Genomic DNA, 72,089 nt, shown 5'->3' on the forward strand with positions numbered 1-72,089 from the left:
GCTAGGAAAGCTAACTCAGAGGGCAGAAGCTGGAACTTCCGGGAACTGTCAGAACTGCTGGGAATTTCTGGAACTACCAGAATAGTCGGAATTGCCAGAATTGCCAGAACTGCTGGGAACAGCCGAATTTGTCGAAACTACCAGAACAGCCTCAGCATCTGTCTCCAAAGGAGAGTAGCATGCAAGGGATAACTAACTAACATTGGGATAGTTGTATGGTACTTGGTAGCAAATACACCAAGCATGCAATGTTACAACTAGCATGCAAGGGACAGCTAGCATACAACAACAAGCTTGCTAGGGACAACAAGCAAGCTAGGGACAACAAGCAAGCAAGATGCAACCAACACATAGTTCAATATGGCAACATGGTGCAACAATGGCACATAATGCAGTACAGTGATGGGTACAGTCATGATTAAGGAAGCATGATGAGATGCAACATAGTGATTATGGGTGCAACATGGTGCAGCATGGTGAGGTGTAGCATGATGATGAAATGTAGCACAACGATAGGTGAAGGAGTCAACTTGGAGAATCAATTGAAGCAACATGTCTTCAACTGATCTAAGCACATTCTTGTTGATGCCTCCATTAGACTAGTTATTCCTTTACTTGATCCTTCTCATGGGAAACCTATGACTTGAAGAATAATCAAGCAAGAAATTTCATTAGGATCTTAGGAAGGCTCATATATTGTTGTGTGATGTGATTATCAAAACCATAAGGCCATGTTTGATAAACACAATAAATCTCCACCTATAAGAATTATATAATATAATAGATGATTGACCTACCCAAGAACATATTAGTGACAACTTGTAAATAATAAATATTGGGGTTGACCAATTAGTTTGTTGTTGTGAAGGAGAAACACACACACACACCATGAACATTGTCTAACATGAATTAGCGTGCTAATGACTAAGGAAGAAACACGATTTTTTGGGATCTATTCAAGTTCCCAAGCTTATCTATTTTAGAAGAGTTCATATAGTAGTACTAATGAAGTCAATAATGGATTAGTTTAATATATACTTCAAAAATGCAAATTGATACATTTACATTGATATGATTGCTACAAATTCTCCACATTAGTTGAGATCCATGAAAATATTTTCTAGTTCCCTTTCCTACTATTTTTTTTTCTACTTGTTAGCAAATTTATGGTTATAAGTGAAAGTAGACTTTCATAGTTGTTTATATTATAGAAAATTTTCATAAGGAAACTATGTAAGCAAGTTTAACTTTTTAGGAATTATGTAAACTAAAGTTTTTTACATAGATTTATTTCGAGACTTCTCTACAAATTGATCGTTATCAATAGGGATTCTAATCCATATGATTTGCATATGTATTCTCATATCCAATTATTATAATTAGGAGATTATTATTAGGGATTCAGTTGTTGGCTCTTTTTTTTCTTGGTTGTAGGGGTAGTTGAGATTTTAATTGGAATGGTTGAAATATTTTCTCAACTTGTTCCTTGTTTTGTATATAGATTCTAATTTTTTGTCTTTGAAGAGTCTTTCTCTACTTATTTTGTTAAGGTAGTTTTCCTCTTGTAAAGTTATTTATGCTCCTCTTTTGGTTAATAAAAAATAAGTCTAAGTTTATATAATTTCATTTTGAGTGTATGAATGATGGGCCTTGGTAATGGATATTTTCAAGTTCTATCTATAGTCCTTTTTTCACCTCAAAACATGCATTTCTGACCTTGTTGATAAATCACATTCTTGACATTTTAGATGTAAACTTTGAAGTTAATTCCCTTGCGTAAGTCTAATGATCATATTCATTCTTTTGTGGTATTTTGGCATTAGAACATGTTCATTTTATAAGTTAATTCAAGGAATCTCTCATAAAAAAAATTGTAAGAAGATAGGGACCTTGTCCCCATAGTATTAACATAAAAACTAAGGTTGCTTGAGCTATCCAAGCCATGTCAATAGTGGAAACTTGATTCTGTGAGCACAATGGATCTCAGGGAAGAAACAACCCTTAATTTTAGGATTTTATTGGGGAAATAACCCCACCAATCAATGGGGACTATTCCCCACTAATTGTATAAATCAATGGATTTGAGCCTCAAGAAGGATAATTCAAATTAGTTTATTTATTTCTCCTACTATATAAGTTTATTTCAAGAACAATTCCAGAGTTTTAAGATCATATTTAGTTTTTGGATGATATGAAAATTTCTTTATTATCTCATTCCTAATGATTTCCTTGGGGTTTTTTTTATTTGGGGAGTGACAACCCAAAGGCTTTTAATAAACCAAATATTGTTTACTTCCTTAATATTGTTTCATGTATATATTAACTATTCATTAATTGCTCAAATATATTTGTCTAATATACATGTGTCTCTTTTGCTTGTAAGAAAAATATCGATCTTAGAGATAACTACTTCCTTATGCACATGATTAGTTAATGATTTTGTTCTAGAGTTAGCTAAGTGATTTTCATAACCACCAATCAACTTAATAATCATTTGTACCTTTGTTTAGTTTACTAGAATTGTTTGTATAATAGCACTGAGTGTACTTTAAAACCTATCACTATTCCTATAGAATAGAATTGAGTCTTCCATTTTACGAATTTTCTCCATTAAAATGCACATTTTGTATGTGACATCATAATGACATGATGATATAAGGTTCAATACAAGGGAAAACAAGAATTGAATAGTTTTCCTTAAATTTGGCTATGAATGTTTGAGTTTAATTCACTTTTAATTCTTCAATCTAGATGAATGGTATTTATGTTTATCCAATATAGTTATAGAATTTTATTTTCATGTACTTTGAATTTTGCATTAGGTTATATTATTTCGCATACAATGTAGTGAAAGCATTTTTCTTTTCCAAAGATATTTTGGAGTTTAAATTTAGATTAGATATGATTGATTAAGTATGCTTTGCTTTGAATGACTTATTTATAATCAAATTTCTATTCAACAACCATGAATTGACTACCTTCACTTGAACCATAACCCTCATTAGTTCAGATGATTAGCATAAAGTGTATGCATAATAAGTGAAATAAATGGTGGATAACACATAGTGCACATCACCTCTTAAGTTTGTATGAACCCTAGATTAATCATTAAGTAGAAAGAAATATGAGGAAAACATCATTTTTGTACTTCTAGAGTCCATCACTTTTTGGATTTGTTGTTGAGGAGTTGCTAAAAGACTACACTTTCTTCATTTACTATCTAGTTTCTTATATTAGATTATATTTCAAAAAATCATAAACAACATGTGTGCCTTCAGTTAGAGATAAGTTAAGAAAATTATTACAAGAAGCCTCCACATTTGAACTAAGAACTAGCAATCAAACACAAGTTGGTTGTAAACCTTCTTGTCTACAAGTAGAAGACCTTATAAAATTTTGGGAGAGGTAAAATGTAAAATTTAAGAACCCCCTTAAAAGAGAGGGACCTCCATCTCCATACATTATGGATGAATAAGAATAGCATTAGAATATTTTTGAATTTCATATTGGGGAAATTAATGGAAAATCAGAAATTATGAACATTAACTGCTTAGTACTACCTCATTTCTATGGTTTGCTTACCTAAGATCCTAACACTTTCTTATTTGAGTTTTTGGTTATGTGGAGGACCTTTTATTATAAAACTAATAAAAAACGTTCAAAATGTTTCATCTATGTTGAAGGAATCAACCCTAATATCGTTCATTAGCTTGGAAGGAAATAACATCCCTAGTTGGGATAAGATGAACAAAACTTTTAGTGACAGATATAAATATTGTTACAGAGCTAGAGAAATTAGATATGAAATATTTAGAATGAAATGTTAGAGGGAATTTCATTCTAAAATTGGCCTCCTAAGCAAAAATAATAAAATAATATCTAAAATAATAAAATAAGAGTTATGAATTTTGGAGAGAAAGGAAGAAAAGTACTTTTGATTGTATTTTTGGCTTTTCTCGTTATCAGTTAACTCAAATTTCAAGTGTAGACACTCACTAGATGTGGAATTTAATCCATTATGAATACTTTTGAGAAGACCCACATTGATGAAAATTGAAGATACATTAAAAAAACATGTTGAACATGTTTTTTTAATGTATCTTCAATTTTTATCAATGTGGGTCTTCTCAAAAGTATGCATAATGGGTACACGTTGGATTTGAAATTTAATTCACTTTCCAATGAGTGTCTACACTTCAATTTGAGTAAACCTATAAGGAGATAAGCCGGAAATATAGTTAAAATAAGTTGGTTTTCTTCTTTTCCCTCCAAAATATTTACATGTACCTATTTTTCAATTTAAAGGATTTTGATTGGTTTACAGATTATGACATGGAAATTACATTAAAATTTCATGGGCACTTTTAGGCTAAAATTTCCTCTAAAGTAAGTAGAAAATGAATATCTAGAAGAATATAAGGAAATATTTCAACCTAGCTACAAAAGAGCACAAAATTACACTCTTGATGAGGAATTACTCAAAATTGTTATGTTGAGAGGAGTCAAAGAAGAACTTATGGAGACACTTAACCTCCTACCAAATGGGGATATATATCAATTGTATTATAGGGACATGAAGTAAATCTTTAGGAAAAATTCTAAAGCTAGTACAAAGGAGGGAAAAGACGGTATGAGTCTAGTAAATTCTTCTTCTTCCCTTAAAATAACAAAAACTATAATAGGAGGAATGATAGAACATGTGAAAAAATAATTATACACACACTGTCCCTTCAAATGGATACTTTACAGTAAACCAAAAATTAGGAGGAAGTAGAGAAAGAAATTTCCATCTTTTGCTGCAAATGTAAAAAGAGGTGCCCGCATAATGACTTCCCATTTAATATTATAGAAATATGTTCCCTTTGTGAAGACAATCACCCAACTAACAAGTGTCCCTCATTTCCAAGACTCAAGGTCATGTACCAAGGAGCAAAAGGGAGCATGTAGTTAGTGACCTTCATTAATTAAAAGGGACTAGCAACACTAAGGCCTTTCTAACAAGGTATGAAATATAACCGTCCATACTATTTTAATAAATTAAATCCTCAGTTTCAATCAGACCATTTGAATCAAATTAGTACATCCCATTGGACCATGCCTAATCAATGGTAGTACACAAATCTACTTATTGTTCATCCTTATCTATAATTGTAAAACCCTAACCCTAGATGGAACAACTTTTCAAAAGGATGGAGGCCGCCAATGGCTCAACCACCATCCTTGATGCCTTCTCCTCCTCCTCAACAATCCAATATGCCTCAAACCACCGCTCCTACAAAATAACCTCAACATCTTGCTCAGGCTACTCCTAATATGGATAAAAAATCATCTTCAAATTATTTATAATAAGATGAATACATACCTAACCTACTGTGTAGAAGTCTAAGATATTAACCTTATATCAAATAAGGAACTACAAGACCATTCTATTTCTCGTCCAAGAGAATATCTAGAAGAAGAAAGGAAGGAACATGTTCCCCAACTAACTCCATAATTTCCACCCTATCTTGAAAGATTAACAACTAAGAAAAGTCACACATATAAAGGGCCTAAGCTTGTAGGAGAACTTATGAACTCATTTTACAAGCTATTAAGGATGTGCCTACATATAAAAAGTACATTAAGGAAAAATATCTTAAGAGTACAAAGAGAAAGTAGAAGGATTCCCTACAAAGAACATCATAAGACAATTAATAGACCTTATACTAAGGATAAATATCCCTACACTAATAGCAGAAGAGTATTGTAACAGTGTGAAGAAAGAACTCAAAAAAATTCTCAAAATGTGGATATTATGAGAATGGATGGTAAAGAATGTTATTTATGATTTTTAGTTGCTAGTTGGACAAATTATTACTTGGTTGCATGTAGAAGTAGAGAGAGAGAGAGAGAGAGAGAGAGAGAGAGAGAGCTCCACAGTTACAAATGTTGGTAGAGTTATCCAAATAAAGAAGCAAGTGAAACGCTTGAGAGTGAGTAGATTGCATAAGCTAAGAGGAGAATAGGAAGCTCAAAAATTTCCAGAGAAGGAGAAGCAGTGTTTCCAAAAGGCCAAGTTTGTAGGAGAGAAGCCTGGTGAGGTATTTGTAGCTGGGAGAAAAGGAATTTCTATTGAAGAGGGTTGGTGCACCTCACAAGTGGATGAGGAAAGTTCATAAAGGAATATTAAAAATGACTAATGATGGTCATGAAAAGGGTTCAAGTGTAAGCCACAACAAAATGTATGAAAATGCCAAAGAAAATGGAATAAGGATGAAAAGGATGAGTCAAGAGGAATTTGATGGAGAAATTACTGAGATGAAGGATCAAGTTAGTACAATGATGATTTTATTATAAGAAAGTGAAAGATACCAGAGACGTGGATGGAGAATGAAGAAGCAGGTTATATGGCCTATTAAGAAACTATTAGCGAGAAAGTTGAGGCACATGATGACTACTTGGTTAAGGAAGGGGAACTCAAAACAACGAATTGTGAGAAAGAGGAAGTTCACTATTGTGAGCTAGAGAAAGGATCAACCCTTAGGGAGGATGATGATGAGATACTTTATTCGGAGTCATATGGATTTCTTGAAAAGTTTGGATCAACATGAAAATATGATAATAGAGACAAGCAAGGAGGCTACAGAGCCTTATGTTTTTAAAATTAGATATTTTTGTGTGATTGTAGGGCTTATAGGTCTTGAAGGTGATGGATAGTTTCCATACATTGTCATAAGAATAGAGGAAGAACTGAATCAAAATTTTGTTATGAGAGAAGGAAAGACATAGTTTTCTTATAAAGAAAAATATAGTGGAAATCATAAAAAATGGATAGATACAACTATGAGAGAATAATTGCAAGGACATGTTGTTGTCGTAAACCAAGAAATTATGACTTATGAAGACAACCGAAAGAAGGAAGAAGGATATGAAGAGAAACATTTTGATACAGTGGTAATGGAATTTGATGAAGAAATAAAATAGAAGGATGATGATAGAAACAAGAAGATTCCAACATATGGAATGAGGGATAAAAAACTTGAAAGTGCAAACTTTAATGTGGAGTTGAGGATATTATAAGAATGTCTAGTCAATACAAGGATTTAGGAGGACTACATAGAGATCGCATATAGGAATAAGGAGGAGGAATACAATAAGAAATGTCACAAGCATACTATAAAATATGAAGTAGAGGTTAAAAAAGAGGAAAATGCATATGGAGGGACAAAAAATTACATTTTTGTAGACATAAATGTAGAGAAGGAAAAAAACATTCTTATGAATGATGGTGAATTTTAGAGATATAATATTTGTTGTACTAAATTTGTTTCATGTGGAGATGTAGGTAAAAGTGAGAGTTTGGGTGATGAAATACAATATTTCATAAAGAGCCCATGGGAGAGGAAAAAAATTCCATTGAACATATATGGAAAGAATTTGGTGATGAATAATGGAAGATGAGATTTTATGAAAATAGTGAAATAACAATTGAGGACATAAAATTTTAAAATTTTAAGGAAAAGTTGCAATGGAGAAATGCTAATGGCATAAGATAACAAAGGGATAAACCAGACATTCAAATTGAGGACTTATGTATGCTAATGAAGAAATTATCTAAAAGGTGGAAAACTAAAGAAATTAAAATAAACAACAACATCAATTAGTTGACTATAAAAGATTATATCAAAATGGAAAGTGTAGCATTGAAAAATAAGGTATGGAAGCCTAGAAGATTGAGGATGACATCAACAAATCAACAACTACAAGCATTAAATAGGACATAGTTAATGAGGAAGTTCATCATAAAAAAAATATTGTTGAAGATGTTCATGAAAGTGAGGAAGTAAATAGTGGAAAAACAAAGTTTGGGATCTAGGAGAAAGAGAAATTGTAGTAGATGCACCTATAATTGAAAAAATTTAGACAGTTAGTTGGAAGGTACAATTAACTGAAGAAGGTTCGTGACTAGAAGGCCATGGAATTTTTTCCTTGGGAGTCTGATGTCGGAACATTATTTCAAGTCAACAGGACCTAGGAGGTCTTGCCACATTTATTTAATGGAGTGAGTTCCTCTAATTTAATTTAAGTCAAATTTATGTAATTAAAATATCAGGATTTGATTTTGTTATTGAAATAGGGATTTAATTAGGAAATGAGGAATTATTTCATCATCGACATGTAATGAACTATTTGGAGAGATTTGTTGAGGAGACATATATTTATCCTAATATTTTATATTTTCCTTGTATGGAATATTGAATCCACCTTTAGTGTATCTCAATGAAACCATTATATTATATATAAACAAATCTATATAGTAGGCAAATAGAAGAGATAATAGAGAAGAGGATATAGTCAAGAGAGGCTAAGGGACTAAGAGAGGTTTGAGAGGAAAAGTGAAGAGGGTTAGGGTAGAGAAAACACCAATAATTTTATAATCATGCCAAGTTTATATTTAAAAAAATTGTGTAATTTTCCTCCATATGTAAAATGATATCTAGGTTTTTAGTTAATACCCTATAATGGATTGTTGAATCGTTTGTCACTGTCTGCATTTTAATTTTTCATATGAATATATCTGTCAATTTTCATGGCTATATTGAGGACGAAATCATTGCATCTCAATTGATGAATAGAGTCACATAGGTCATGGAGTCAATACCCAATCCATGGTTCTCTCAATTATCTTCAAACCTATGTAGTTTAACCAAGCCTGGTGTGAATTGTTAACTATGTTGAAGCGAAGTCCGACATTTGATAGAGATGATAATGATATAACAAATACTTAATAAAAAAACCCATTATAATTTTCCATTCAATTTCAGTAGAGTATGTCATCCAAATCTAGGGTTGTACCCTCACAAGGTTCAAACTAGGTCTATGTTTTTTACATATGAACCCTTTACATTTAGAAATATAGCTATCTGGATTGAACAACAGTGTGACCACAAGTTTATAAACATATTCTAGATGGGAGAGAGTGCACAAATTTAAGGGGAGTAGGACCCACATTTGGTTTGAGGTGAACATATCTCAGACATCATATAGTCATCAAGCCACACAACCATTCAGGCCTCCAAAAGAGTTGATACTCCAAGAAACCCACAGATGGGTATATTGTTAGATCCTTGAATAAATATCTAGTCTCCATAACAAGTATTCAGGCTAAGTGAATGATTTCTCACAAAGTAGCAAACATCTGATTGAGTAAATAGACATCCAACAGATGGAGTATATTTTGTTCTACAAAAGACCAAGGTAGCTGGATCTTCTGTATTAGAATGGCATCTGGGTTGTGGAAGAGTGTGGCATATCTAGATCACTTGGACCCCTCAAATCACTAGATATATGATTAACATGCTAATGTGGAAGTACTTGAATCATTTTGTGGACATTTAATTAAAGTTGGTGTGTGAAGGGCATACAGATAAAGAGAAGTATATCCTAGAGAGATATATCATTTAGGGCACAATATGGTGTAGTAAATTTGGATTCATATAGATGTAATATCATTGGATTGAAGTAAGAGTGTGTGTGTGTTATGAAAATTAGAGTTTAATGTTTTTTCAATATAATGGGAAAGTGTCGCTAAAAATGGTACCGAAAGCCTTATCACCTTCAAGTTAAGCCCTTGCTTCCAAGCCTTCACTCACACGGTGAAATAAGTTAACCCCTAATGCTAGGGGTGCATAAAATTTAGGGTTTTCAAAGGACTAATCATTGTTGGGGTTGTATCTCCTATGGGAATTTAGATGTAAGTGTAAAGAGCTTGAAGCTCTATGATGTGCGTAGATATTTTTGAGTGTCATTGTGTGTAGAAATGACACCGAGTTCAGTCAAGGGATATTTAAAAGATATCAATCCATAGATCTAAGACTATTGTAATAGAGAAGGTTTATATTGATCCAAAAAAATGAGTCCATCATGCTTTAGGGAGTACAAAGGGTTCCTCAATTGGTATCATATGGTACATCAGACATATAGCTATTTTCTTCTTTACTACTAGGAAATGACCTTGAAGAAAATTAAAATGGGAAGAAAAAAAGGCATTTATAGCATTCACATTTCACATACCTATATTGTGATAACCAATTCTTACAATTTTCCTATCTTTATGTATTTTGATTCTTTTTTTTTTTTTTTGTTACTCCTAGATCCTTCATAACATTTAAGTCTTAGCCAACTAAGCGTTAACATGTTGATCTCAACCTTGCCTGTAGCAAATATATTAACATATATCTACAAGGTAATTAATATTCAATTTAAAATTTTGAAACAGAATGGTTGTTAGGCCCCTATACTACTAGTGTAACCCCTTATTGTTATTAGTAAAACCCCCTTATTATATTGTCGTACCCATATAGTCCACATATTGTTATTAGTATGCCCCATAGAAGCCCACTATTGTTATTATTGTGCCATTACATTATTATTGTTATGCCGGCTCTAATTGTATTATGCCCCTTAGACTCCTATATATAGAAAGGAGATTTTGTCATTTATATCATCTAAGAATTGTTCATTTGTGTAATGTAAAGGAGGTTGCCCCCTTGAAGAGGCTTATTTCTAAGGGGCTGATCTATCTTTTCTATCTTTTTGTGAGCTGGTTTCATAACTTTTGGTATCAGAGCTTTGGATTCTAGGGTTTCCCCTACTCCAAATAGGTCATCGTGGTGTTTTCACTATAACTTTATTTTTGTGACGTTTCAGAAGATAAAAATAAAACCCATTCTAGAAAAAATCTTTCTAAACCTCGGGTCCAAATTTCAGAGCTTGTATCACTATATTTCTGAAGATATGATCTGAGGAAGTTATAGTTTTTGCAAGCTCCAGAAATTAATCTAAAATAGGTCATCGCGGAATTTTCAGAAGCTAAAACAAAACGTTTCAGAAGTTTCAGAAGCTAAAACAAAAACCCATTTGAGAAGAAATAGGTTTGAACCTTGGGTTCGAATTTCAGATCTTATCTCACTATATTGTCGGATATATGATCTGAGGAAGTTAGGGTTTTCGCAGACTCCTGAATTACATCTTAAACAGGTGACCTTGGGAAAATTGTCATAACTTTCTCTCTGAGCATCAGATTGAAATTTCGTAAGACGTTACAGAAAGAGGACAGACTGTAGTCTTTTGTGTGTATTTTTAGATCTAAAGGTCAAAACAGTGACACGTGTCACATCATACAAGTTCGCTATTTTGAAAGGTGTATAATCAAGTCATCTTGGGAGATTGTGAATAACTCTTTCTTGGAGAATCCAATTTTGATCAGACTAGTGGCATTGGAAAGAGGATATAGATGAATACTATAGGTCGTGATTTTAGAATTGGAAGATTCAAAATTACAGAGTTACAGTCATTTCAAGATCGAGCTCCTAAAATCAAGAAAAAGCAAGATGAGGAAGTTTTATGGCAAGGATCCGGTAAATTGGATACTATAGATGGAGAAATATTTTGATCTACATGGTGTACCACTATTACAAAAGGTATTTATTGCATCTAATTATTTAGAACTGAATCAATTTTTATGGTATAAGGGGCTTTGTTCTCGTAAACCACTTGTCACGTGGTCAATTTTCATGGAGGAAATGATAGCACATTATGAGGATACAAAGAGAAACACATTCTTTAGCCAATTGATAAATCTCAAACAAAAGTGTTCAATGGTAGAGCACATTGAGGACATTCAAAAATTGAATATAAGGGAAAATGATATTCCAGAGAAGCAGAGGATTGATATCACCATAGAGACTTTAAGGGATAACATTCAACATGAGGTTTGTCTTTGTGAACCTGATTCATTGGAGGAGGCATTCAGGTTGGCAAGAAAAGTGGAAAGCAAAATTATGGAAACAATGAATTCTACCCCTCACAACTACAAACATGGAAGTGTTGTTTCTCCTATCCTTCCACAACCTACAAGGGTGACACCACAACAATTGGAAGAAAAAAGAGAAAAAGGTCTTTGTTACAATTGTGATAGAAAATGCACTAAAGGTCATAAGTGTGCTGAGAAGAAATTATTTTACATAGATTATGAAGAGGAGGAAGAAAATGATCAAGAAACATCAAAAGAAGAGGATATACACCAGGAACCAACCCCAGAGAAAGAAGAAATGAATCCGACCATACCTTGTAAAGCATTGGCAATAATTACCACTCCTCAAACTCTCAAGATAAAAGGACATATCAAGAAGAAAAAGGTTCAAGAAGTGAAAGATCACATCGAGAAAGAAGAAATGAATCCAACCATAGCTTGTAATGCATTGGCCAGAATTACCACTCCTTAAACTATCAAGATAGAAGGACATATCAAGAAGAAAAATGTTCAAGAAGTGAAAGATCACATCAAGCATCAAGAAAAGAATCCAACCATATCTTGTAAAGCATTGGAAGAAATTACCACTCCTCAAACTCTAAATATAGAAGGACATATCAAGAAGAAACAGGTTCAAGCAGTGAAAGATCGCATAAAGCATCAACAACAAGTTCTCCAACTTTTAAAGGATAATGCCACTTTGGTGTAGAATCAAATGAAACAACAGGTAGATCAACATCGCAGTGAATTTTTTTTTTTATGTAGGTGATTGGGTATTTTTACGGCTACATCTCAAGGAAGCTATTTATGAGAAGGAAATGTTGGCAACACTACATGCACTTAAGAAATGGTGACCTTACCCAATGGGAAGACAATTCAAGGTAAAAATGGATCATGATAGTCTTAAATGCTTTTTAGAACAAATATTATCTTTAGAAGAATAGAAAAAATGGGTCACAAATATGTTGGGTTATGACTTTGACATCATCTATAGAAAAGGGAAGAAAATTTTTGTTGCAGATGCACTCTTAAGAAAGGATGAGGATGTGGAAGCATTGTTTTGTGTTATTTCTATTATCCAACCAGCCTGGATAACTGAAGCAAGGGATGAATGGAATAAGGACGAAGAAGTGTGGCCACTCATTCAAAAGTTGCAGAAGATCCCAATTCAAACAATATTGTGAGAACTTGAAGAGGAATGACAAATCATATTGGAACCTAGAAAACTCATAGAAACAAGAACCCGACAGCTATGAAATCGATCAATTTCAGAGTATCTCATCAAGTGGAAGAACGTACCCACTAAATATTCCACATGGGAGGACAAGAATTTTTTACATAAGCATCAAGAACTACTCAAGCATTGAGGACAACACTTTTTGAAGGAGAGGGGCATGTTAGGCCCATATACTACTAGTGTAACCCCTTATTGTTATTAGTACAACCCCCTAATTATATTTTTGTACCCATGTAGTCCCCATATTATTATTAGTATGCCCCATAGAAGCCCACTGTTGTTATTATTATGCCCTTACATTATTATTGTTATGTCGGCTTTGATTATATTATGACCCCTTAGACTCCTATACATAGAAATGAGATCTTGTCATTTGTATCATCTAAGAATTGTTCATTTGTGTAATGTAAAAGGGGTTGCCCCCTTGAAGAGGCTTATTTCTAGGGCGCTAATCTATATTTTCTATCTTTTTTGTGAGTTGGTTTCATAACAATGGTCATTCTCACTTCTATTAATATATTTGCTCACCATGAAGGAATTAAAACTCTTGTACAATTTTCTAGTACACTACTTCATGCTATATAATGACTTCTTAAGCTAACAAACAAATATTCTCTTGTGATATTGAAAAACTTGTTTTGGATATTCCACATATATTTCCTCACATTCCACTGGCTATTTATTTATTTGGGTGCTACTTTCAAAGTTGTAAAGGTTCACTATATGTGTAACCTTCATAACCACCAAAATTCCCTTGGACACTTTTGGTACTCCTTGACCTATAAAATTGTAAGCACAAAAATCCACAAATCCCAAAGATATCAAAGCCTTTTTAAGTTTAGGCACATTTCTTACCTTTTTGAACATCCTTACAAAACCCTCAAAAAATTTAATATGAATACTTCCAGCCCCAATAATCTTACAATACACATTATTCCCCATAAGAACAATAACACCATCAACAACAAAATATACTAACCATTCTTCATCATTATTCATGATATTGGGTGTCATTATAGATATATAAAATTTCATCAACCACACTTGAAAGTTATTGAACTAGATTTGCTTCCATATTGGAGTCTTCCTTGGATTCTTTTCTCTTCCATCAATATTTCTTGATATGCCTTATTTTTTTGCAGTACCAAAATTTGAACTCATCCTTCTTTCCATTCATCTTATATCTTAATGTACCTCTCTTCCCTCTTTTATCGGATCAACATTTGATCACCATTTCTTTTGGTGTGGAGGTTTCCATACTAGGTTTCCTCCATACCTACTTACACAACAATTCTCCCATAGAGAAACATAGTCAAGATATAACCAATTTTACTAAATCTAATGGATGTGACTATATGATCCCATGATTTAGGAAATGAAAACAATAACATCATTTCCTTATGTTTCTCTTCAATCCTTACATCCATACTACTTAGACGACATATGGAGTATTAAAATCATTCAAATGATTAGAAATTTTGGTACTTCCTTTTGTCCATAGACTCTAAAGTTTCCTCTTCAAGTAGATTCAATTTTTCAAGGATTTCATCATATAGAGGTCCTCTAGTATGCTTCATATGCATGATGTTGTTTCGTCTCCAATAATATTGAAAAGGACATCATTTTCCAAGCACACACTTGTAGTGTTGAGGGATCTCACATTTACATAGTGTCAATCTTCATCAGACATACCCATTGGTTTCTCTCTATTTCCATCCAAGGTCTCGCACAATCCTTGTTGAACTAAAAAATCACATCTTGAGCTTCTATAGCTCAAAGTTACTCTTCCTATTAAGTTTATCCACATTTTACATTGCATTCATTATATTTTCCATTATTTACACGTAGGATCTTTTGGACTCATATGAATTATGCTAGTGATACATTGGACCAAAAAAAAGATCCTTATTGCATTTTCTTAGTATGGTTCATGTGTTTCCTATCAAACTGCATAACTAAATATTTTCAAAACATGATTTCGTATAGATCGATCTCATTTTATTTGAACATGTTGACATGAAAAAATGACATAACAATAGCAAGGGGTTCTCTCTAGCATGAGCTCCCAATTAAGCCTCAGCTCATTTGTGATAATAGACTTATCCATATTTTGGCTTGGTAATAATGCTTATTTGTCTATAAGTGTTGTGAGATGTGCACAATTGTCACAATGGTGAGGTACACGAATCGAGCTAGAATTTATTCTAAATGTAAGGATGCAACTATTCTAACATATCTAAAGGTAAATATAGATAATAAAATGGAAGTAATGAGTGTAAAAAAACAAAGATATATAGCCAAGGAAACAATTAGTTGATATCATTTACAAGATTATAAACTTAACTTATTAGAAGAAAATACATAATAGAGATAATGAACCAATACATGCTCAATATAGAAAGAAACATAAATGAAACCACAAGTGAAAAGTTACATATCAATTCATAGATTAGTCAAAAACTAGTTGTAATATATCTCAGAGATGCATACATAAATGAATTGCTTAAGAGTAGTTAGAAACGAATGAATCATGCATGTAGAGTGAAACTTCAATAATGTCTTCAAGGATCCTCTATATTGACTAGTTAAAGAAATACAAAGTTACCATCTTCCAATCTCATGTTTATAAGTTATATCAAAACAATTTAAAAAATTGCAACCCCTTCTACTGAGAGTTTTATATTATTTACAGACTGAGTTAGTAATTTCTCCTGTGATCGTTGAACTTCTCTATGGTCAGTTAAAAATCTAAAAATTCCCATGATTTACAAATATAATAATGGAAAATATTTTGAAACTTTCGAGAATGAGGACGAGATTTATTGTATGCCACTCGTACTTCACAATTGGATGCAATCCTTTTGTCACTTTTGGATATCTAACTTTCCATGACTATGTGGTATTATGTTGTGCCCTAAGAGAGCATGGACACATCCTTATTTAGTGAAACTAATGTTGGAAACTTTTGAGCACTACTACGTGGAGGGGGGGGGGGGGGGGGTGGCAGGCAAATCAGTAGTGTGATATATATATATATATATATATATAATTTTTACCAATTTAAACATCAATTACTGAATCATACATATGTTAACCAACAAGTAATAAGCATCATAGAATTTTCATCACATAAACATTACTGAAAAACATAAGCAACTGCAAAACAATAAACATGCACATGATATCAATCACACATGAGACACAAGATTTCTAGTCGAAATCCTTCCGAGAGAAAAACCACCCTCGTTGTTGTTGCTCAACTTTGAATTTCTATTAGTAAAGCAATTGGTATTTTAGATAGCTAGATGACTCCCATCAACATGGAGACTCATCCTCATATACAATATGCCAACACTGATTGGCTAGGAGACTCGATACTACTGATAAGATCAGAAGACTATGTTCTCTATGGATCTGTGGAATACCATCCACTAAAAGCCACCATGATCAATCGATCCTCACCCAACTTCAATTAGACAATCCAACTACCATTGGATTGAGAAACGGTTCCTTTCGCTGAAGCTTTGATATCACTCCTCCACTTCCATGAAGTCATTTCTCCTCACCACTATGCGGACCTCCTTTCATATATTTTCAAACTAGATCCGAGATACTCTACTCAACAATAATTCAACTCTACATACATGCTTCTAGCAGCAAGATCTCGTCATGAAATAAAAATAATAAACTCCAAAAAACATATTCTCTCCAATATAAAAATAGTAGCCAAATCAAAACTGAATAAAGTCAAATCCTCACAATGATGAAATGTTGAATACTACAATTAGCAACATAAGACACTATGGTTATGTTCGAAATGCATCAGTAGATCATGAAAAACAAGTGTGAGATGGTCATCAACATCTACTCCAACAACATACTAAAACACTTCCTCAAATAAATCTACTTCAACAACTTCAATTCTAATCTATTCTGAATGATGCTTCATATTTTCTCATTATGCAACAAATAAAACTCATAAATTGAAACATCTACACTCTCCAAAGGTTCTGAAGCATCAAAACTCTATGCAACCTTCTCTTACTCATTCATACTGACCATCAACAACCACAAATCTCACAAGACAAGAATATAAAACCTGTAGAGTCAAATTGAGCTTGCAGTTGGGATCAAAGCTGTACAAATTAGACCAAATCAATCCACTAAGCCCACTACTTGTGCACTAAATGAATTCATGTCATTGGAGGACCTTTTCAAACCATTTCTAACCTTTTCAAATAATTCTGGAAGCCTCTAGGAAATTCCAAGCTAATTTCCTTCCAAACAACACGAGGAATGGAGAGAAAATATCGTGAAATCCCTCAGTCACATACATGACACTATCTCCATTAAAATAAGACCTATAGTCACTCCCACAACCTTGTATGCTAGCAAATAGAGCCTTTCAGTCATTCCCATAGGCTTGGATCCATGCGACTATGGCTAGGGATGAGGGAAGACATCATGCCTTTAGCTCAGAACCTCTTCCACCAGTTGGATCACCTTCTCTAACATCTATACAAGCTTTCAAACCTCACAAATAGCTTCTAATACATTTTCAAGTGTATCAAACATGTCTCTTAAGTGCCACTTTCAATTGACCTAAAAGGGCTAACAAACAAGGCTGGAAAGAGTGCCAACAAGTCCTCCACTCTCAAACAAACATTTGAACAAGATGCAACACCTCTGAGAGTATTACAATAAATGTGAAACATAGTGTAGAACCATCATCAATCCATCACATAAATACAAAAATTCATCCTCATAAGCATAGACATGAAGACCTAAGGAAGACCTAGTTTACAACTCAACTAGCATGCCATCAACCATCACATCACATGTAGTCTGGATTATCCATCTGTAGCAACATCATCTAACTATCATGAGTGTGGCATCAAGTGTGTCATCATCATAGGATTAACACCAATGCCAACATACGACCATGAGTTTGGCATCACTCAGTTAACATCAATCCCAACATAATCAATTGTAACCATGCTACATTGAGTAACATCAACACATCAGCTAGGCTACAAGGGGTTGACATCAATGGCAACATGATCTAGCTAACACTGTGAAACAAAGCCACCATCAACTAGTTTGATCTATGCACACCATAATGCCAAAAATATACCCCTTTTGCATTTATGGAAACCATACACAAAATCTAAACCGTCATCCATTATCACTCCCCCTTTTACATCAATGGCAAAGTGTCAACTCCGTCTGAATAGGAAGCAAGAATTGAAGCATAAATACTGGAGCAATACATCTCAACATGGCTGAAAAATAATTCATATCAAAGGCCATCCATGCCTCCATACAAGCAACAAGAAACATGTCTAAACAATCAACATCCTCTATCTCTCCACATATCATAAACAACAAGCAACAAATATATCCCAGCAACATTCAGAGCAACATACCAACCAACAAACTCTAGTAGCAAGAAACATCATGCCAACATAAGGAAACCATAATCAACATATGTAACATCATCATAATAGAAACTATAAGAAGCATCAAGTAAACCCATAAATCTATACATGGGGATCAATCCATCAATCCTCAACATAGAAACACCCACGTGAAGGATCCACACACAATCTCCCCCATAATTACATAGCAACAACTACTAGAATATGTCATCACATGAGGCCAAAAAATTCATCCATAATAGCAGAGTATGAGGCATAACATGAACACCTCTAAGTGGATCATAATTCCAACAATGTATGGCTAAATTAATAAGAGAAAATAATTCTCCCACTGAACACATGACATCCCCAAGTTGTAGAGATACAAATTGTGTGGGCTGAAGTGATCACTTCCGCTACAAAAAATGCTTCCTTTGACAAATAGAAGGACCATATGGACTAAGAATCCACATGAACATGACTCAAGTTACATATAACATGATAAATACATGGCTATAGCAGTGACATAAAATCTCATACATGATTATTACATGACCTTATCACTCATGTCTATATGACCAAAATATAGTACAATACAAGTACATTGATCCATGAGTATTTTACATGAATCTATCAATGAAACACATGGTTGCTATGATAATCTCCTATGGACCAATTACTCAAAAATATGATAAATCATGACCATTACATCATCATGAGCCCATACATATGGTTGAAAAATGACCGGATAAGACTCCTCCAAAACATCCCTATCATCATTATGATTCAATAATTATTGACTGGACTCTCAACCAATATATAATGGTGAAACAATAGTAAATGCATGGTTGTAGTAATCATAATACAACAACTCATACATGGTTGTTCCATGTCACAAGTCATGTCGAAACATCCTAAAGAAATGGTGATAATATATGCATAGTTGCACATATTTTCAACTAGTTGTTAGTGGAAACCAAAAGCATATAAATGGCTGAAAATGTGCTCTTTTTCACTCATGAAAACAAATATAAATCTATCCCAAATGAATGAATTAAAAGAAATGAAGAAAATTCTAAATATCACATGTAAATCCATACCATGCATAGCTCCCCTTAAGCTCAATATACCTCCAATAGATAGGATGATCATGTAGACCTGAATTTGCATGAGGCTCAAATGAACTCATCATATGATGATGCACCAACAGTCATATGTCCCCCTGAGGTTGCGCACCTCTCATGAATTCCGCTGTCCTTTATGAATATGCATGAAATAATCATGGAATGTAGGAGGGAATGTTCTTCACTACTTGAAGAGCTACTTCTCCTTTCTCCACATGGGTTTTGGCTTCTCCTTATCATCCTTCACTTGCTTCCTTTCTTCCTTGGCTTGCTCCTTTTCTTTCTTCACTTGTTTTCTACTGTATCCTCATTGATTTTGCTACTTTTGTCAATTTTGGCTTGAATAGCGGGGAAACAAACAATATCTTTCCATATGTCCAAATATATGGCATATATAACACTCCACATGGAAAACAAGATCAAATCTTCTCATGCCATGTCTAAACATTACATGAAATTTGTCTCTCCTCCAACGGTTAGACTTGCAATCTATTGCCTTATGGCCAAACAGGTAATATGAGTGAAAATAACCCTAAAAATCATAATTATACCTATTAGCCATTCTCCTTAGTTGTTGATATGGATGAAATATTTCCTGATATGGACTATACGTTACATTCCACAACATGCCCAAACTTGTGATAGTTGTAGCATTGTATCCCATGCATCAAAGGAATAAAATGACTCTGCTTCCTTTGAAACCTAATGGAGATTCCATGATCATATCTAGGAGAAAAAGATATTTTTAATGTAGGTTCTCATTGAGATTTTTTTTTTTTTTTTTTTTTTGCTACCTGATAGACTACTGGCTCTGCTTGATTTTTTGTAGATAGTTCTTTTGTTTGCTAACTAGCTGTTGGATCTGCTTCTTGTTTCGTTGGATATCATTTTTTCTACTGGTATTGTTTTCTACAGGTTTCTTGGAGTCTTCTTTAATATTTTTACCTGCATGTAAACTAGACTCACCCTTTTGTAATCCAAGACTGGATTTATCCAATGGTGATCTTTGGATCTCAAGCAAATTATCCAAGGCTACAATACTCTTCTCAATCTTTTGTTTCTTCCTCAAGGAAACTACTTTAGCTTCTAATTTCTTACATTCATTTACCTTTTCTTGGTATTTCTTCATGATGCCTTCCTCTACTTTTTCTGATTATACCAAGTTAACCTTTAAGTTTATGATATCTTCCTTGAGTTTTGCCTCTTTATAATCACATATCTGCAACATTTTTTTTATCCTTGCATGCAGTTATTAGTCTAGAAATCTAGAAATCTCAGCTCTAATGCCCTTAATAACATTCTCACTTTCATTATACGCTTCAACATTGTTTAAATCTGAATCCTCAAAAATTGTAACTCAAAATAAAAACGTTAAAATTTATACCTTAAGATTCATTAATTTATGATCTCTTGTCATCATTCATTGAATCATGTCAACTAGAAGGATGAGACACTTGTAGCTGAGATTCTTTTTCTTGAAGGTCATTTTTCTTATTGTTTTTATTCTCATTTCCTTTATTGTTGTTGGTTCCATCTCCAAAAATGAATTATAACTTATCCCACATATCTTTGGCACGTTTCAAACTCACTAGACTCTTCATATCATCATCATGAATAGTATTGTAGATTATGCAACGTGCTTGTGCATCTTGTTGCAAAACTTCATTTTCAATGGTATCTTTGCCACAACCTTCACACACTACTCTCCAAATGTTAGATCCACAAGATAAAATTTGATATTTTACATTTTTTCTCCATGCCTTGTAATTTGCAGTAGTGAGGATAGCCATTCAGAAAATAAATATCAATTTTCTCCAAAAAAATCCCATATCTACTCTGTAATGATCAAACTACAACCAAGAGACCCACTTTGATCCCAATTGTTGGAAACCTTTGATCACTACTTGGGGGTGGGTGCTTGATCCGGATTTAAGCAGGAACGCAATAAAACACAGAGATAACCATAAACATAGATATGCAGCGGAAATAATACTTTACTCCATTAATATAGAATACTGAAATATGCTTACAAATAGTAATGGAAATAACCCAGCTAGGGCGATGGTAGCTTATCTCTGAGAAGAGATGTGGTGGCTACATGCCTCTGAACTGTCTTACAATGAGGCTCGAAGGCCTATTTATTGTTGAGAAATAGTAGAAAACCTTTAACATTCCAAAACCTAACCCTAGAAGATGAAACACCAAACTATGGGCCCCGTTTGGGGGTAAATTGGTACATCAATTTCCCGGGGTCGTAACTTTGGCATACTATCTCCGTTTGACGCATACAATAGCTCGTTGGAAAGATCTATCCGAGCACTACCATTGTTGGAACAAGAAACATCGGTCCATTCCATGGACCCATGTTGCCCCGGATTCCCCAAAAAATGTCGTTTAGGGCCTCAAAATGGCTCCGGAAGTTCAGGACCCGAAAAACTGCTAAAAATAGTAAGTTGTGCTACAATTAAGGAAACTGAAAATGCTGAGAAGAACAATGGTGGGGGTCTAGGTGGGCTTGGCAGGTGGCCACCAAGATCCACCTGGATCATTCCTCCCCCCTTAGGAAGCAATGGTCCCCATTGCGTTGAGTTCCTCCATGAGATGAGGAAACTTGTGCTGAACCTGGTCCCTGGTGAGCCACTTGCCCTGGTGAAGGAGTTGGCCTGCTTTGACAACTCGATATAGTTGGATGTTCTGTTGGCGAGTGTTCTTGATCTGTGTTTCCATAATCCGATCAGTTGCAGCTTGTTCCATGCAATCTGGGTTTAATTCTGTGGGTGTGAGCTGTTCTGCAATGTCGGATGTGTCTAGCAATGGTGGAAAGTATGGCCGAAGGTGATCCACATTGAACATTGGGTGCAAGCCAAGGAATGGGGGAATGCTGAGCTCAAATGAATTGTCCCCCACAGCCTTAGTAATGGTGTAAGGACCGTATCGTAGTGGTCTCACTTTCCGATAGGCTCCAGTAAGGCGTTCCTTTTGTAGATGCAACCAAACTTTGTCGCCCACCTGAAACTTGTGTGGCACCCAGTGTTGATCATGTTGCTGCTTGTACTTGGCATTTGATTTCTCCAGAATGTCATGGACCTGCTGGCGAATATGTTGGATGTGCTCAATGAAGCTGGTAGCCTTATCTGTTTCGGATTGGACATGAGCTGAAGCTGTGTGAGTAGCTGCAAGTGGCAGGGCCACATCAATGGGGCATAGTGGTTGGAATCCCAAGCCTACCTGAAAAGGGCTGTGGCTAGTCGAGCTATGAAGAGCTCGGTTGTAGCTGTGCTGAACATAGGGGAGGCTCTCGTCCCATGTGCGTGGATGCTTTGAGTTGTACATGCGCAGAATGTGTACAATCATCCGATTGACAACCTTGGTCTGGCCATCAGTTTGAGGATGGAAGGCTGTGGACTTAGTGAGTTTGGTGTCCAGCATTGACCAGAGACTGGACCAAAATGTGCTGAGGAACCGACTGTCCCGATCTAAGATGATAGACTGTGGGATCCCAAAGTGCACCCACACTCGTTCAAAGAATAGTTTAGCAGTGGCTTCTGCTGTGATGTTCTTCTTGCAGGCCGCCATAATGGCCATCTTTGAGAACCTATCAACGACCACAAAAACACAATCATTTCCATGCTTAGTGGAAGGAAGCCCTGACATGTAATCCATGGAGATGGATTCCCAAGGTCGACTAGGGGTAGGCAACGGGGTATAGAGGCCTTGCTTCTTGATGGTCGGTTTGGCAATGGCACAGGCAGTACATGATCTGATGTACTTCGCGACATCCTGTCGAAGATTTGGCCAATAGAAATACTTTTGTAGTACTGCCACTGTTTTCTCCACCCCGAAATGTCCAGCAGCCCGACTGTAGTGTGCTTCCCAAATCATCTTGGCACGCTCGCTTGAAGGAACACAAAGATGACCCAGGTGGCATAACAGTGCACCTTGGAGGTGAAATCTAGAACCTGCTGACCCCCCACGAGTGTCTGATATGTGCGGCCAAATTCTCAGTCACTTTTGTAGAGAAGTGGCCAATCAGAAGTCTCGTGCCCACAAGAGTTGAGCACAGTAGTTAACGCCATGATTGGTGGTCGACTGAGGCAATCTGCAACATGATTGGTGCTGCCCTTCTTATACTTGATATTCAGATGGAACTGTTGCAGATATGTAGACCACTTCTGATGGCGATCATTCTACAATTTCCCTTGGGTCTGTATGAACTGCAGGGGTCGGTGGTCTGTGTGGATGACTGTTTCCTTCCCCAAAATGTAATGCTTCCATTGTCGGCAGGCCTGCACAATGGAGTACATCTCTTTGTCATAGGTTGGATACTTCCGGACTGTGTCTGAAAGTGTTTCACTGTGATATGCCACTGGATGCCCGTGTTGAGTAAGGACTGCCCCAATAGCATAGTCAGAGGCATCTGTCTCGACCTCAAATGGTTGTTGTAAATCTGGTAACGTGAGCACTGGTGCCATGCAAAGGCGATATTTCAATTTTACGAATGCCTTCTGTTGAGATTCAGACCAAAAGAATTTCGCTTTTGCTCCCTTTAGTTGGTCCAAGAGGTCGTCAATCCGTGGGATCAGGTACCTATTATGGGCAGTGATCTTGTTCAACGCCCGATAGTCAATACAGAGTCTCCAAGTCCCATCCTTTTTCTGTACCAACACGATCGGGCTCCCACAAGGCAATGAACTCGGACGGATGTGACCTTTCTGCAGCAACTCCTGAATCTGCCTCTTGATTTCATCGTTCTCTAGAACTGAACGCTGATAAATTGGTCCATTGGGTAGCGGCGCACCTGGGGTTAGATCGATGGAGTGCTTAACCTGACAGTGCAGAGGAACCCCTGCAGGGGAGGTGAAGATGTCCTCGTACTCCTTCACGACCTTATCCATCTGTAGTTGTCGTGCGGAGGGATCCTGTCTGGAGGTCGTCGCCACCAGCTTCTTCTTTCCTTCAGGGCAGATCATCCGGAAAACAAACTTCCCAGTCTTGGAAATGAGCTTACTACATTGTTTTGCAGTAATCAAGGAGATGGCGGTAGGCGGTGCTACCTCTGGTATCCTGTACAACTTTTTCCCCAATGTAACAATAACAGCCCGGGGCCTTGATTCATACACAACATGTCGCTTCCACAAGTATGGTTGTCCTAATAATACATCACAAACTTCAAGGGGAGCGATGTCACACAATACCTCATCCGTGAAAGGCTTGATGTTGTATGGAAGGCGACATTGTTGGCTCACGCGAAGATCCCGCCCTTGGTGAAGCCACCCGATGGTGTATGGTTGTGGATGTGCTGTGGTCGCTAAGCCCAACCGCTTCACGACCTCCGCCGAAATGAGGTTCTTTTGGCTCCCGCTATCGACAATGAACTGTAGCAGGGAGCCCTTTACCCACATCTGGGAGTGGAAGAGACGCTCCTCCTCCTCTGGATCTTCGGGTTCATTTTTCTGGATCTTGGCGGTAGCAACAGTGGCATTGGGATCCGCGTCAATGATTTGCTTCCCTTTTTCATTCCCCTTGTCGGGTTCTGACTCAGAGTCGGAATATGCATCTGATTCTGGACCCTTTAGCTCGGCCACCAGTGACTGCTTGGCCCGACACTCACTGGTGTTGTGAGTGGAGCTCTTATGGAACTCACACCATTTTCCCGTGTCCTTTTTCGTCTTCGCGGTGCCGTTCTTTGTCTGCAGCTTTGGCGGGTTGTCTTGGGCTGCCCCGCCTTGGCTTTGCCCTTTGTTCTGAGTTTTAGGGGCACCTTTCCCTTGCTTCAGATTCGCAGATCCAAAGTCTCGCTTCTTTTGTTTAAACTTCTGCTCGACCTTGACGGCATATCGGTATGCTGCGCCGAGTGAGGAGATGTTCAGGAATTGTATTTCTTCCTGAATGTACTTGTGCAGGCAGCCGCGGTATTTGAGTATCAAATGCTGCTCCGTATCCTTGATACCCAACTTTGTGCGAAGGGTATGGAAAAGATTGGTGAACTCCGGCACGTCTTGGTCCCTTCCCTGCCGCAGCGTGGTCCATTTTATGTATTCATCCTCATAGCTTCCGACAGGGTAGTACTGCTCCTTGATGGCCTCGCGGAATGAATTCCAGGTGGGTGTGGCTGAAAATAGTGAGCCGGTAGTTTCATCCTTCTGCTCGCAGTAGGTTTCCCACCAGTCCTTGACGTGGGGGGCTGCTTTGAGAAGAGCAAAAACAATCTTTTCTCGACTTGAAAATTCATGAACAGAAAAATACCCTTCTAGCAGATTTAACCATTTATCTACCGCATCTGCGTCTATTTTACCCTCGAAGATGGGGATTTCAAAATTAACTTGTACCTTAAAGGGCGTGGCGGCATTTCCAGAGTAGCTGCTAGAAGCCGAAGCGTCGCTTCTGGGTAGCCGCTGAAGGATCTGGGCGAAACTGTCCATCATCGCGTTCCGTTGTCGCTCGAGGGCTTCTTCGAGCAAGATTTTGATAGGATCTCCTGCCCCCTCGTCTTTCTTCTCGTCCGCCATGGGAGGCCGTCGGGATTTGCGCGGCTGGTCTTGCAAAGGTTCGACCAGTTCAAGCCCTAACTCCTTATATCCCGACCTCGTTGGGGACATGCAAAGAAAAACAGAGAAAAAGCAGACCGCTCTGATACCACTGATCCGGATTTAAACAGGAACGCAATAAAACACAGAGATAACCATAAACATAGATATGCAGCGGAAATAATACTTTACTTCATTAATATAGAATACTGAAATATGCTTACAAACAGTAATGGAAATAACCCAGCTAGGGCGATGGTAGCTTATCTCTGAGAAGAGATGTGGTGGCTACATGCCTCTGAACTGTCTTACAATGAGGCTCGAAGGCCTATTTATTGTTGAGAAACAGTAGAAAACCTTTAACATTCCAAAACCTAACCCTAGAAGATGAAACGCCAAACTATGGGCCCCGTTTGGGGGTAAATTGGTACATCAATTTCCCGGGGTCGTAACTTTGGCATACGATCTCCGTTTGACGCATACAATAGCTCATTAGAAAGATCTATCCGAGCACTACCATTGTTGGAACGGGAAACATCGGTCCATTCCATGGACCCATGTTGCCCCCGGATTCCCCAAAAAACGTCGTTTAGGGCCTCAAAACGGCTCCGGAAGTTCAGGACCCGAAAAACTGCTAAAAATAGTAAGTTGTGCTACAATTAAGGAAACTCAAAATGCTGAGAAGAACAATGGTGGGGGTCCATGTGGGCTTGGCAGGTGGCCACCAAGATCCACCTGGATCAGTGGTGGGGGGTGGGGGGGGGTTAATTAGTAGTGTGATATATATACAATTTTTACCAATTTAAACTTCAATTATTGATTCACACATATGTTAAACAAAAGATAATAAACATAAAAATGTTTGCATGACATAAACATAACTAAAAATCATAAGTACATCACATCAATCACTCATGAGACACAATATTTCTGGTGGAAACCCTTATGGGAGAAAAATCACCCTTGCTACTACTGCTTATATTAGTCAAGCAATTCTTCTTTTACATAGCTAGCTAAGTCCCATGAACATGGAGACTTAACTTCATATACAATATACCAACAATGATTGGCTAGGAGGGTTGATACTATTGGTCAAATTGGAAGAATATGTTCTCTATGGATATACGGACTACCATCTGCTGAAAGCTACCATGATAAATAAATCCTCACCCAACCTCGATTGGACTATCCAACTACCATTGGATTGAGAAATGGTTCCTTTCAATGAAGCTTCGATATCACTGGTCCACCTCCATGAAGTCACTTATCCTCACCACTATGTGGACCTCCTTTCATCTATTTTAAAATAGGATCTAAGACACCCTACTCAACAAGAGTTAAACTATACATACATTCTCTTAGCAGAAAGATATCATCATCAAATAAATATAATAAGCTCCACAAAACATATGCTCTCCAATAGGAAAATTGTGGCTACATCTAATATGAATACAATCAAATCGTCACAACAATGAAATGTTGCATACTACAGTTAGCAACATATGACACTATGGCTATGTTCCAAATGCATCAAAAACTCCTACAAAACAAGTGTGAGAGGATTATCAACATATATTCTAGCAACATACATAATATCTACCTCAAACAAATATGCTCCAACAATTTCAATTTTGATCTATTCTGAATCATGCTTTAGATATGCTCATTATGCAATAAATAACACTCATAGAATGAAGCATCTACACTCTCCGAAGGGTCTGAAGAATTAACAATCTATGCAACCTTCTCTTACTCACTCATACTCACCATCAACTACCACGAATCTCACAAGACAAGAATATAAAACTTGTAGGGAGAAATTGAGCTTGGGGATGGGTTCAAAGGTTAAAAAATTGTACCAAATCAATCCACTAAGCCCAGTAATTGTTCACTAAATTCATTTAGATAATTGGAGGACCTTTTCAAACTATTTCCAACCTTTTCAAACAATTATGAAATCCTCTAGGAATTTCCAAGCTAATTTCCTTCCGAACAATGCAAGGAATGTGGAGAAAATCCCATGAATTCCCTCAATCGCACGCATGAAAATATCTCCATGCAGCTGATACCTATCGCTTCTCCCATATACGTGTATGCTAACTATTGGAGCCTTTATCTTTTTCCCATAGGCTTGGCTCCTCGTGACTATGGCTAGGGATGAGGGAAAACATCATGCCTTCCGCTCAGAACCTCTGCCACTAGTTGGATCACCTTCTATCACATTTGTACAAGATCACAAACCTCTCAGTTATCCTCTTGACACATCTTCAAGTGGATAAAACATGTCTCCCAAATTTCACTTCCAAGTTTACCTAAAGAGGGCAAAAGATAAGGTTGGAAAGAGTGCCAACAAGTCTTCCACTCTCCAACAAACATCAAAAAAAGTTGCAACACCTCTAACAGTCCTGCAATATCTCTGCAAAATACTGTAGCACCATCATCAATCCATCACATCACTACAAAAATTAATCCTCATAATCATAGAAATGAAGAGCTCATGAAGACCTAGTTGACAACTGAACTATTGTGCCCTTAATATTTCTCTAATGAATTTTTTTCTAGTGAGCAACATTCAAATCATATGGATAACATATATATTATAAAGTTTGTTTTACATTGTAGTAGGTAGTGACATATTTGTTTGAAAGCATATTCCTTAAACAAGTTTCAATAGGCTTTGTACTGAAGCATGCTACAGATAAGAATAAATTTACATAGCATAATTAGTGGGCATGTTTCACATCTCAAGAGGCAACCTTTTCTTTTTAATGTTCGACATATATGTCTGAATAGTTTCACTTGATAGACTACCATATATGCACAAAAAATGGATATTTAACTACACAACCTATAAAACTCAATAAATAAAGATAATACAAGCAAGGAATAGTCATCATTTAGCATCATCATTCCTGGTGTACACAATGCTTATCTCCAAATAGATCATGATGAGAAAATATATCTGGTTGTACATCATCAACACATAATGAGAATGCAATCCCTTTCAAGAGTATACCTAAAATCCCATATTAAAGAACTAACAAGTTCTCCCATGTTAAAAGGTTGCTTTTGAAGTTGAATCTTCCCAGCTTAAATTTTAATTGCCAAGGTTTAGGGCATGTACACTTTAGTATGTTTAATTAAAAAGAAGAAGAAAACATAAACATGTTTTATTTTCAACTCAAAAGAAATTAATAGCGGAGAAAATGATGTCTAAAATGTGTAACTATCAGGAACCGTTGCAAAATAATTTTCAATTTAAAAATACTTCTATAATAAGGGTAACCGTAGATATGTGAAAATAGATTGAAACTGAACTAAAAATTTAGGAACTATAGTAGATAGCTAGTATCTAAAAATTCCAAATAAAAAATCTCATATTTAAACATTTCCACTAGTTTACTTGGACTCTAACAAAATAATTTCTTTATTGACATTCTATAAAGATTTAAAACATGACTTAGAGTGCTGGCAAAAAAACCAACCCATGTCAAGAACATCATTTAATATATAGATCATTAAAGAAGATGGTTCATCCATCATTCTGACCATTTATTGTTGTTCATCTGAGAGGTTGTTTGCTAGCATATGGCCAATACCAAGGAAAATAACATTGAAGGGGATTGCAATAAATGCACACAATCTTAAGCATCCTATCCTTCACGAGAAAAAAATAGATCTTTATTATGGAAATAAACAACCTTATTAAGAGAAAAAGATATGATTGACACATCAACTTAGAGTGTCAATTCTGATTAGAATAGATTGAAAAGAAACCATCTCCACAATTATTACCCCATATTTAATGGAAAATTAAGCTAATGAACTATCACATCTGGTTTGTTTTTTCTGTGTATTTAGACTTTTTTAGAAATTTGTTCTAGAGTGAAAATAGTTCACTCCTTTACTCTGCTTTCACAAAGTACTTTTCAAGTGCCTTTATGGTCAAGTATAATCAATTATCTGAACATCTCCCACAATATCAAGTGAAGACAATAGAAAAAATAATAATCAAGGTGATCCCTGAAGTATACAAAGGTTGTACAGAAAGAATATATGGTGTCTGAAGTATACAAAGGTTGTACAGAAAGAATATATGGTGTTATACAAGAGTGAATTGCTAGTAGTATAAAACCAAATGATGGCAGCGTAGAAAAGGCACAATAGTTCTTCCAAGAGAAAAATAAGGTACGAGATAGGAAACATGGAAGTCTAATAACCATGAGAAGATCGATATACTTCAAATCCTATCGAAATGAACTATTCCATGGAGCACCAAATTTACGAAAGGAATTATCAAAACCCCATGAAACTGAAGTGAGAAAGAAAAACATAGATGAAATACATCTGCAAGCAGTTTGAACAATCTCATAATAGATAATAAGGTGAAGGAAAAGAGAAAAAGAGAGACCAATAGTCAACATCAAAGGTGTTGCAAATGTGAGAGGCATTTCCTCCGTTGCATAACGAACCGGTAGGGCAAAGGGTGACAAAATACCAAAGCATCCAACGACAAAAAGTACAACATTCTTTTGTTGTTTCCACAGGAATTATTGAAAATCGGTAGAGTTACAAGATGGAATTGGCAAGTGATTCTCCCATTTGGCATCAAATTGACCCAACTATTTTGAATATTTTTCCTTAGATCTCTGGTAGGTTGACTTAAAATGTGATACACTAAAAGGCCAATATATCAAATTATATAAACTCCTCTTCTCAATTTTTGCGGTACCTAATATTTTGTTTCCATCGATGTTCCCAACCTACTTTACTTAAAATCTGATTCATATATAGAGCCATTCATTTTTCCATTCTCCCACAACATTCCCCAAAGGCAACATCATGTTTGCCCAATGTTCAACTTAAGGAGATACAAAACTAAATTCTATGAGGAGTTTGACTGAATTTTTGATTGAAAGTAAGGCCAAGGGCTCTTGGCATATGAAATTCTCGAATATATAGACTTTGATGTTTTCCTTTACTTTTGTAGTTTTACGAGTAATCCAAGAGTTAGCGAAGATGGGATCTTGAATTGTAAGGGTCCTCAAATTCGTCGAAGAATTAAATCTTCACCTCTATTTCTTGCAACATAGTGTTAATGCATTCACAAATAAATAAGATTCTTGCGTTTCCTTTTTTGAATCATAACAATTTGCTAAAAATTAGTAAAGTGAAATTCTCAGGAGAAAATATGTCATTAAAACCTATTGAATAATCATTCAAATTCCACATATTTCCAAGAAAAGAACCTTCACAAGTCACAATCAACATATACTGCTTCCACTTCTTCCACTGCAAAAAAAAAATGTGAAGTTAGGCACTTACCATTTCTAGTAGTTATAAATTCCTTTCCATCAAGTTGTAAATTTCTTTCCGCACCCCTCAGACGAATGTTTGCGAGTTCAAACAGTCCATCGAAAAAATAGGCTCTGTCGTCTAACATTTATGACACCTTTAAACTGGATTTCAGAGTCAAGTAGGGTGTCAAACTATTGGATGTTGAGTTAGCATTGGGAAAGTAAACTTTGATAGACTGCCGCCACCAGAGGTTTGGGATTTCCTTGATATTGGGTTGGGTTTTCTACCATTCGTTTATAACGCAGATACTCATTATTTCCTTCCAGTGCTTTATAACCTAGATACTCGTTGTTTCCTTCCAACTTCTGTTACTGGCACTTTACTTCCCTGAAGCCCTTAGACCTTGTTCTTCCTAGTGACTCGGTCACAGTCAAATTATTTTGTTGCTTGTGAGACAATATGTTGAACTTGCCTACCATCTAGTGCCATTAGATGCAATCAAAGATCAATAAAATTCATTGCCGCCGATCAAATAAATAGAGAGAGGGGCCCTACTTACAATGTCTTAACCCTTGGATGAATGGTAACGGTAGAAGGGTGTAATAAGCAATAAATGGCATAAGTGCATGACGACGAACCGTTCAAATGCGGCAGGTTCTAGCCACGTGTCATATTTATATTGGATGGAGGAGGACAAAATTATAGCGCAAGGATTGGTTGGGGTGAGCAATGTCTTCTCACTCCAACCCCGCAGAGAGAAATTCCTTTGGCATAATTATCTTATAATACACTTCATATTTCTAAGATACAAAAATTATAATAATTAATTAAATTATATTTTATTTTAAATATTTATTAATATTAATTATAAAAAGTTAATATATGAATTAAACATATATATATTTCAAATAATAAAAATTAATTATTATTATTATTTAAAAACCATGCAATAAATATAGCAAGATTATTAACCACGAAGATCCATCTCCACTTTTCAATGGAGATTCTCAGTCTGTAAATAGGTTTTGTTATGATACCATGGGCCAATACCATGGCTTCGTAATACCACATGCCAAAAAAACCATAAATCATGCTCACATGACACATATCCATATGACAGTTTGTTTAGCTAATAAATTTAATGAAAATGACATAAAGAGAATAACTACTTTTAAAATATATCTTAACTTTTAATTTGTGAATAATACTAAGAATATTCTAAAATATTTTGTAGAAGTCAAATCCATACCATCTACCTAATTATGTTGATAGACATGTCTATTTTAGAGTATGGCTTCTATAATATTAGTTTAATTTTTGACAAATATTAGGTGGATGGTAGGGATTTAACCTCCATTAGTATTCTACAATAGTAGTATACACAAATAAAAAAATGTCATGTGAACAAAGTGTCATATGGAATGAGATGGTTTTCTTGGGAATGTGGTATTTTATTGACAGGCCATGATATTGTCCCAAGGTAATGTAACAAAAGCCCTTTACAGAATCTCTATGATAAAATGGGGTAAATTTCCATAGTTAAGAATCTTATTATATAATAATAATAATAATAATAATAATGTTATAATTTAGTTAACCTTTATGTTTTTTTAAATTTTAGCAACTTGAGATGTATGATGAAGTAAGTGTTTTGATTTTTATTATAGAAAGATGCTTATCGACATTTACTAGTCATATAATTGATATGGTTGTGCTTATTAGTCAAAATCTTCCTATTTCAACTTAAGGTCGATGAAGATCTGTTGACTTTTTATTTTTTAATTTTTAATTCACGACCTAGATTGATTCTCAAGGGAATATGCTCAACATATTACTTAAGGAGTAATTATATTGCGTTACCCTACCTCATGGGTTTTCTAAAGATCTTAATAAAAGATATTTTTATTATAACAATCTCTTGTGTTATTTCTTGGGAATATTTTGCATTTTTATATAGATTAGAAGGTAAGATCTATTACAAAATTTGCAATGTCTTCTGAATATGGATTGAGGATAATAAATTACCTTCCTTCATTAAACCTATACTAATTAACTTAGACATAGTGTACCACTTGAAGCTAGAGATCTGTGCAAATAGTGGAAGGCGACAAGCCTTATAAATTGTTAAAATTTGAATAGAACCTCAGAAAAATATTATGAGATTCAATTATTATTGGGATAAAGCATGAGATGAGATGATACACTATACCATGAAGCATCAAGATTAGTCTCAATATGGAGACTTGTTCCATGGTGACTGAGGCCACTCACACACCATGAAAGGGAAAACTAGGGCTTGTGAGTGAACAAAGGTTGATTAATTATTTGAGCATGAGGAATGGGTAAATTGTGCCACAAATGAAGAAATATTAAAGGAATAAAATTGATGATTTATAGGTTTTGTTTACAATAATAGAAATTGTTTCAAAATCATCTAGTATCGCACATACTTCCATCAATAAATAAATGGTTAATCTCGATTTTCTGCATTATATAAGAATTGGTGTCAAATTGATACATCAAGGTCCCTGTTGCAATGAGGTCACTGTAATAAGGATAAGTGTATTATTATTATCACCATGTAGAGACATAGGTGTTCCTAGTCACAAATATACATATGGATTACTACATTAAAGAGCATATTGCATGCATAGGATTGTTTGCTTATGTCACTATGATGATGACAGTGTCATAGACTGCTTTCTCACTTTCTTGATGATCACTATAATATGTCAAGAATATCGTCTGCTGCCAACCCTAAGATTACTAATATATGGTTTCTTAGGGTTACTGTTCATATGTCATTTAGAGTTTTCATCATTTCATATGAGTCATAGAAGAGACTTGTGAAGGAGATCTCTATCATTTGAATGCTTGAATTAAGATTCCAAGCCTCCTTACGGTTTCTCTCAACATATAGATATACACACACACACACACATATCTATCTATCTATCTATCTATCTATATATATATATATATATATATATATATATATATAGTACAAAGAATGGGATATTGAGAAAATACAAGGTTTTGATGCCATCACCCAAATTATAAATTATATACTTCCATATTGTAAGTCAATTTCATGCCAAACAAACTTTATATTATGGTCAGTGGTATTTGGTATAGAAACCATAATTCTTAGAGAAGATATACCATACGAATTGTATAAGATATTGTATATTAATTCCTCATGTTCAAGAATTCTTTTGGTAACATTTACAAGTATGTTCTTGACTATATTCATAGTGGTATTAACTAGACAACCATGTAGATGTGAGAGATATGTCGTTCCTTGGAATACCCCAAAATTTTTTAAGTTGGTTAAATATTGAATGAGATAATAGCAACTACTCCACAAAAATATATTAGAATTGTACCTGTTACTATTTGAGGATACCTTAATTTTTTTCAAACATTGCAACGAAGTGATGCAACCAAAAACAAGACATTTTACAGACTATAAAGATCAAAATGGTTAGATTGATGAAATAAAATTTCTAGTAAAATCAATCAAAGTTGATCAATTAAACACTAAGAAACCATTAACTATCCTACTACTAGATCCACCTACTAGAATATAGTAAAAAAACCCTCCTCCTTAAACAAATGTTGCACCACCATCTACTCCTCTATGATGATGATGAAGATATTAAAAAGCACTGGTTCATATCTCAGTGAAATTGGGTTGTGATGGATATACCACAAACACAAAAAATAAAATTGCAAAGTGTGTTGGAGAATTAAATAAAATAATGTTAACATGATTTATGAATTTTAAGGATAATTAAACAAAAATGAAACCAAAATGTAAGTGAAGGACATTTTTTATCATTCCTAAAAGTCAATATGTCAAACATAGGAAAAAAATAAAAGGCACTAATTAGATGCCTTGTGAACTTATGTTGGAATACAATGAGAGGTTTATATATATTCTTAACCATATCCCATATAAAATCAATATGGACTTGCTAATATAACAGTTCATAGCATGCTTTCCATAAAATATAAGGGGTACTCTTCGAATACATGCAATAAAAATGTTCAAAGATGCCCTAAAGAAAAAATAACATATGGAATGATATGAATATTGGTATATCCCATCATCATTTGACATAAAAGTTGAATAAAAGATTGAGATCCTTCAAAAATGTCTTACAAACTTGACCCTTTAAAATGAACTGACCTATGGTGTACAATATGTACAAATGATGGTCATTCTAATGAAGACTTTTGCAAATATAGAATTGGCTAATAGGGGCCCAAATGTTAGCCGAAGAAAAAGATGTATATTTCTAAAAGATATGCCCAAATATTATGATCACAGAACAAAATATTTTCCACATAATTTTAAAAATGCAAAGACAAAGTTGTGTGCTATTTTCTAAGAGGGAACTCATTCTATTCAAGAATGTTGATGGAGAACCAAGGATTGAAAAATCGTTTTTGATTAATAAGTTAAGTGTTATAGAATTTCTCTAGTGAGTTTTCCTTAGAAATTGATGTGTTCATTATTTATGGTTATTTAGTTGATTATATTTTATGCTTACATTTTTTTATTAATTATAAGGGTATATTAATAATTTATGCATGTGAATGGATATGAGTTGTTAAATTGGTTATATAATGCTTGGAATATGCCAGATTTATCTTATGACGTGTGAGGCTTAGGAGTTTATTAAGGAAGGGTATAATTTAAGATAAATATTTGTGGGGATCCACTTGAACTCATAAATCATATGGAAACTAAGTGAATCATATCAACTATGTGTGTATTTGGAGAACTCCAAACATGTTTTAGAGGGTATGTTTGTTCAAGGAATTTGATTACTTCAAGTAATAATGAGAAGAAGTAAGTCACCTTTAAATGCTTTTAATGAAACCTTGAATAAATATTCTAAGTGATCAATAGAGTGAACACTAGAGTTATATATAATAGGATAATATTAATAAATATTTATACAAGGTTTCATACCATGAAATTTTTTAAGGAACATTGTTTATCAAGTATTAGTTTTTAAATCTTTATTAAGCCACGCCTACCTAAACATTGTGTCACCTGGTTCACCCGTCGCCTAAATCACCCAGTAAAAATTTGATGGTGATGATGATGACAAATATGATGATGAAGGGTAAGAAGTTTTCTCAAATGGAAGGGTAATGAGTTTTGTCAACCTATAGAATATGAAGTACATTATAAGCCTGCAACTGGTAAATAGTAATAAATAATTTCATCTTGACATTTATAAATGTTATAATGTTATCGTTCGATTTTCAAATTATTTATGTGAGTCCTATTTGGGTCTCAAAACCTTCCCATATCATCATTGCGTGCATCTACCATAACCATGTTGGATTTTAGTGGCATACGAGCACAAACTAAAAAAATTTCAATGTTGGCCCCATTCTCAAGTCTTCTGAAGTCATGCATGTATGGGCCAACATTACTTCTTTTGTGTTGGTGACCCTTGCTAAATCAGGCCGAGCCAACAACTCATCACATGGGCACCCCTATCGGGTGGGCACCTTAGCATGCCTAGCACACGACGCCACTATGGGCGCCCACGCACCCTACCTTTATGCGGGTGCGCTTAGGGTTCAGGCATTCACCCTGTTTTGCAAACCAGTGAAAAAAATCATTATATTATGAAGGAAAAAAAATATTATCACTTTTTAGTACCGTGCTACATAATCAATCAATTATAAGCCAAGTTTTAACACCCAAACATAAATTTAGTCAATTTTAAAAAAATTATTACAAGATGCCTTGTGGGAACTTGGTTAATGGGAGGTCATTGGCTAACATTACTTCTTTTGTGTGGGCACCTCTTTCCGATTCGGTTTGAACCACCAATGCTTCACACAGGCGACCTAACATGCTCAACATGTGACACTCTCATGGATGCCCACACACCCCACATTTGTGCAGGCATAAGTGTTCTCCTTGTTGTGCAAATCACTGAACACCCATCACTACCTCATCAATGACCACAACAAAATAATATCATTTTTTAGTACCATGTTGCATAATCAATCAATTATAAACTTACTTCTAACACCGAAACATTAATTTAGTTTTTTTTTTTTTTAAATCATTATGAGAATCCCTTGTGGGAACTTTGTTCATGGGTAGTCATGGGATGAAATTACTTCTTTTGTGCATGGGCACCCCTGTCGAGTAGGTGCCTTAGCCATGTGCCCAACACACGATGCCCCCATGGGCACCTGGGTGACCCACCTTCGTGCGGGAGCACCTAGGGTGCAAAATTTTATGTGAAAATCATTGGAAACAATCATTAACTCATCAATTACAACAAAATATTATCATCTGTTGTTTTCATGCTACATGATCCATCAATTATAAATTGACTATTAACACCCAAACATTAATCTAGTCAATTTTTGAAAAATCATTATAAGACCCCTTTGTGGGAACTCAGTTCATGGAAATTCATGGGCTGAAATTACTTCTTTTGTGTGGCTGCCACTTGTTAAGTTGAGTCAATCCACCAAGTTGTCACATGCCCAACTCCGTAGGGCGAGCACCCTGACATGCCCAACATGCGACACTTCCATGGGCGCTCAGGCGCCCTGCCTTCATGTGGACATGCCCAATGCGCAGGCATTCACTGTGAGGTGTAAATTAGTGAATATAAATCATTATCTCATCAATGAAAAAAAATACTATCATTTTTTATTTCCATGCTGCATGATCAATCAATTATAAACTGCATTTTATCACCTAAACATTAATTTAGTCAATTTTCTAAAATTCATTATGAGACCCCCTTGTGGGAAATCTAGTCTTGGGTAGTCATGGACCGACATTATTTATTTTGTGTGGGTTCCCCTTGCCAAGTCGGGTCAACTGTCCAACTCATCGCACGAGCAACCCTGCCGAGCTAGTACCTTGGCATGTCTAGGACATGATACCCTGATGGGCGCCCACACGCCTCACCTTAATGCAGGCGCACCTAGGGCGTGGACATTCACCTTGCTATGGAAATCAATGAACAAAAATCATTAGCTCCTCAATGATCACATCATAATTATATTATCATTATTAGTACCATGTTGCATAATCAATCAATTATAAACTGACTTTTAACACCTAAACATTAATTTAGTGAATTTCTAAAAATCATTATGAGACCCCTTTGTGGAAACTCAATTCATGGGTAGTAATTGGCTAACATTATTTCTTTTGTTCAGGTGCCCCTTTCAATGTCGGGTCGACCCACCTACTCATTGCATGGACACCCCCTTTGGGCGGGTACCTTGGCATGCCCAACACATGACGCCCCCATGGGCGCTAGGGTGTTGTGCCTTTGGGCGTGTGTGCCGAACACGTGGGCATACGCCATGCTCTATAAATAAGTGAAAAAAAATCATTATCTCATCATTGACAACAAAATATTATCAGTCGTTATTTCCATGTTGCATGATCAATCAATTACAAACCAATTTATATTGCCCAAAAATTAATTTAGTCAATTTTCTAAAAATCATTATGGGACTCCCTTATGGGAACTCTAGTCATGGGCAGTCATGCGTCGATATTACTTCCTCTGTGTGGGTGCCCCTTTCCAATTCGGATCAACCCGCCAACTCATCGTATGGACACCCCTACTAGCTAGGCACCCACATGGCCCACCTTCGTGTGGGCGCTCCTAGGGAGCAGGTGTTCACCCTACTATGCAAATAAGTGAGCAAAAACCATTAGCTCATCAATGATCACAACAAAATATTATCATTTGTTAGTACCATGCTTCATAATTAATCAATTATAAATGGATTTTAACATCTAAACATTAATTTATTTATTTTTCTAAAAATAATTGTGATATCGCCTTATAGGAACTCAGTTCATTAGTAGTCATGGGCCAACATTACTTCCTTCATACAAGTTCCCCTCACCAAGTCGGGTTGACCCACTAACTCGGCACATGGGTGCCCCTACCGAGGAGGGACCCCAACATGCCCAACATGTGACATCCACATGGGTGCATAGATGCGGGCATGCCGAACACGCATGTGTTTTCCCTACTATGAAAATCAATGAACAAAAATCATGAGCACATCAATGACAATGAAATATTATGATTTTTTATTTCTAGGCTACATGACCAGTCAATTATAAACCGAATTTTAACACCCAAACATTAATTTAGTCAATTTTCTAAATATCGTTATGAGTTCCCCTTGTGGGAATTCTATTCATGGGAAGTCATGTGGCAACATTACTTATTTTCTATAGGCACCCCTTTGCAAATCAAGTCGACCCACAAACTTGTCACATGGGCAACATAACATGCCTTGCCATGGGCGCCCACATGCCCCGTCTTCGTCCGGGTGCTCTCAAGGCGTGGGCATTTGACCTGTTTTGAAAATAAGTGAACACAAATCGTTAGATCATCAATGATCACAAAAAAATTATATTATTATTTTTCTAGTACCATGTTTCATAATCAATCAATTATAAACTGACTTTTAACACATAATATTAATTTAGTGAATTTTCTAAAAACCATTATGAGACCCCCTAGTGGGAACACAATTCATGGGAAATCACGGGCCGAAATTACTTCTTTTGTGCAGGCTCCCATTTCCAAGTTGGCCTAACCCACTAATTCTTCACATAGGCGTCCCTACCAGGCATGCGTGCTAGTGTGTGCAACACGTGACTCCCACATGGGCGCCTACGCACCCCGCTTTCATGTAGACTCACCTAGGGCATGGGCATTCATTGTGTTGTGGAAATAAGTGAACACAAATCATTATCTCATTAATAATCATAACAAAAAAATATCATTTATTAGAACCATTCTTCATTATTATTTAATTATAAACTCACTTTTAACACCTAAACCTTAATTTAGTTAATTTTCTAAAAATCATTATGAGACCCCTTTGTGGGAACTCAATTCATGGGAAGTCATGGACCAACAATACTTATTTTATGCAGGTGCCCCTTTCCAATTTAGGTTGACCCACCACCTTGTTACATGGGTGCCCCTGCCATGCGGGCATTGTGGCGCGCCCAGCACATGATGCCCACATGTGCCTGAGCGTTCACACTACTGTAGAAATCAGTGAACACCAATCATTAGCTCATCAAAAAAAAATTATTATAATCTATCATTTCCATGTTGCATGATCAATCAATTATAAACCGACTTTTAACCCCCAAACATTAATTTAGTCAATCTTCTAAAAATGATTATGAGACTCCCTTGTGGGAACGATATTCATGGGTATTCATTGACCAAGATTACTTCTTTTGTGCGGGTGTTTCTTTCCAAGTCGGGTGGACCCACCAAGTCATTGCATGGGTGCCCCTGCCTGGTAGGCACCTTGGCATGCCTAGCATGCAATGCACCCATGGGAACCTACACGTCGCTCTTGCATGTAGGTGTGCCTAGGGCATGTGAGCTTTCCCTATTGTGCAAATTAGTGAACAAAAATCATTAGCTCATCAATGATCACAAAAAAATTATATTACATTTTTTAGTACCATGTTGCATAATCAATAAATTATAAACTCACTTTTAAGACCTAAACATTAATTTAGTGAATTTTCGAAAAATCATTGTGAGACCCCCCTATGGGAACTCAGTTCATGTGAATTCATGGGATGCCATTACCTCTTTTGTATGGATGCACCTTTCTAAGTCGAATTGACCCACCAACTCGTCTTATGGGTGCCCCCGCTAGGCGAGCGCCCTAACGTGCCCAATAGGTGATGCCCCCATGGGTGCCTGAGAGCCTTGCCTTCATGCAGGAATACCCAGCATGTAAGCATCCTCCTTGATGTGGAAATCAGTGAAAAAAAAATCATTAGCTCACCAATGACAACAAAATATTATCATTTGTTATTTCCATGTTGCATGATCCATCACTTATAAACTAATTTTTAACAACCAAACATTAATTTCGTCATTTTTATAAAAATCATTATGATACCCACTTATGGGAACTTTGTTCATGGGAAGTCATGGGTAAACCTCCTTAATGTCATTAAAAATCTTGAGAATTTTTTCTTTATCTCTTTTTCCATATAATATTCACCATAACATCTCTATTACATTCTTCCCGATGTGCACTATATCAAAAAAATGAACAATTTCTAGGTACTCATAGTAGTGGAATTTATTTAATTACTTGGGATAACTTTTCATTCCTCGTGGAATTTTCCTATTATTAATGCCTTGATGAACTACAACATGAATTATAGTTAAAGATAGCATAAGAACACTATAACCTGCCAATCAGTACAGTGAAGAAAATGCCATAAAAAGATAAAATAATCCAAACATATCATGTATATTGGTACATAGACAATTTGATCCATACCTTGAGAGACTCTATTATATTGCAAATTCTATGCACGAGGTGTCATTCTCCATGGTCTTAATCCATTCTCTTCTTTCTCATTGAAAATATATTTTTTGGTACTTTAGTACCTATGGTTCTTAGAGAGGAAGTTCATATACTCATCAAACACATTCTTTCCTAAGTTTCATGAATGATGACATTTCATATTACGGCCACAAAATAGACAAGAAAATTTACCATTTTTCTGAAGATCCGCAAGAAATGGAATAATTTTTATATCAATTATTTTAAGTATGTACAATGAAAGTCAAACTACTTAAAAAAGATACTTGAAATGAACTTCATAAAATTTAAATATTATTAGAGTACAGGGTAACATTATAACATAACACCAAAATGTGTTAGCCCTGGGGCATCATGAATTGTCCATACCAGCATTGCATGGAATTTAAATTCCCTTTTTACAACTAGTGGTTTACAGATATCATACATAGTGGCATTGTCCCATAATTCCACTTACTCATCAATAAGGGGCTTGATATATGCATTCATATCTTTGACATGGTACTTAGCTAATTGATTGAACATACAATACATAATTATTACATATATGAGTAAATAATTTTTTTATAAGACAATCATAATTAGGCATAATTGAACATATATGAGTAAATTAACAAAAAAATATAGGACATAATTATGAAACAAACAAGACAAATGAGATATTATTGTGCTAAAAAAAAAAAAAATTCTAAAAAAATTATAAATACCTAGAACAATCATTGTCAACATTATGTGTTCCCTATTTATTGAATTCCACAAAGGGATGTTATTGTTGATAACAAAAACCGTCGACACCGAGTAAGTAGATATGGGCTCTCCAAATGGATTGACACCATGAACTTCTAATGAAAGTCTAAGATGACGAGGTTCTTCTCTAAACTATGTACAATTTTCCTCTATATTCCTAAAGGCAGATCCATTTGCAACCATTCAAGGAACAACATCTTTACTTAGATTCATTGCATGGTAATCCATAAGTTCTGATATGCTTTTTCCCTTGAACAATTGTCACAAACGTGGAACTATGAGAATATAACGAAGAACCTTGTGAGGCACATTTTTTTTTACTTTATCGGTTTGATATCTACTCTCATCAGATTTTGGACATTTTTATTTCAACGCATGTTATTTATAATAGAGAATATCACCATTAGGGCATGCACGCATAACTTCATGCTCCATTCTAATATATTTCATAATGGCATGTAAATATCAGTATGTGTGAGGTAAAACATTTGACAGTGGTAAAAAAAAATCACCTAATAATCTGTAACATAAAAAAATAGTATTGGTTAATGTACTAAACAATATTAAGCATACATATTGCATCCAAATGTTATAAATTAATGAACTGATGTAGATCAACATACTAACATTGAAAACAATGGAAAAATAATTGCTTATATATATATATATATATATATATATATATATATATATATATATATATATATATATATATATATATATATATATATATATATATAGTACTAAATATCACAAAATATATTACATACCTTATGAGTTGTGTCACATGTGTTTGAAAAACCAGTCACCACCTTTAAGTTGACCAACAACAATACAACAAAGAAAATATATGTTTTTGATCCTTCATAAAGAGGTTTAGTTTCCCTCTCAAGTACAAGTAAATCAAAAGCATGGTCATCATACTAGTTGTCATCATGATTCATTCCAACATTATTAAATATCTCATGGATCATTCTAATTATCTCATCTTCTTTAACTATATTGTCAACATCATTATCTTCTTCCAAAGGATCATTATTTTGATCTTCAAGATTAATCATTCCATGTTCTTGAATAGGCACTTGTACTACAACCACCTCTTCCTCGTCAAGCAATGCCCTAGGGGGGTGATACTATAGAATTACAATCAATAAAATAATATTAGTATATATGGAGAATATTAAAACGTCTATATAACAATAATTTACAAATATAATATATAAGGAAAACAAAGACAATAAATACAAAGAGAAAGACAACTTAAGTGAGACCAAGAAACAAATACACCAAATCAATGATGATGCTTGTGCAATTTATCAAGATATTTAAGAATATGTTGAAAAAATATAAGAAATATGTTACTTTTCATAACATATAGGAAGTGATACACTTTATGAGATATATAGTCACAACCATAATAAAAAAGATATTTATCTTATTTTTCATTCATAATTTTAATGTCACATTCTTTATTAATGTCACATTTTTCATATTATACTTTAAAAACTTACTTATAATTCTCCATCAAAACCCATGATTAACCTCTAAATACTCTAGGTCCAAATTAACCCTCTAAACGTACATTAAACCCCTAACACCTTAACCCTATTCCCCTAAACCCTTAAACCCCTAACCCCTGAAACCTTAAACAATATGCCCTTATCCCTAAGCCCATAAAGTAATTAACCCCTAAATCGAGCTAACCCATTAATCGACCCTAATGAAAATAAGCAAATAATATTTCTAGTCCACACAAAGATGACAACATAGTTCAAATACCTTGCAAAAGAATATTATAAATTCATTTACAATAGAAATATAATACAATTTATAGTACAAATACATACAATCTAAAATACAATATTAGTACAAACATTTACAAAAACAATATAAAATACAATCTAGATATAAAAATTTACAAAAGAAATCAAAAATACAAAGACATATAATAAATAACTTACAAATGGATGATATTCATGTCCGCCTTCACTGTTTCCATAGTCTCTAAAAGTCTTTTTAGTTGATTTTATTAGAATTCTCCTTCACCTCAAGCCCTTGCAATTTCTACAAGGGAAATAACATTTTCCATTCCGAGAAGCCCTTGATTTTGAACCCACATATCCTTTGTTTCCTTGAGGAATATTATGTGACATTTTTTGTCACCAAACTTTCAGTGGTGATTTTATTCAAATAGCCTTATAATAAGCCTACAACCTTCTAAAATAATTGCCACTAATATATATAGCGCACACACACAGACACACACACACATTATAATTATCATATTATATATAATAATTATAATTATACTTATATATTAATATTAGTATATTATAGACATTAATATTAATTATATATTAATAATGTTATATTAATTATAATATTAATGTTATATTTATTTTAATTAGTTAAATTAATTAACATAAAGGAGTCCCATATTAGATGTTGTAGGGGAAAAAGGTTATTAATGGGTAATTGATTTTCATGCAACGATTATTTTCTATTTGTTGGAAACTGGATAACACACTTTCATATTGGATATAGCGTCAGATATTCGATGGTAGGAAGCATTATAGGAAAAAATTAGATAATCGATGAGATAGGACATTCCATTGAATATTTGACCATTAAATAACTTTTGTCGGATGTTCAACATGAGTCGGGGTTTTAGAAAAAGAAAAAAGAAAAAAAACATTTAACTTACGACGCCTTTTCTGATTTTATTCATTCGAGTTGATTCTACCATCGAAATTTCTACCCAAATGTAGTAATGTACAAATTCTCATAGAATACAATAGGAAAAATATGCTTATTAATTGATGCAAAAGCCAACCAAGTTAGGTACTTCCACTTATAACCTAACCATAGATTGAGCTGAACCAAATCTTTGTTTCAGTTAATCAACCTCGTGCCATATTCCAAGCATGAATGTGGGATATAAGGACATAAAAAATGAGGGCTTCTCGAGTATTAAACCACCTCCACCCCCATGCTCCCACAATCTCGTGAGAACCAGTCAAGAGAACACATAACCAAACAAAGACCTAAACAACCAGGGCTTCCTAGAGATTAAACCATCTCCACCCTTAGGTTATTGTTATCTTGCCAAAACCGATCAAGCGATCACTAACCCCAAAACAAGCTTGGATGCCTTAGAGTTTTTTCACCAATACCTTGAAGAATTTAAGTGTCTCCACCCACGTGCCGAAGGATTCTCGGAGATTAAACCACCTCCACCCGCAACCCTTGGGAATTTTCCTGAGACCACCCCCTCAGTTCCAAAACATTCTAGCAATCCAAAGCTCAATCAAGAAATGAATCCCATCACACCATGGCTATCTAGAAATGGGAAGGTATGGCTGAAACCACTATCATACCTGGCAAAACCCATGCCAATGACAAGAAAAGAACTAAATACACAAATGCATGTACCATGCATTCACAAACCAACTAGGAAATTTCCCATGCAACTTGTTACCTACACACCCTCTTGCTAAAGTTGATTAACTTTCCTTAGTTATCATTTCGCTGCTTTCTCCAATGTTAGAGTGCTCCAAGAATTCTCTAAGTGTGTAATAATATGAGTGAATAGAAAGAGATCTCCAAGAATAAACTGAAAAAAAAGCTATGAAATGATCCTAATAAACCTTTTTTTATCATTGAGGCCTCTATTTTCTTTAATTACATCTATTTTTCCTTCAATTTTCCTCTCATGCAAATTTGCGAGCTTTCATCTCCCTTTTCTCCTATTCTCCTTTATTTTTTAAATAAATGTCGATTAATGCCTCTTTTTCTTCGCCAATGCCTTTACGAATTTCCTTAGCCATAATAAATGGAAAGTGACACCCAATAAGATGTTTTTACCAACATTAAGCTTGGAATACGTGCCACATAACCTTGGCCTTATTTCCCCTTTATTAAATTTATTATATGATATTTTAACCCGGGGTTGTTACAAAATCATATTCAAATCAAGTACCATTTCTTAAGGGAGTGAGTTGCAAATTAGATTGTCAAGATAGAGTATGTACTTACAAAAGAACATTTAAGTGATACATTCACTAAACCTCTCCCAAGAGATCAATTTGAGTATTTAAGAAAAATATTGGGATTAATTCCTCTTCCCTCCCTCCACTAGATATTCCTCAAGAAAAAGAAAGGCAACCAACAGAGCACTCACCATATCAAAATAAAGTTTTTAGGTCCACTAGATTAACAAGGCAAGTGGACATTATTGCTAGATGGGGAAAGGTTGTAGGGAGAGCCCATTAATTTTTTTGCCATTTATTTCAAAGGCCAGGAGAAGGAATGAAAACGAAAAAAAAGGGAGAGAGGAACACCAAAGAAGGAGAAGTACATTTTTGGAGTAGAACCACAAAGAAACACACTAAATGCAGCATTACACTAAAGGAGAAGAAGTGCATCATAGGAGGAGCAACATTCACAAAGGGAGTAGAGGAGAAATAAAAAGTACACTTTCTTTTTCTTTTATGCTTGAGTTACGTGGTGTTGTTTTGTTTGATTTATGGTGTTTCCATTAGTTCCGAATGATCCAAATTGGATCCTAGAATACTCTCTAAGTTTTCATGAACTCTTCAAAAATTATGCCAAAGACTACAAATCTTGTGAAGATCAAGCTTATCAGAGGTATCCTCGTAACAGTTGCAATTTGTGATCAGCAAGGAGCAACGAGGACTGTCGGTCAAGCACGCAGACTGTCGGCCCATGGTAACGCGCGCTATCACAAACTTAGCAAATCTAGAGGCCATTTCGAGAAACGGGGGTCGTTTCCGATATGTGATTACCGAGCGACAAGTAGCTAATCACATATTGCAGGGAAAACCCCTCAAGGAAGGAAAGGCCGCAAGCACCTGGACCCGAAAAATCATAAAATGCAATGGATATCATTTTGATTCTGTCAGAGGAGAGGTCCCACAAAAACCAGGAGGATATCGGAAGGGCTTCGAGTGGTAAACGGTTTCAACCGAGTCCTACCCGATGCCATACAATGGTTGCCACGCGTCCAGTAGAAGAGAGAGAAAACCGCTTACATCGGACAGATAAATATCATGTTACTTATCTACCCGATATGGACGATGACCATAGGATTTGGAGGCTCCAGCTCAACGGCAGGGACGCGTTTCGATGGATGACTGGATTTGACGAGGTTAATACACAGAGTTGTATAGGATTTCAAGTCCAATGTGGACGATGCATTGGCAGAAGGTCGTGTTTCGCCAACATTCTTGGAGTTAACAGAATAAATGGTCATTTCGAATATGTCCAAGAGAAATGACACTCATCCATTATGAAATAGTTGGCCACCTCCCTGTGAGGCATTATACAGTGGTTGAATTATGCAGGACAAAGGGATTCAAACGGATAGAGGCAGGGGAACTGGAAAGCCAGGAAACGGAAATGAACAATCAGAAAGTAGATTGGCTTTAAAGGCACAAGCTCACAGAGAAAGCAGAAGCGAAGAGAGTAGTAGACAGTAAGCCGAAAGTAGAGAGAAGAAGCCGAGTTGACCTACAGAGGCAAAGGCAGCATCGAGTTGGAATTAAGACAAAGACAGAGAGAGACAGAGAGTCTGTGTACTCCAGAGAAGGCTTGAGAGGTTCAAGCACACTCCTATGTGATGCCTGTCATGTATGAGTCTCAGATTGGGCTCATACTACTGTGACCAGTAGAGGTCAAGGGTCAGTAAGGAGAGTTTGTGTACTCCAGAGACTTGGGGGATCCAAGTACAATCTTGCTGATTTATATCTATTGTGTGAGACTCAAATTGAGCTCACTGTTGTAAAAACTCAGCTTTAAAACATAATAGAGAGGCCACCACTGAAGGCTGGACCAGGAGACATAGCCCAGGAGTATTAGGTGAAATCCTTATTAAACTTGTTATGTTTATATGTTTGCCTGTTATGTTTTCTTTAACTGCTTCATTGCTTATGTATTTTGCAATCTTATCGATCCGTTGCATAAAATAACATAGGCACATCCATGCACATGAATCTGTAATACCTTATCAATTGTCTTGGATCAATAACAGATCAAGTGGTATTAGAGCTCTGGGTTAGTAAGGTTAGAGAAGCCTGTGTTGGATTTTTTTGTTGAATGCTAACTAGGACAAAGCTTAAATTAGGAGAAGGAGAGTTGGTTGAAGCTAACCCAGAAATTGGAAGAGTCTATCCTAAGAGGAAAATGGCAGAAGAAAGTCCCTTGCAATCAGATTCCCAGTTCATGGATAGTTTCATGACCATGAGAGCCATGGTAGAGGAAATGTATAGAGAATTTAAGAAAGGTAGAAGTGAAGATTCTTCAACTTCCCAACATGACAAAGGAGTAGAAGAATCTCTCCTAAATGACCATTCTAAAGGCAAAGGGAAAGAAGAAAAAATTCCCACACCTCCTGATAGTCGTGAAAATAAAAATAAGAAAGCATTTTTAATTAAATTAGATGTTAAATTTTATTTTCCAATATATGAGGGAGAGTTGAATGAAGAGAAGTTGGATAATTGGATTAGACAGATTGATGTATATTACAGGGTGCAGAGCGCTGATTCAGACAGAAGTAAGATTCAGCTGGCCAGCCTATGCCTTGGAGGAACTGCCTTGGTATGGTGGGAAGGCAGGACGCAAGTTGACATGAAGAAGCATGGTAAAATTCTTTCTGTCTAGAGTGAATTTGTTTCTGCAATTAAAAAAAAAATCTATCCACTAGCTTATATGCAGCAAAATATGATGAGTTGGCAAACTCTTTGCCAATTGAAAGGGCAAAGTGTACAAAGTTACACCCAAGAATTTAGAAAAAGAGCTTTGATTCTAGGAATTTCTTTAGACTCACCTGAAACTCTGCTGAAGTATATAGGTGGTCTACACAGCTATTTAAAGCACACCATTCTCATGTTTAATCCTACTAGCATAGATGAGGTATCTATTCAGGCTACACATCTAGAGGCTAGAGGCAAGAATGTGAACCCAGAAATTGGGGGATCATCAAAACCCACTGCAAGCAAGAACAAGGAAAAGAGAAAGCAGAAATGGAAAGAGAGGAAGACAAATGCTGTACAAAAGACCAAACCTTCATGCACTCACTGCAAGAAGGATGGGCATGATGATGAACACTGCTGGATTCTGCATCTGGAGCTGAGGCCCAAGAAGTATGATGGCAAAAAGAAGAAGACTGCTACAACTATTCAGAAGGATTTGGGGTCAGACTCAAGGGATATGCAACTTTAAGTCATGGAAAACAAGTAGAAGAATTGGATTATCATGTTAAGGACCAAATCTTATATCATTTTGGAAAGTTATGCGTTCCTCAAACCGAAAGAGTAAAGATAATTCGAGAAGCACACACTTCTCTAATATCAGGTCAATTTGGTGTAAGTAAAACAGTTGCACAGTTGCAAAGATTTTGTTATTGGCCAAAAATGAATGAAACGGTTTCTAGATATGTAAGAGGGTGTACCATGTGTGCAAAAAGAAAGCCCAACAACAGAAAACTAGGCTTGTACACTCCACTCCCAGTTCCTTCTCATCATTGGGAAAGTGTTTCCATGGACTTTGTTGGGGGACTGCCTAAATCTAGAAAAGGTCATTACTATTTATATGTTGTTGTGGATAGGTTCAACAAAATGTGTATTTTAATACCTTGTAACAAACAGGTTATAGCTGAACAAACTGCAAAGTTGTTCTTTCAGCATGTATGGGTTCATTTTGGATTACCCACTTCCATTATATCTGATCGAGATTCTCGATTTGTTGGGAAGTTTTGGTCAAGTCTATGGGAATTGATGGACACCAGACTGAAGAAGAGCACAACCTTTCATCCATAAATAGATGGCCAAACAGAGGTGGTCAATCGGATAGTGATCCAGTTACTCAGGGGCTATTGCATCAAGCATCCCAAGCTTTGGGATGAACATTTATGTTATGTGCATCATGCTTACAACCGAGCTAAACATTCTTCTACACATAGATCTCCTTTTGAGACCTGTTTTGGTTTCATGCCAAGGTCTCCCTTGGATTTTGTCTTTGGTAAAGACATAGCGATTGATAGACACAGTGATGTGGACAAGGCAAACAAGTTCATTAAACAGATCCAAGAGATTCACCAGGCAGTACAGGAACAACTGGAAAAGGGCCAAGCCAAGTACAAGGCAAGACATGATAAGCATTGGATTGAGCATAGTTTCCAAGTTGGTGATCAAGTCTGGCTATATATCAGCAAAGAAAAAATGCAAGGTGAAGGTAAGAAGTTGAAGCCAGTAAGGTATGGACCTTTCAAGATACTTGAGAAAATTGGTGAGAGTGCTTTTCGCCTTGATTTGCCAGCTTACATGCACATCTATTCAGTAGTTAATGTAGAAAGCTTGAGATTATTTGAACCTTCATTGATTGAAGATCCCGAAGAGCAGATTCAATTTCCTTCTATTGATGATCTTTTGCCTGAATATCTCGATGAATTCCAGGAAGATACAATTTTGGACAAGACGGTGAGAACTACGCGCAGAGGGGATGTTGAGTACCTCAGGATTAGGCTCAAACGTTCAAAACCAAGCAGTGCAAGATGGATAGAAATTGGGCAAGTGAGGAATCTATATCCTCACTTGATTAATGCTTAAAAACGAACTTTTGGTGGTCTGAAATATTTTTCAGTGGGAATCCTAGAACACTCTCTAAGTTTTCATGAACTCTTCAAAAATTATGCCAAAGGCTACAAATCTTGTGAAGACCAAGCTTATCAGAGGTATCCTCGTAAAATTTTCAATTTGTGATCAGCACGGAGCAACAAGGACTGTCGGTCAAGCGCGCCGACTGTCGGCCCATGGTGACGCACGTTATCGCAAAATTAGCAAATCTAGAGGCCATTTCGAGAAATGGGGGTTGTTTCAAATATGCGATTAGCGACAAGTCACTAATCACATATCGCAGGGAAAACCCCTCAAAGAAGGAAAGGCCGCAAGCACCTAGACCTAAAAAATCATAAAATGCAACGGATATTGTGATGATTCCGTCAGAAGAGGGGTCCCACAAAAACTGGCAGGATATCGGAAGGGCTTTGAGCGGTAAGCGATTTCAACTGAGTTCCACCTGATGCCATACAATGGTTGCCATTTTTCCGACAGAAGAGAGAGAAAACCACTCACATCGGACGGATAAACATCATGTTACGTATTCGCCCGATATGGATGATGACCATAGGATTAGGAGGCTCCAGATCAACGGCGGGGATGCATTTTGATGGATTACCAGATTTGACAAGGTTAACAGGCAGAGCTGTATAGGATTTGAAGTCCGATGTGGACGATGCGTTGGGAGAAGGTCGTGCTTCGCGGGCATTCTTGGAGTTAACGGAATAAACGGACGTTTCGAATATGTCCAAGGGAACTGACACTCATCCATTATGAAATAGGTGGCCACCTCCCTGTGATGTGTTATACAGTGGTTGAATTACACAGGAAAAAGGGATTCAAACAGATGGAGGCAGGGGAATTGGAAAGCCGAGAAGCAGAAACGAACAGTCAGAAAGTAGATTGGCTTTAAAGCCACAAGCTGACAGAGAAAGCAGAAGCGAAGAGAGCAGTAGGAAATAAGCTGAAAGTAGAGAGAAGAAGTCGAGCTTACCTATAGAAGCAAAGGCAACAATGAGCCGGAATTAAGACAGAGACAGAGAGAGGCAGAGAGTCTATGTACTCCAGTGAAGGCTTGAGAGGTTCAAGCGCACTCCTCTGTGATGCCTGTCATATATGAGTCTCAGATTGGGCTCATACTACTGTGACCAGTAGAGGTCAAGGGTCAGTAAGGAGAGTGTGTGTACTCCAGAGACTTGGGGGATCCAAGTACAATCTTGCTGATTTATATCTGTTGTGTGAGACTCAAATTGAGCTCACTGTTGTAAAAACTCTGGTTGAAAACATAATAGAGAGGCTACCACTGAAGGCTGGACCAGGAGACATAGCCCAGGAGTATTGGGTGAACTCCTTATTAAACTTGTTGTGTTTATATGTTTGCCTATTATGTTTTCTTTAACTACTTCATTGCCTAGGTATTTCGCAATCTTATCGATCTGTTGCATAAAATAACATAGGTACATCCATGCACATGAATCTGTAATACCTTATTAATTGTCTTGGATCAATAACAGATCACCAAAGGGGGAGAATGTAAACATTTATTGTCATTGATGTTAAAGACATAAAAGAATGAAGATCAATTTAAAGTATGGTAAAGTCAAAGATAGTGAAGGTGCAGTGACTTTGAAGCCATTTTCAATTCAACATATCAACTCAAGTGGACTTGGGACTCACTCAGATGGAAGGAGCTTTGAAATACCTTTCTTGTCTTAAATGGAAGTCCAAAAATGACCTCCTAGATTACAAGTTATTACTAAATCAGTTCTTCCAAAAGTCAAAGTTTTAGAACAAAACTTGGTGAAGGGTCAACTTGGTGGTAGTTTGACACTTTTTCCAAACTCAACCATCGCCAAAAAAGAGCTAGGAGGATATGGGAAGATAATTCAATGGCAGAATGAGTTGCTATTAGACGATAGTGGAGCCCTCATAACACATAATCGTGGTAGAGGTTCCGTGGATGGTGTAAAAGGGTGCACAAAAGTTGTAGCCTCGGATGATAGGGATCTGGGAGGATGTTAGCCATAGTTGATTCAGATAGAGGGTTTTGTAGAGTGCCCATATGTAACACATCACCTCGGAAGGCTCGATCCTATAAGAACCAAGGACATGCACTATTTGAAGACTCTTGGGATGAGTTAGAGCCGAGAAGTTGTGGTAGTTGATGCAACAAGTAAATGTCCTAGGATGTTTATAAAAGTTAAGAAAGGAAATCCTCACAAAAGAAAGGCTCGAGACCCCTTTCTACCTCCGTACTCTTGACGATAGGGTTGACACTTGGAATAGTTATATTGGTTCGTACATATAACATGGTAGCAATGGTGGAAAATGACCTCTGAATAACATAAGCACAACTAGCATGTCACCACTCAAGAGGCACCATTTGGTGATGTTGACGTAATTTAGAACACGTTACCCTGGAAGGGCATCCTCGGAAGGATTAAATGAAGTACATGTAAAGGCATCCATGTTTATTTGGCTCTAGTATAAGGTGGAAGACAACATGGGAAAATAGCTCACCCTGACAAGTAGTTGATTGGTCCATGAGATGAGTTATGGTTCCCAATGAGACACATCATCCCTAACCAATGACCTTGAAATATTTCAAAAGAGAACAAAGCATGTCTTAAAGGGAAGACTAAGTGCTGGTACATGATGATGTATGGTGCAGAGTAAAGAACCAATAAGAAAGAGCCTGGGACATGTAACCCTAGAGGTGCCACCCTGGAAGCAAATAAAAGGGAACAAGGGAGGGAGCTTCGAGCTGATTTAGAGCTAGGAAACTATGGAAGGTATAGTTAGAGTCAATGAATAGTGAAAAAGGACATATGGAGAGTGGCATATGGACACGGCACGTAATGTGGAAAGGGAGACCCGGAGGCGTTTATAAAGTCATGCTAGGAAAAAAAAATTAGGGGCTAAAATGAAACCACCAAGACAAATTTTGTGCGGGCATTTGCGACCAAGGTCACAAAGAATATACATTAATTGTTAAGTCCTTGAGGCTATATCATAAAAGGGGAACACAAAAGGTTATATATGATTTTTTTTATTAATAAAACGCTTGGGCCCAACAAAGTTATAAGTAGCAGTGTTAATGTGCTTTGGGCCTATAATCGAAGATTTACGTATGAACGAGTTGGAAACGTTAAATTTGGCATTTGTTCCAAATATATCGACAACGCTAAAATAATTATAAGAGAGACATAAACAAGTTGGCATCAATATTTGCTGGCATGGATAGTTTGGAGAAGAATTCAGTAGATTGGGTAAATTTGGCAATGCGCCAAATTAAGAAAAGGTCTTCTAAAGCCTGATAAAATTCAAGAATAGCAAATTTAACAGTTGAAACTCATATTTTCTTTCAGTGATAGGTAAGCAGTGTTTTAAGACTTGAAGTGCACATTCAGAATACATGTTTGAAGGAGGTAAAAGGAAAAAATAAAGATTCATGCAAGCATAAAAGTATAAGATAAATCAAAGTTCAAACACTGAAAACATTCATCCAAAATCTTTAAAAGTATAATTAAACTTGTAAAATTATAGGTATTGTGAGTATGTGTGCTAGATTGATGTTATTAGTATGCTGGTGAGTTTATTAGTGATCAAAGATTGTTGAAGGTGATTGTGGTGAGTGATTAACGGATTAAAATATTTTTTTACGTAAGGAAGTGGCCTTCATGACTTGGGTTTGAAAATAAAATGAAAAAATTTGAATTTGGACAAGTGGTAGCTTGCATATCAGGGGTTGTAGCTCCTACTACTAGTTTTTGGTAAAAGTTACGGGTTGGAGCTCCTTATAGTAGTGGCTGATAAACTCAGGGGTTGTAGCTCCTTTCAGTTGTAGTTGATAAATCAAGTAGTAGTAGCTTCCTTTTGGTTGTACCGAGAGAAATTTGTAACAAGAAATAGAAGCTTTCCCTTGTGAAGTAAATTGAAGGAAGGTTTGAAGAACTTATGTATTTATTTGTGTCTCTAATGATGGATCCTTGTGATGATGATATGAATTAATTGTTTGATTATTTATTGATTTCTTAAAACTTTGATTAAAATTGCAAAAGCTCGGTGAAATAGTTCAGTGTCAACTGAATTTGACTGTGAAAGTGCTATAGTCCAAATGAGATAATGACTAATAACATATAAAATAGGGAGGAAAAAGATATCCAATATTGGAACATCGTAAATATCCATATGTGGGGAACATACCTTTCTCACTCTGATATAATTTAAATAGAACTTTGAGATATTAAAATCAAGCACGATTTTGTATCTAATCTCATTCAAGTAGAATAAGTATTAAGAATGTTTCAGGTCGCAATATTTTCATATAAGAAATAAGGAAAAATGTATCTGTAATCTAGTCATTTGGAAGATTCATAAATGGTGCATATTGCATTTTCCTGAATCTAGATATATTTTAGGCATAGACATGACAAAATAAAGAATTGTTAAATGACAAAATGATATGAGTTTTTGGTATTTGGGTTTCGATAACGGATTGGACATATAAAATGTTCCAGACTCAATATAACCAAATTGTGACATTCAAAAGAAAAATGCATCTAATTTTTTTTTTTCGTAAGCTTGGTAGGACTACATCTTCATCATGTCCAACTTGTCACCCTAATCGGGTGGATGGCACAAGATTTGAACCCAAAGTTTCCGGTTTGGTGAGACTTCATTTTCGGGACCACTACCAATTGAGCTACCCCAAGCAAACAAAAAACATCTAAATTTAATTGTAGTAAGAAAATACTAATTCCTTTTAGATTCTTTATTAATGAATTCAAGATATAGAAAAAAAAAAATTATGAATTAATCCTATTGAAATGATTGAATTTTGATAATTGAAAATTTATAAAGCGTTTTATTTTAAAAACGATAAAAATAAATTAAATTTAAAAAATTAGTAAATTAAGAAACATGGTGTAAATATGAAAGGATGAAAATAAATTAGACTATCAATTAAAGAAATTAGAAAACATTGTATATAAATTTTATTATTTTATGATTTTTTTTAAACATAAAGAAAATTATTAAAACTATTACTAGAACTATTTAGGTTAATTATTAATATTGAATTATCTATAACTACCCAATAATAAGAAGTTAATTTATACCATATATAATAATATTTTAAACATAAAATTTGATAATATATAATAAAGATTTAGTGCTATTGAATATATAAATGACAATTTTAACGAATTAAATTATTCAATATGCGATTTCCCATAACAATTAAAATAGTTCTAAACTTACATCTAATGTGCATGGATTATAAATCATTGTATGATATAATCTAAAATTATTCATTATATATATTACAGGAGTATAGTATTTGAATAAAATGAAATCCCATTTTCCATTTAATGAAAACGGTGTTTCAGCGAATAACAAAATCGGACATTATTTAATCAATTAAATCACGGTTGACAATGTTGGATTAAAGTTTTTAGAGAAGGAAAAAAAAATTCAAGTTTGAAATTTAACTAATTATGATTACTATAATATTTATGGCTATGAGTTTTGGATAAACTGTAGTGGGGTGTTTTGTTAAATTATTTATGTTCAATTTCCTATTTTTGTTAATGATATATCAGATATGAGAAAGATATAATTTTATAAAACTTAAAAAAAATCACAATAATTAAAATGAAATTTACTTATCTTCTAATGGATAATAACTCAATTGGTAATTCGACATTGGCGGATTGTGATGTCCGAAAAGATTCGTCTTTTGCATTTGTCGTTTTCGATAGTGACTGATTGTGATGTCTGAAAAGATCCCTCTTTTGCATTCGTCGTCTTTAATGATAGAACGCACTGTACTAAAGTTGGGAAAGCTCTATTTTCAACTTTATAAATGCGCCTTGACATGGCGAGAAAAAAAATTACCAACATATTATATCGAGCTCATGTCAAGACGCATTTACTTTGTTATGGGGTTGGAAAGAGGACTTTCACTAAAGTTGACTCTATGCAAGAAGTAGAGTTTTGTCGTCAAGTGAAATGATGCTTTTAAATGGTTAGGTTTAATATATTCAAATCTCAGGAGAAATCGATTAACGTTTTCGATGGACATGGATGCCTTTGAATTTTAGACTCTACCACATGCCAGAAGTGGGGAGAAAATTTGCCACATGGTTCCGTTCACTCCGGTGAGTGATTTAGTTACACTTAAAATATAATACACTTAAAATATAATACAAAAGAAAATATCATTTTTCATTAAACTATTTCATAGTTAAAATGAATTCATATTTCATTAAACTATTTCATAGTTAAAATGAATTCATATTTATGTGGCTATTTTTTTTTGTGGAATGAGAGTTCTTATTATTTACAATAGTATTTTTCATTAAATTATTTCATAGTTAAAATGAATTCATATTTATGTGGTTATTTTTTTTGAATGAGAGTATATTATTTACAATAGTATTTATATAATTTATTGAAGTTTTGAATTCAAAGTAGATTTATTAAATTATTTCATAATTAAAATGAAATAGTCTATTTTTGTCAAAATGTATTTTTTATAAGTCAATATAAAAGAAATATGTGACTCTTATGTTGACATACGATTTACATATAATATTAAAAGAAATTAATAATAAAATACTATTTCAATATTTATTAAAAGTAAATTATTTTAATATCTATCTTAAATAAAATATTCTAAAAACCAACCTTATCTAAATAATATAAAGAGAGTAATTTTTTTTTTTTTTCATTCAAAATTGTTTTCATATCTTAATACTAGGGAGATATATCATTTTTTTAAAGTTTAATAAAGAATTGGATCCCATCTATATATATATATATATATATATAATTGATGTGTTGTTTAATATGAGTGAGGTGTAATTTTTATCATGTTCAACAAGGAGATGGCTTGTGTGCACATGCACTTGGGCATGTATAGACTCACATATTAAGAATTAATGTAAATCCATTTTAACTTTGATCCATCATGCATTGAATTGTAAAGAAGAGACTAATTTACTAGTTTCACTAACACATTTGTGGAATTAAATTTTGATCATTGTGAAGGAAAAATATGAAAGAATATTGAATTTACACAAAATTACTTACTTAGACATCCATTGAAATGGTTGAATTCCCAAATAATATTTTAATTTTACACATGTTTCATGCCAAACATCATGTGGAAGCAAGATAAACACCTTATCACTCAACACAAAAGACCATGTGATGTCTCCATATATTTCTTTAGTATATATATTTAATTAATATTATGTATTGTAGTGTAATTTATTTTATTTTATTTATATTATATACCAACACAAATATTTTGAAAATGATACAAGGCTAAATACCTTCATATGGTTAAATGATTTTAATTTCTATGACATACTTATGATTGTTGAGTATATAAAAAAGTTACCATTTCAATTATCAAATTTATTTTATTTTAATTCCAAGGTGCTCAATAATAACTTTTTCATTTTACCTTATTTTTTTAACTTATGCATTGGGTTAAACTTATATGTATTTATTTAAAAAACGATATAAGTATGTAAATACATTTTTCTTTTTTTCCAATTAATAAGGTAATTAAAGGTTAATATTTTTTCATTTAAAATTTTATATACAATTACGTTTTAATTTTATAATTAATTAATTTTTATATTAATATCAAAAAATAGTTTCATAAAAATTAATGCCATATACCTCCTTGACCCAACATCAAAAAACACTTACAATGCTCCATTCACTACACCTAACTTTGATTTACCATATATATACAATAGTTGTCACATGCATAAGTATTCAAATACAATATGTAACTCTTATGTTCACATAGGATTTACATATAATATTAAAAGAAATTAATAATAAAATAATATATCAATATTTATTAAAAGTAAATTATTTTAATATCTATCTAAAATAAAATATTCTAAAATCAACTTTATCTAAATAATATAAAGAAAGTAATTGAAAACAACTTTTTTATTTTATTTAAATTTTATTCAAAATTGTTTTCATATCTTAATACTATGGAGATATATCATTTTTTAAATGTTTAATATAGAATTGAATCATGACTAATTCAAAAATGGATCCTAGATAAACCTCTAAGTCCAAAAGACTTCATGCAAGAGATGAAATGTGCCAAATGGAACAAATCCTTTGTAAATCAGAGGAAAATGAAAATCGCAGGCTACTCTCAGACGTAGTCTCATTGGAGGGATCCCCCCATTCTGAATCCAACGCAACTTAAATGGGCGAAAACAAACTTCAAATGGGAAAGCTATCATAAAATGAAGCTACCCTTTTTCAAAGGAAAAAGAGGCAAAGATCCCTTGAAATATGGGTCTAAAAACCCTATAAGTCTTCCTAATCTCCCTAAAGGCCGAGACCACCGAGAGAAGAGAAGTCTTGGACTTATCGCATTACACTATCGGGCCTTAAAAACAGGGAGAAAACTCTGAAAACAGGGCTATTGGGAGGATTGAATAGTGGTCGCACAGGGGCCATCGGATCTGGCCGATCAACGGTCCAGATTTGATCAGCGATCGCAATCGGCGGTGGCAGTCGGAGGCATAAATTGCCATGGGCTGATGTCATACCATGATCGCCGATATCGGCGAATCACAATCGGAACATTACAGTGGAGCGGGGTCGATATGCATATATATATATATATATATATATATATATATATATATATATATATATATATATATATATATATATATATATATATATATATATATATATATACATATACATATCCATATGCATATACATATACATATACATATATATATGCCCGGTGTGACTAGCTGGACGCGACGGCAATATAAACCATATTGTATGGATTTTGAAGTTCGTCAAACACCATTTTTCAATGTATTTTCGCAGTTTCGCTTATCAAATGAAATGCGAAGGGTGAAGGCCAACTGCGATATGTGATAGCGATTCCCAAGCAGACCCGATGGCGCTATAAAGCGGGGATTTGAGAATTTCAAGTCCGGGAATAGTGTTCTCTGTGGATTTTTCCATTTAATGGCAGCATTCTCTGTGTAAACACAGAGTGACCGTTATGGAAGGATTCAAAGTGCCGATAGACCCCCTTCCGTTACCAAATAGGTGGAATTCATCCCCGAGAGTGTTTAGCAATGATTGCTAATGCTCAAAGAAGGGATTCGAGTAGACTGTGGCAGGAAGATAGAAAGCCTGAGAGGGACAATGAATAGGTAGTGCAATTTGGCTTTAAAAGCCATGAATGTCAAAGACAGAGGACTACTGAGTTATTGTTGGTGGCCAAGTTGTTTTTTGTTGCTGAATGCTGAAAGTAATAGTAGCAGAGAAGCGAAAAGCAGCTGAGGGAGTCTTTGGGGTGACTTGAAGTTCAAGGGGAAAGCCAGAGAGCTGAAGGTTGCAGAAGGAAGAAGGAAGCTAGAGCAGGAGAGCCAAAGAGCCAACAGTTTGAGCCAAGAGCCAGAACCAGAGCCAAAGAGCCATAATTAGAACCAAGAGCCAAAACCAAGAGCTAAAGAGCCAGAGCCAAGAGCCAAGAGCCAAAAGCCAAAGCTTCAAGAGCCAAGGGATAAAAAGGTGTCTGAACCCACCGTTTATGTGTAAAACAACAGGAGTTGAGCCAAAGATCTTGTAAAAAGAAGTACACCATAATCCCAGAGAGCCAAGTCAAATTGACAAGAGCTCACAAAGATGTGGCCCAAGAGTTGTGGGCAAACTCAAAATTAATATTGCTGTCTCTGTGTGTGTTTTATTGGTGAATTATCTCTGCTTCTTTATTTACTGTTATATATATATATATATATATATATATATATATATATATATATATATATATATATATATATAGTTTCAACACATTAATTTACAACACATAATTAGTTTAAAAAAATACAAGCATACACCCATATTTTCAATCATTTCTTAATTCCGCACTGGTTAATCAATAATACTTGGGAAAATTTCAAGCTTTGGAAGTGAGAGAGGTTCTTGTAAGCTAGACAATAAACCTAAGAGCCCCATTTTCAGATTAGGTGGTATCAGAGCCAGGTTTGACTAACCACACCTTCAAGGAAGGATTATATCAGAATGCTTGATTGATAGTGTAAAGACTGCTTGTCTAAAAGGTGTTTGAACAGCAAGAGGTTGATTGTATGCTTGTTTGCACACTGACTATTTGTTGAGTTTGTAGAGGTGAAGGGAAAGCTATTGATATCTCAGTCCAAGAAGGACAAGAAGGAGAAGGGCTGAAGCCATTCTTCTATCCCAAAGTACCTCAAGGAAATATTTGGAGCACAAGAGGTTTGTTGCAAAAGGTTGTTGAATAAGCTCTTTAATTATCTTTTTGAAGTTTTTTGTGTTCACTGGCATACTGATAACTTCTACAAGTGGGTCCTCAAATTTTGCTCTCTTCATAAGATTCTTTGATGAAGACATGAAGTAGGAGTTGTCCACCATGATGGATACGCTGAGAGAAATGTATGAGGATGGAAGCAAGAGTAGCATGCTTAGAAAGCAGCTGAATTCCATGAAGGAAGAGAAGCAGTTGCTCGCTGACAAATTGCAGAAAATGGAGAGGCAACTTCATATTGCAAATATGAACCTGAAAGGGATGCACGAGTTGTAAACATAGCTCTTTCTTTCCCAGGAAGCCTTCGTCAAGTATCATCTTGAAGAAGAGGTAAGCCATTCCAGTTTGTCTTCAAATTCTTCTGAGAATGCTTGTATTGGTTCTTTTGAGAAACATACTAAAGGCGTAGGATCCAAGCTAATGTCCAAGATGGGATATGAAGGAAAGGTCTTGGGAAAGAATGCACAAGGTATTGTTGAACCAATAATGGTTGAGGAAAGGCCTAAATGTTTGGGTATTGGCTATGGACAGTCTTATGGACAGAGTTCCAAAGCTACCATGAAAGCCATTGAAACAGTCCCAAGAAGGAGTTTCATTTCATGTCCTCTACCTCAAAAGTGTGAAGGTTGTATCCAAGAGGAATACAATAGCTTGAAACATCAATTGCAGGATGCAGGTGTTCAGAAGCACACACTTGAACCAGAGAGTTGGGGAGACAATAACAGCCCTGAAGAGTTTGATGGTGTTCCAAAGAGAGCCACTCCTTCATTTGCTTCAAATCCTCATGAAGGCAATAAAGGTGAAAGAGGCAAGTATAAGTGTGGTTCTAATTATATTCCTTTTGAATTTGCAAATCATGATAAATTTCCACATAAGTATGGGGAAAGAGTTGAATGTTCCTTTTGTGGTTTGGATAACCCTGATGTTTCTAGATGTTGGAAAAAAATGGCCGCATACAGGAAGAAGAAGAAGGAAAAGAAGCAAGAAGCCAAAGGTCCCATGGACAAGGCAAATCATGCTGTCAAGAGGATGCACATGCAGTGTACTTACTGCCATAAGCAAGGACATCTTGCTGCAAAATGTTGGACACTGAATCCAACAATGCTTCCACCAAAGCTAAAGAAATTGGAAAGAGAAGATGGCAGAAATGGAAGTGAAGATTCCATGAATGATGTGTCTTAAAATGATTCACATGATGATGCTGATATGTAGGTAAATCTAGTACCTTTGAAAGGGATTGGTGAGGAACGGTTAGAGTTCTTATCCGATTAAGATTGCATGTCTATTGATGCATCTATATTATATTTCATTTCATCTTTGAAAGTATAGTGTGCTTAAGTGAAAGTTGAGGAATGAAACGCATGCGTTTCATGTGATGCCACGTTGACTTGAAAGAAGTTAACTTGGTCTCCAAATGGAGATAATGATAAAAGTTTCATCTTTTGGAAAAAGAGTCCCAATGGTATTTTTCTACATGCTTGAATTGAAGGGTCATTTGTTTAAAGGCATGTTTTGTGGGCTTGTTATCTAGTCCATCATTTGTATGTAGATATAAGACATGGAGGTGTTCACAAGTTGTGAAAATCTGTTTCTTTTGTTGAAGTAGGAGTTTAGTCCACCGAGTTGTTGTCTGTATGCCTATTTTTGTTAACAGTTGTTATGGGCAGCTTGTCAAATAGGTACAAATGAAAGTTTTGTGGAGCAGATGTACTTCACATTTGTTGAGCCACCTTGAATCAATGATCAAGGCAAAGAAGCCCAAACTATCTTCTATGACCATTTTAGTAGAAGTTATGCAGGAAGGCAAGGAAGAAGACCAGTCCATCCAAGATAGGGGAAGTGGTCAAAAACTTTGGTTTGGAGATACTATTTAAAGGCAAGTGTAGGGAGGCTGAAAGAAGAGGGTGAGTCATTCTCATTTACTATTCAGATTAGTATATCAGTCTTTTGGAGACCAAAAGAACTTTTAGTGGGAAGGCGTGATCCAAGAATGGATCCTGGATAAACCTCTAAGTCTAAAAGACTTCATGCAAGAGGTGAAAAGTGCCAAATGGCACAAATCCTTTGTAAATAAGAGGAAAATGAAAATATCAGGCTACTCTTAGACATAGTCTCATTGCAGGGATCCCTCCATTCTGAATCCAATGCAACTTAAATGGGTGAAAACGGACTTCATATGGGAAAGATATCATAAAATGAAGCTGCCCCTTTTCAAAGGAAAAAGAGGCAAAAATCCCTTGAAATATGGGTCTAAAAACCCTCTGTCTTCCTAATCTCCCTAAAGGGCGAGACCATTGAGAGAAGAGAAGTCTTGGACTTATCGCATTACACTATCGGGCCTTAAAAACATGGAGAAAACTATAAAAACAAGGTTATCGGGATGCTTGAACAGTGGCTGCACAGGGGCTGTTAGATCTGGTTGATCAACGGTCTAGATCCAATCGATGATCGTAATCAGTGGTGGTAGTCGGAGGTAGTCGGAGGCATAAAGTTCCATGGGTTGATGCGATACTGCGATTGCCGATATCGGCAGATCACAATTGGCAAACATAATGGAGCAGGGCTTACACCTATACACGCGATATGCGATGGTGTAATTGCCGATGTCAGCAGATCACAATCAGAACATTACAGTGGAGCGAGGCCTATATATATATATATATATATATATATATATATATATATATATATATATATATATATATATATATATATATACATATATATATATATATACATATATATATATATATATACATATATATATATATACATATATATATATATATATATACATATATATATATATACATATATATATATATATATATATATATATATATATATATATATATATATGCCCGATGCGACTCGCTAGACCTGACGGCAATATAAACCATATTGTATGGATTTTGAAGTCCGTCAAACACCATTTTTCAATGTATTTTCACAGTTTGACTTATCAAATGAAATGCGAAGGGTGAAGGTCAACTGCGATATGCGATAGTGATTCCCAAGCAGAACCGATGATGCTATAAAGTGAGGATTTGAGAATTTCAAGTTTGGGAACAATGTTCTCTATGGATTTTTCTGTGTAATGGCACTGTTCCCTATGTAAACACAGAGCTATTGTTATGGAAGGATTCAAAGTGCTGATAGACCCCCTTCCGTTACCAAATAGGTGAATTCATCCTTGAGAGCATCTAGCAATGATTGCTAAAGCTCAAAGAAGGGATTCGAGTAGACTGTGGCAGGAAGACAGGAATCCCGAGAGGGACAATGAACAGGCAACACAATTTGGCTTTAAAAGCCATGAATGTCGAAGACAGAGGGCTGTTGAGTTATTGTTGGTAGCCAAGTTGTTGTTTGTTACTGAATGCTAAAAGTAATAGTAGAAGAGAAGTGAAAAGTAGCTGAGGGAGCCTTTGGGGCCATTTGAAGTTCAAGGGGAAAGCCAGAGAGCTGAAAGTTGTAGAAGGAAGAAGGAAGCCAGAGCAGGAGAGCCAAAGAGCCAAGAGCCCGAGCCAAAGAGCTAAGAGCCTAAACCAAAGAGCCAAGAGTCCGAGCCAAGAGCCAGAACCAGAGCCAAAGAGCCAGAGTCAGAGCCAAGAGCCAAAACCAAGAGCCAAAGAGCCTGAGCCAAGAGCCTGAACCAAAGAGCCAAGAGTCCGAGCCAAGATCTAGAACCAGAGCCAAAGAGCCAGAGTCAGAGCCAAGAGCCAGAACCAAGAGCCAAAGAGCTAGAGCCAAGAGCGAAAAGCCAAAGCTTCAAGAGCCAAGGGATAAAAAAAGTGTCTAAATCCACTATTTTTTTGTAGAATAGTAGGAGTTGAGCCAAAGTGCTTGTAAAAAGAATTACACCATAATTAGAGAGAGCCAAGTCAAATTGACAAGAGCTCATGGAGATGTAGCCCAAGAGTTGTGGGTGAACTCCAAATTAATATTGCTGTCTCTGTGTGTGTTTATTGCTATATTATCTCTGCTACTTTATTTACTGTTATATATATATATATATATATATATATATATATATATATATATATATATAATATATCAGTACATTAATTTACAGCACATAAGACCCATATTTGCAAGCATTTCTTAATTCCACATTGGTTAATCAATGAGACTTGGGAAAATTTCAAGCTTCGGAAGTGGGAGAGGTTCTTGTAAGCTAGACAAGAAACCTAAAAGCCCCATTTTCAAATCAATGACATTTTTTTTTGAATGCCAATCAATATCGATATCTATATCTATATCTATATATATATATATATATATATATATATATATATATATATATATATATATATATATATATATATATATATATATATATATATATATATATATATTATTGGTGTGTTGTTTAATATGAGTGAGGTGTAATTTTTATCATGTTCAAAAAGGAGTTGGCATGTGTGCACATGCACTTACGTATGTATAGACTCACTTATTAAGAATTAATGTAAATCCATTTTAACTTTTATCCATCATGCATTCATTTGTAAACAGGAGACTAGTCTATTAGGTTCACTAACACATTTGTGGAATTAACTTTTGATCATTGTGAAGGAGAAATCTCAAAAAATATTAAATTTACACAAAATTATTTACTTAGACATCCATTGAAATGGTTGAATTCCCAAATGCTATTTTAATTTTACAAGTGTTTCATGCCAAACATCATGTGGAAGCAAGATAAACATCTTATCACAAAACTTCCACAAGACGAACAGCTTATCACTCAACACAAAAGACCATATGATGTCTCCATATATTTCTTTAGTATATATATCTTATAAATATTATGCATTGTGGTGTAATTTATTTTATTTTATTTATATGATACACCAACACATATTTTTGAAAGAAATATATTTATAAGGTTGTCAAAGGATTATGATTTCTAGGTACTATGTATATAATTTATTTATATTATATACCAACACAAATCTTTTGAAAAGGAGACAAGGCTAAATACCTTTATAATGTTGTTAAATGATTCTAATTTCTAAGGTACACTTCTGATTATCAAATTTATTTTATTTTAATTTCCAAGGTGCTCAATATTAACTCTTTCATTTTACTTTTTTTTTTTTAAATTATGCATTGGGTTAAACTTATACATATACAGTAGTTGTTACATGCATATAAGCAAACTAGATTAGTGGAAAGAATGTCAGTTGGAAAATCGAGCATCGCCACCCAACCTAGATTTAACTTCCTCTAGTTCACCCCTAAGCCGAGAGTTCTTGCTATGGATCAACTCCCTCTTGTTGATCTCTTCATTGGGTATTTAATACCCTCTTTCATGATATAGTTTCCTTTAGTGGCGTCCAACATTTATGGATCCTTTTATCCATTTGCCTAGGCTTTTCCCAAAAAATCTCACCTTTCTCTCCCACGAGGCTTTTCGTCATAAAATATTTCTTTTCTATCACACAAGGCTTTTATGCTTTTCTTAAACTTAACAAATTTCTCCAACTAAGTAACTTAATGGATATTTATCTCCCTATCCATTAAGCTTATCTAGAATTGGATCTGGAAATATTATAATGAAAGAATTATACATTCTCATTAACCAATGCGATTTCTTTTGGCAATAATGTCATCTCTTGTTGTCTCGTTTTCCAAGTGATTAAATTATAACTATTTATTTAATAACAAAGTATTTATTTTTATTGTTACACCTCAAACATAGCTTTTCTATTACAACACAGTCTTACCTTAGGTGTGGCATGATAGCAATAGACTGTTACATACAACAGAGGGGTGTTATATACTCCCCCCCTCAAATTTACACCATCCTTAGTGTATTACTGCATCTTACAGTTTCTTTCCTCATGCATAGGTATTTGTTTATAAAATTACAGGTTCCCATGGCCTTGTCACTTGAATGAGATCTTCTGATATATAGGCTACAAAGGATTTCTACCAGCACATCTCCTTCCATTGCTACTTCTAACATTTGTTCCAATCAATTTTATGACCGATTTCAAATGCAGAAACTAAATTTTATTCATCATGTTAATGTCATAACTTGATATAATAGTACTACTATTTAGTAACTACGGGTTACAATTTCCCACCATTTAACTATGATTCCTCATTTTCACTGTATTTAAATTATAAGAAGAAATGCATGTTCTTCCAATGCATTTGTGTTCTTGTCGAACACTTGCTTCTTACAGTCTCCTTGTGTTAGTCACAACAAGTCAAACTAGCACATTTGACCAATTAACATGTATAAAAATATCACATCAGATTAGCTCAAAACATAACCATCAAATCATGAATCACAAAACCCAAATAATAAATCACATGTATACAAATGTGTAATTTTTCATTACTCAAATTGTATTTTTTAAAATGTAAATGGACTCAATTCCTTGGAAATTTCCTTAGACACTTGGATTGTCTACACTATACAAATTATTCTTGCAATTCATCTTTAATTGATTTCTAACCAAATTGATAAAAAATGTAAATGAGTAAAATACTTAAAATGTTTTAATCATAAGAATTCATTTTTTAAAAATTGTTTTATATAATATATACATAGTTTTTAAAGCATATATATATATATAGTTGAAATTGATATATTTTATAGAACATGTGTATTGAAATATTTTGTGGACCATATTATCCACAATATACTTTTTTTTAAATTAATATATTTTTAAATACGTGTCAATATTATTTAATCTTTCTTATCAAAATATTTTATTTGTAACTCACATTCACTTTTTTCAAAAGGCTAAAATTATTTTCATATTAAAAATTAAATTAATTAAACATCTCCCTCTTATTATCCATGTGGCAAGGATATACCATATTCAATTTTTCATTGACTTGCTATTAGCTTTTCTTTCACTAAAAAAAATCTATCCAAAGTTTAACATTATGAAATTAAATTTATTATTTTAAAATAAAATTTATTTCTATTTATTTCAAATATAATTGGTTGAAATGTCTCCACTCTTATTGTGTAATGATGGCAAGAATTGACTTTTCTGTACTTTATTATTAATTACTATGTATTATACCACTATTTTTTATTTTTATGCTTATTTTTTATTTTTTTTACAGTGAAATCGGCAACAGGGGCAGCCACGCGACTCGCGTTACATGGGGTCGATTCTGATTGCTACCTCTATAACCAGTGGGAGCTGCACCCACCCCTCTCCATTGTGCTGGGTTAGTCAGGGGGAATTGAACTCGTGACCTTCAGTACGAAGCCCACCTTTCTAATGAACTTCATCGCATTGTGATTACCAACTCATCTACCCCCGTGGGGCTATGAAGTATACCACTAATTACTATGTACAATAAATATAAATAATTTTGTTTGTAATCAAATTCAAAAATTCCATTTTCTCATTGGTGTAAAGTATTGAATAGACAATTTTTATGGGTTTTATTTTTTAATTTACAAAAGGATAATTTAAAAAATATAAATTTGAAAAGAATATGTAAAAATAACATGTGTATAATTTGTACAACTCTCATTATATCAATCTATACTCTAATGACATGACATGTGTACTATAAAATGAGCATTATATAAAAAAATTGTCATCATTCAATATTAAATAAATAACTATTAACTTGTTATCATTATCTTCAATGTCAATTATTTTTTCCGAGGAAAAAATACCGCGCTTTTCTATTAATCGAGAAATAAAAAAGCTACAAAAAAGAATGTGTATACATTCAACTGAGATTTCTTGTGCCATAGAGATGATTAATCTCCTCAGGGGCATCGATTTTACCAAGACTAAAAAACAGGAGGCTGTGGGATCTCCGCTGTTCATGGCCAGAAACAGCCCAATCTCAAAAAGATAAATTCAAAACCAGTCACCAGAGTTTCTGGGCCTCCTTTTTTACAGGAAATCTTCAATGTCAATTATATATATATATATATATATATATATATATATATATATATATATATATATATATATATATATATATATATATATATATATATATATACCTTTATCTACAAAAAAAATGTTTAATTATATTAAAAAAACTAATAAAAAAAAGGTTAAACAAATATTCATATAACTCATTTTACAATTTTATTATTGTTTGGCGTACATACAACACATCATGACATTAAAATATTTTATTAAACTGACCGGCATGGAATGCTAGCTATGTGGCATTGTTACTAGGATTTGATTCAATTTCTTCGATTTCAATCATTGGTTATCAAACTTACTTTTATGATTTTTATTTTCAAGTACGGATAATAACTACGAGGCTAAACATTAAAGTTGAACATTTCTATGAGAACGCAAATATTTATTACTATAATGAAATTTTGTTAATTATTATTATTTTGAAAATATTAAAGGAGCCACTATATGAGTACTTAGACTCGAAGGAAACAGTTAAAAATTAGTTGTGGTCCAAGAAAGTGACAAAAAAGTAAAAATCCTCCTTCTAAGGGATGATTTTCCGTACCACCAGAATTTTGATGATGGGAGAGAAAGGTCATGGGTGGATGATCCAGATCTTTTACTTCAAGGATGCATTTAGAATTGCATATAAAAGAGCATATTAACCAAGTAACTTAAGGTTGAAAACATGAATTTGGGTTACACTTTTGTGATAAATACCTCAAAAAATTCACAATCTCAATTTTTCGGTTGAACCAAAATTTTGTTGGGTTGAATTTGTAGAAATTTTGAATAATGTGACACATATTCACAGAGATTATCCTGATTATACACTTATAAGCGAAACATGCATAATACATAACCTCCTCTACATTGATCATCAATTTACAGAAGCAGAAACATTCACAGGCACACATAGAAGCATCAATCAAACTCATAAACACAGTATGTATCCCGGGGAAAGCATCTCGCTAAAAACCCCACACTATCTGTATATTATATTGATTGAATCAGAACGGCGTTTCGAAAGGGTTTAGGTTAGCCGCAGATCGCAGCCGCAGGACCACAGTCTTGTAACGGTATCGGGAGCAGGACAACGACATGGTGACAGATCAACCGCGGAGAGCGACAGGGGAGCAGGAATCAACCGTCATGGAAGGTCAACAGGTAACGGACCTTGTGGATTTCACCGAGGACCCGTTGGATGGACAGCAAATTTTCTGAAACCCTAGCCTAGTTGCGCCGGGTTTCGCTCCACCATTCGCTGAAGGGTCACGCGCTCAGGACGTTTTTCCGGTGGTCTCACTGCCGGATCCCACAACTTCTGCCATCGGTTTGGAGGCACCGCCTCTCTCCCCAGGCACTGCACACTTTCTCTCCACTCTTTCGTCCGATGCTCTGCTATTCGGCCCTATCTCCCCCCCGCTGACTGGTTCGCCAGAAGTTCATGTGAATCAAGAGGTGATTGGGCAAAACCCTAGCCCGATTACTGGGGTAAAATCTTCTGGGTTCTTTGGTACTCCCACGGTAAATGTAAACCCTTCGAAACCCCCAATCCAGATTAGGGTTACAAATCCATTGGTCGATCATCCGTCTGCTCCTCGCTCGAAGAAACGGAAATCAAAGTGTGTAAGGGAAACCTCAAAAGATATCACTGTAGACTTCGACAACCCGATGGATTTCGAAGAAACCTTGATGATAGCACGCACGGTGTTGGTTGGACATGTGCGAGGGCGCACATACACGACGGACAGGTTGAAGCGATGGGTCAAGGAAATATGGGGTGGCATGTTCTCACAGATGCCAGCAGTCCAGGTTCTTCAAAGAGGATGGTTCTCCCTTCACTTCGCACACGAGGGGCACACAGATGCTGTTCTCGAGAAATTTTGGCACATAGAAACAGCACCTGTTCTATTGAAGCGATGGAGTCCGCTCTTTGATCCCGAGCGAGAAAAAATTGCAGCAGGGCCACTGTGGGTAAGGTTGCCAGGATTACCTCTGCAATACTGGAGAGATGAAGCATTCACCAAAATCGTAATGCATTAGGCACATACCTGGACCACGATCGATCCTATATTGACTCAGGGAAGAAGACGGTGGCACGTATCCTGGTGCATCTGGACACCAGAGAAGGTTTGGAAGAGAAAATTACTCTCAAATCAGGGAAGTACAGGCGTTCACAGATTCTGGATTATGAAGGCGTCCCTTTTCGCTGCAACCGATGCCATCAAGTGGGACACCTTTACAAGGAATGCCCTTTGATCAACAGCCCTGTCAGCTCTCCAAAGGTCACACCCATCCCATCCAAAAGAAACTCTCCACTCACTCCTCAAGCGGCCCAGAAGCAAGCAGAACCTCCTAGAGACAGGGAGGAACCTGTGCAAAGCAAGATGGACGGGCCCTCTCCTCCTATGACTCGGGCTCGGGCAGCAGCAGCAGCCGCACCCGTATCGGGTAATAATCTTATCTCTTCCCCTATCTCAAATGAGGAATCAATTGAATTTTTAAATTATGTATCTAGTTCCATGGCGCATTGCATTATTCCCCCATCTTCCCCTTCCTCACATGAGCAATCAATTGAATTCTTAAACTCTGTTTCATGTTCCATGGCGCATTGCATTATTCCTCCACCTCCTTT

This window comes from Pinus tabuliformis, chromosome 1_2 (genome assembly GCF_031772625.1).
Source record: "Pinus tabuliformis cultivar Carrire ecotype Pingquan chromosome 1_2, CPIR1, whole genome shotgun sequence".
Taxonomy (NCBI): Eukaryota; Viridiplantae; Streptophyta; class Pinopsida; order Pinales; family Pinaceae; genus Pinus; species Pinus tabuliformis.